Genomic DNA, 72,089 nt, shown 5'->3' on the forward strand with positions numbered 1-72,089 from the left:
TAGAATGGACTTCTGTTTCTACCCAAGGTGCCCCTTGGTATATAGAACCTGAATATGTGCTCACAGCAAATTTTGGACATCAAAATTGCACAAAATCACCATTTTTGACAAAGAAAATCCTCGAAAGAGTAAAATCCTCTCAATACTCAATCTATATGCCCAAATGAAATAAAATTTGGTGTATGTGCTCAACACAACATGCAGAAGATGGGTATAAAGTCAAAAGTTCACTTTTGATGTCTGTTGATGAGTTTTTGAATAAAATCTAACCACTAGCATCCCCAAGTCTCTAGCACTAGTTTTTAAGCACTTTTACCAATTTTCATGCAAAAATATGCTCAGAATCACAAGTTTCTCTTTTTTTCGTTTTCGACACTCCGTCTTTTGTCTTTTGGGTGTCAAGAGTTGGTCAAAACTCTAGTTTCAATGTGTACTTAGGGTAAAACCTCCCTTCTCAACACTCTGGTGAACCCAGATTTGTCGAATTTGGTCTCTAGATGCCTCTTGAGGACATCATACACGTATGATGTCCAAGTTTTTAGAATTTCAATTTTTCACACAAAACCCTTGCACATGCTCTCTTATATGCACAACACCAACCAATCATGCAAAAATGTCAACAGAAAGTTGTTTATTGCATTTTTTTCTCAAAAGCAATTTTGTTTTATAATTTTAAATACAAACAAGCACTTCAACAAATAAATCGGTGATGAATAGCTCTAGATTGGAAATAGACCATTTCCCTAAAGCTACTCCTACTCATCATATGGGGTTTTGCATTTATGAGTAGAAAAACTCTTCACTGCCACACACAAACTAGAAAACACTTTTATCGCCTCACAAATCACTTGACCACCAACAACTACTCTAATCTTGAACTAATACTACAAATCCTAACTAAATCTATCTAGTCGCAAATCCTCGGCAAGACACACGCTTCCTGGCTATCCACTTGATCTCTATGTACCTGCTTTCGGATCCACTTAAGAAAAATGCTTTCTTTAGCCGAAACTAAAGCAAGCAACCATCACACGAGTGTTAGTAGTATTACCTACTCAAGTCCTTGTGTCCCGGATAATGGTGCCAATGTTGTGGGAGCAAATCACACCGCATATAAAGTGCATGCAACACAACTTAATTCAACATAATGTCAATCGAGGACACAGATGACACGATAGGCGCACTGAGGCAATCTCTTTAGCTTGTCAGGCTGAGACCATCCACACATACAACACTCTAGAAGGCCAACTAAACCACAACTTGGAATCGCATTGCTCTCAACTATACCACCTAACCCACACACACACAAACGGAAGGAAACTCACTAAACTATATCAGAAACGTACGAAACTTAAGGAGCGCCATTCCCTCACTAGGATACACCTATCCCAAAGCCTCTACACTCAAAATCCTCACTCTAGACCCATCTCCAAAAAACGCATATAAAGACAGAGCCCAATTTTCAAAGTGCCCGAAATTGAAATCTATGAGTATCTATGCATACCTTATGTCACGAGGATTCTAATGACTACTCGCATGCAAAAAACAGACATTGTTTGATACACTTACAGCCACAAATAGCTCATAGATGCGCTAGCACGTGTGCTCCGTTTCGCGTGGAATGCTTGGCGTTGATGTGTAGCTCTCTCTGAGCCTATCGCGATGGTATTGTTGGTTCTCCAATGCAATGAGCGAGCGGGGAGTAGCGCCATCTCTTTCTCTCTCACACACAATCGACGGTAGCTTAAAACTTAGATTATAATAAAGTTCTCTTTACAAAATGACCTAGGTACCTTATATACTAAAGCTACCATAGGTTAAACCTAAAATAGAGTTCAAAGGGTAAAATGGATTTTTATGTACAATCTAGAAGTTCCATTGCACCTCGGATTTTGCAACTAGACTAACTACTCATTACAAATGATGATTTTAACCAGAATAACCATAATTTGCAGCATTTCATAACTCTAAAAAAATAAGGCTTTGTTGAGTTATGTCGTGTTGTTGACCCACAAGTCAATAGAGCCATCTCATATATTCGGGGCAGTTGGGAGGGCCCAATTCTACCCACTCATGAATAATAATTAGCTAAATTCAAAAAATATAAAAAAAACACGTGGTCTAAAAAATAAATAGGTAGTATAGAAGGGGGGTAGAGGCTAAAAGTTCAATAGTGAAAGAAAAGAAATGACTAAAGAAATAATTAAAAATATAATAAGTAAGGAAAGATAAAGAGAGAGAGAGAATGTACAAAAAGGATTGTTTGCTAGAGTGGAGATTGGAAAATCATCCACTGCAACTTCAGATTCTTTTTCCAACATTTACAAAAATCAAAACGTGGTAATACACGTGGTAATATCCATGGTAATATCCGTGATAATAAATGGTGCATGAAAAAAGAAGCAAAGCAAGGTATATCGCATTTTTGGGCATACCTTGCTCAAGTTTTCACCCCCCATCGCACCTTCAGTAGCGCCATCTCCTCCCCCCTTACTTCCCCCTCCCCCCTTCCCATCTCTCTCTCTCTCTCTCTCTCTCTCTCTCTCTCTCTTACACACACAAAAACACACATACACACACACAAATCCTATTTTGTAGGTTCATTTTTTTACGGCCATTCATTGTAATCGGGACGCAGCAAAGGGAGAACATGGTAGCAATATCGAAAGCTCAACCGCAAGGAGTGGAGTAGATTAAGGTTGATTGTTTTCACCCCCCCCTCCTCTCACACTAAGTTTGAAATGCGCACATGCACAAAGACACACACACACACACACACACACACACACACACACACACACATACACGCATTGTTTGAAATGCACACACACATAGATTGTTTGAAATGCTTACTGTTTGCATTATGTGCTCTTCTGTTTGCCCCCCGATCAATTTGATTGTATTGTACGCTCTTTTGTTGCTCTCGATCGATTTGTGCTTGGTGTTGGCTTTGAGTGAAAGAAAGAGGAAATGAGAGAAAGGTAATGTGATTAGTGTGTGTGTGTGTGTGTGTGTGTGAGAGAGAGAGAGAGAGAGAGAGAGAGAGAGAGAGAGACTAGTATGTGTAAGAGAGAGAGAGAGAGTGTGTGTGTGTGTGAGTGTGTGTGTGTGTGTGAGAGAGAGAGAGAGAGAGAGAGAGAGAGAGAGAGAGAGAGATTAGTATGTGTAAGAGGGAGGAAAGAATGTTTGACTAATTAATGTATATAAGAGGGAGATGAAAAGAGAGAGAGAAAAAATGCATGATTATAGTAGGTTTGAGTTTTAATTAAGTGAATGAGTGAAAATAAATAGGTTCAGCCTAAAAAACTATTAAAAAATGACCATAATGTGATGTTTAAATCAATGCTAAAAAAATATCAACAATTTAAAAAATAAATGAACAAATATAGTGAGAGAAAATGTAGAGAGAGAAAGAGTTAGAGAAGAGAGAGAAAAATAAGTGGAGAGAGAGAGAGAGAGAGAGAGAGAGAGAGGGAAGAAAGAGATAGAGATAGAGATAGAGATAGAGATAGAGAGAGAGAGAGAGAGAGAGAGAGAGAGAGAGAGAGAGAGAGAGAGGGGGGGGGGGGGGGGGGGGGGGGGAGAAGATATGGGGAAGAGACTCAACATAGATAGGGAAGTCATATATATATATATATAGAGAGAGAGAGAGAGAGAGAGAGAGAGAGAGAGAGAGAGAGAGAGAGAGAGAGAGAGAGAGAGAGAGAGAGGAATAGAGATATAGTGAGAGGGAGCGAAAGAGGGAGAGGTTAAGAGAAAGAGGGAAAGGGAGGGAGATAGATAGAGAGAAAGAGGGAGAGGGAGAGGAAGAGAGAAAGATAGGGAGAGAATGAGATACAGAGGGAGAAATAGAAAGCGGGAGAGAGAGAGAGAGAGAGAGAGAGAGAGAGAGAGAGAGAGAGAGAGAGAGAGAGAGAGAGAGAGAGAGGAATAGAAGGAGGGAGAGAGATAGAGAGAAAGAGGGAGAGGGAGAGATAGACAGACGGGGAGATGGAGAGAAGGAGAGAAAGAGATAAAGAGGGAGAGGGAGAGAGAAATAGACAGAAAGAGGGAAAGAGAGAGATATATATAGGGAAAGATAGAGAGGAAAGAGGGAGAGAGATAGGGAATGGAAAAGAGGGAGAGATAGAGTTATGTAGAGATAGGGAGAGTAAAAACTAGCTAGGTCCTAATACTTTTCGATGCATCTCTCGAAGATAGCGGGCGAGAGACCATCTGATGGGGAGAGCCATCGCATTCTTCCTCTGGTTGGTTCATGTCCCAAGTGAGCGCCCATCCAAGGTGGACATCACCTCTAGTGGAGCCGAGGCTTGAGGTGGTACATCCAAACAATGGATTTAGATTTATATGTAGCTAGTTTTTTTGTGAGCAAGGGTATAGATTTCTTTTCATTGTTTGCATGCATGGCCCTGCTACAGCTTTGGAGGTGCCAGTCCATCTACACAGGTTCCTCCACCAGTGGTAGATCCGGATTTGCAATGCGTATTGTCTTCAAAGAGGAGTACATACGCTCCACAACATCTCACGACATATGGTCTTTCACAGTAGACCACACCGTGGGGGAGCCAGGGAGGGATTTCATGCATCCATAGCCTTGCGGGGACAACACGGCTTCTAATTGTACCTTCATACCAACCCAGCCCCTTCCGTCGCAAGGACCCACCCCCCTTGCATCATAGGGCTCCACACCTTTCCATTCGACTCCTGCTTTTCTTGAGCCTCGCCTACAGTCCACAAGTGGTCAACAAGCATCTTCTAGCAGCACACGATGGCATTTTTCTAAAGGTGACACTCATAGGCGGAGCGGCAGAGGCTCCTATTGAGACACTTATTTTGGTGATGGAGGGGGGACGGATTCACCTGTTTTGGAGTGTGTCGTTCCAACCGCAGAGGACAAGGACACTGATGCGTCCGTGCTAGACACCCATGCTCGAAGGGGTCACTACAATAAAAAAATGCCTATCACGTGGGTTCAATAGTAGGGAATATTTTATTCTATATTTTCTCACATTTTCATTAGAAGGGTGCTAAAAGAAAAGTGCTTGAAAATAAAATTTACAGATTGAATAGGAAAAGGATCCCTTTTATTGGTGAAAATTTCAAAATTAAAAGATTTAATAAACAGTCCTTGAACGCATGTGATATATAGGTTTCACATATAGTGAACCCCCCCCCCCCCCCCCCCCCCCCCCCCCCCCCCCCCCCCCCCCCCCAAGCACGCATGGGTGATACTACAAGGTAAAGTATGGTGGCAAGGTCAACTTTGGGACTGTACAGGACGGCAGAGCTTTTTGACACCATCTGCAGATTCTTATATACTCGATGTATAAGAATTGTTTTATAAAATTCAAAGACCAGTGCCCAATCATGCTTGCTACGTCGAGGAAGCATTGCACATTGGATTTTCGAATGCCCCTGACCAATGTTTCTCAACATAGTGGTTGGAGGGGTATATTAAAACATTTTTAAAAAAATAAGCAATCAAGTGTACGGCACGTAGTGGCCGACCAAGTCACAAATCTAGATATGAGCTATCATGGTGGAAACATGGAAGATGTAGAGTGGGAGCGGGCAATTGAAGAAAAGACTGAGCAAGCTGCAATAAGCTCATCCCACAGTCAACAACGCAAAGCTCAAGCTAGGCGAACTCCCACACACTAAGGTTCAAGAGGCAAAGTGGTCGGGAAAGATAAATATGTAAGTTATTTTGAATTGTGTAATCTCGAATAAGAAGGTGTTTTAGCTTGTGAGAATTTTTTAATTATTGTTAACTTAGGAAAATATCACTTTGAGCCATTCTACTAGAGAGATGTTCAAGTATCAAGAGAGAGACACACAGTTTGGTACTTGGCAATGGTTGTTGGAAAACCATCATATCACTCGCGAGTAATTTGACTCAGCAGTCGAAACGCCACAAGCAGTAAGTGTAGACAAGGATACCATGATGGCGTGACTAGGATGCCATGATGGCATGAATCATCAATCCAAGGTGGCTACCACATAACTCATCGAGTTACATGGTTTGCTTACGTGTAGGGCAAAGTGATTTTTCCATGTAACTCCTTGAGGTACGTGTTGGGATTCACGCCAACTGGCCGGACATCCCAATTACTACTAACCCATCTACTAACTTAAATATATATATACACTTATTCTTTAAAACAAAAGTGAATAAGGAGCTGCAACAAGATAATGTTGTTGTGTGGTCCACCCAATAGTAGGTCTCTCTCTCTCTCTCAGCTCTCGCACTTCCACTCGCATACGCTTCCCGCGGCACCTTCAAATGGTATCAGAGCAAGGTTTGTGCTTGCCGTTTTCGTGTCCGCGTAATCGCGTACTTTCAAAAGTGCAAACAGGTTTCCAATTTTGGCATCGGCAAATTCAACGTTCCGAGAGCGTTTCCATGAGGTGTCCTCGGGTTTTACCCCCCTTTCAAAGTTGTTCGTGCAGTCGAAAGCTTCATCCAAGCTACGCTTCAGGAGTTGTATTTTTCAAGTCCACTTTTGCTACAGGTACAGGATATAGGTGCAGGTTGTTTAGAGACTATTTTGGGATTGTATATAGCCGTTTTATGGCTATTATGTGCTATTGAGATGATGTTTATGGGATGATTGGGAGCACTTTTTGGCATCGACATTGTCTCGGGTTTTTCAAGCATCCATGTCCTCATAGGTTCTTGCATACATACAGACATCCAGGTTTCTTACAGGTTGCAGTGTTTTGCATCAGCACAGATTCCAGTGAGAGTACTTGATGCGCATATGCATTTTTTTGGCACTTTTGATAGTGCTTGAGCTCTTTTGAGAGCGGTTTTATTCCCCGCAAGAATTTGTTTACTATTTGCACATTTTGTTTGGTGCCTGTTTGAGTGCGTATACTGCACCTTGCAGTATCGTTGACAGTGGATGTACGCTGAGTTACGGAAACTGCCATATGTACCTTTTGTGGAGCCGATTTGGCTTGTTTCTCGCAGTCCCAACCGTTTCTAAGATTCGATTCGAAGGCCCTTTCTGAGACTGGGCTGGTTTCTTGTCTACATAACCTTTTGTGAGGGTCAATAGTGTGAGGTTTTCTTGAGCTGGGGGATTCTCAAATGTTGAGATCCTTTCAGTGATACAGGTTGCTGGAGTACCCCTTTTCGTGGCCTTGCCATAGGACATGTATAGAGAGGGCTAGGTGCATTTGATGTCGTGTTGGCAGTCTTGGGTCAGCTTTTGACTTTTTATGCACAGTTAGTGGTTGATGCGCCTGTCTTATGTTGTGAGAGCATTACTTTTGATGCGTTACTGAGCTCTTGTGACAGTTTTGGATTGAGATTCTGTCAAATTTTATGGGGGAACTCTACCGAATGTTTCCCAGAATTACCAGTTTTTATCGCCATATTATCTTTAACTTTCAACCATGTCATCTAGTGGCGAAAAGAATATTTACAATATTTGGAAATTTGATAGAATGAATTTGGCTGTCTGGAAAGAGCAGATTCGATATGCTTTCATACAAAAAGGCCAGCTGGATCCTGTCATGGAGCGCCCAGAGGGCGTGCATACAGATGTTGAGTGGGAGAGACTTGATGCTAACGCCAAATCTACCCTCCGTTTGCATTTGGCCAAATCTGTGTACTTTACTATAGTTGCAGAAAGGACTGCTAGAGATGTATGAGATAAGTTGTGTTCCAGTTATGAGAATGAAAGTTCCACTAATAAGGTTTTCTTAATGAAGAAGCTATTTGACCTTTGTATGAATGAAGAGGGCACTATTTCTACTCACATTAATGAGTTCAATATCATTTTCACTCAGCTACCACTCAAGATTTGGTCTTCGATGAGGAAATCAAATGTATCTTCTTGCTATGCAGTTTACCTCATCTTGGGATACGTTCTATACTGCGATTAGCAACTCAGCACCTGGTACTGGTCTTGTGTACAATGACGTCCTTGGGAGTCTGTTTACAAAGGAGATTTTCACGAAATCTCTCAAAGGCAAGAAGGATGGTGATGCGTATGTTGCTAGTGATAGATAGAGGGGTTGCACTCAAAGTCGTGCCAAAAGAAAGGAACGTGGGGGCTCACACAGTAAGTCTCAGGGTTCTATGTGTAATGACGAGTGCTATCACTGCCATAAAAAAGGGCATATGAAGAAGGATTGCAGGAAATGGAAGCAAAGCAAGAAGGATAAACAATCCAGCAACGCTTCTAAGTCTGATGATTCAAACAAGGGCAAAGCAAAGTTAGAGGAGATCAATGTTCTAGAGTCTTCAAATGCTCCTATTGTAGAGACTCTTCCAATGGTTGTTATGACACTTACCTCTGACGTATTGGTCTTCATAGTAGATCTACCTGTCGAGAGGCTCTTGTTACAGAAGATGCTCAATATGCACAGAATTGGATAGTAGATTCTGGTGTGAGTTTCCATGTGCCACCACATAGAGAGTGGTTCTCTACTTATTCTCACTCTTGTGGCAAGTGAGACTTGGTGATACTTATGAACTAGACATTGAGGGTGTCAGAAACGTCAAATTGCATCTAATAAATGGAACGCACTTTACTTTATGTAATGTCAGACATGTGCCCAAGTTGACTAAGCGCTTGTTTTCTGTTGGTCAACTTGATGATTTGGGCTATAACACCACATTTGGCAATGGTTCACGGATAGTACGCAAAGGTAATCTTGTTGTACTCAGAGGTCAGAAGCATGGTACCTTGTATTCCATGCATGTGTCAGATGTTGTTCATGATTACATATCTATAGCCGAGCTGCCATCTACTGAGTTGTGGCATTGCCGGCTAGGTCATATTAGCCAAAAAGGAATGAAAACTCTGACTCATTTTGGCTACTTACCTATCTTGTCTTATGTTGACTTTCTTGTTTGTGAACACTATATCTATGTCAAACAGACTAGGTTCGTCCACTTACCATTGGGTCAAAAGCGAGTTGAACCTATAGATTTAGAACATAGTGATGTTTGTGGTCCTATGTCAACCAAATCTCTAGGGGCGGTGCCAGCTATTTTGTGACATTCATAGATGACTCTACTCAAAAGGTGTGGGCATATCCTTTGAAACATAAGGATCAAGTTCTTCGTGTGTTCCAAAAAAATTTGGCACTCGTTGAATCGGTCTGGCAAGAAACTCTAGAGGTTGCGGATTGACAACAGTGGAGAGTATGTCTCCTAGGAGTTTGAAAATTTTTGTGCTAAAAGGGGGGTTAAAAGGAAATTTATTGCACCATACACACCAGCTCAGAATGGAGTTGTTGAGTGCATTTCACACATAATGTGATTATCCGCGGTGGGCTACAAAGACACTCTTCTCAAGTTTTTGCTCTGCTAAGCAACATGTCCAATGGTATAACCACACGGTCATCCCAGGAAAAGGTGTATGACATGCATCATGTGCCAATGAGTGTAAAATCAAGGCAGGTTCTTGGGGCTATGATAGATGTAGACCTATTTGGTACTGAAGATCTAGAAGGTGATAGCTTGCGGTTGCAATACATGCGGTGCATAGGCATGTTCAAAGTGCCAAGCAAGGTTTACCACTTGCTCAAACACATCGACAATTGCAAGAACGAAGAAGAATCTGCTTCGAGCAAATCTACATCGACATCATTTCTGTTTTGTCTTATTTCTATGATAATTTTTCTACAGCTTGTTGTTGTGTTGTCACACTCAATAATGTCTTGTACGGGTTATAGACACTGCCACAAAAATAAAGTGGTAAGACCACCCTTTTTTTGTTTGGTCGAGTTCTGGTTTGTCTCACACTGATAGTTGTTTGAGGGAAGTGCACACACACCTAGGTGATTGGACTCTGCCATGGTCTGTCTCGAGTCCATTGTCAGTTGTTTGGGCTTGAGGGGGGGTTGTTCAGTATGCAAGCCCAATTGTGGTCTAGTTTTTCTGGTGTCTAGCTTGTGGGAATACTCTCATAAAGCATGCAAGGAAAGATCTGTTAAAGGTTAAGTTTTGCATGGCAAGGAAAATCCTTTTATATTGTAAGTAACAAACAATCAAGCATAGAGTATAGTTTCTCAAGCTGTGTCAAGACTCTCTCTCTCTCTCTCTCTCTCTCTCTCTCTCTCTCTCTCTCTCTCTCTCTCTCTCTCTCTCTCTCTCTCTCTCTCTCTCTCTCTCATTCTGCTCTTCTCCTAGCCATGGCACCCCAGAGGCTTAGCCACAGTTCCAACATCCACCATAGCCACAGTTCCAACAGCTGCTTTGAACGAATTGATTGCGAGATATTCCCAACAAGGGCAGGGCCAGGAAGCTCTGGGCTATTTCAATCGGATGCGAAGCGAGGGCATTTATCCTGATGTAATGACCTATACTTGCATCTTGAAGGCATGTGGCACTATGCAAGACTTCAATATGGGCAATGGTAATATTATTAGATAGGGGATGTGTGCTTGGTATTGCCTTGATTGACGACCACATAGGTCTCTTTATAGCACCAAACAACACATTGGAACCAACGGGGGCTCTAAAACTGAAAACAAGTATAATAAGAAACTCTTTAGCTTGTATATCACATTCCGCATACAACTAACATAAAGGGGATATGGCACGATACGCAACCCGATCATTACTTGTCCCTTGGTTCAAAGGTTTGCATAGAGCTGGAAGCCAATGTTGCCTAATGTGACAACGTGTTAACAAAGTTCATCTCATCAACCTCGCCCAGAAGAGTTGATGAAGGAAATGTTTGTCAAAATCCTTGAAAGAAATGACATTGAGCTTCATGACTACTTTGTCATGATGCACGATGTGGTATGGCCTTGACCATTCATCATGAGCCCTTAATCCCTATGAATGCCCGCTAACTCTCTTTCCCTACGAATGCATGTGGCCTTATGTAAGACCCTCACATTGACGATAGAATGTGTGATAAGGTGAGGTGATGCTAAAGAAAGATGCTATGATTGGCAATGATTTGGTCGTTATGCATGTCATATGTAGCTCCCTTACAAAAGCACATACAGTTCTTGACGGTCTTTCTGCTTGAAATTTTGCCTTTTTGAGCATGTCCATTGCAGGAGATGCCCAACATGGCTATGGAAAGGAAGCTTTGGATTTTTTTAACCGAATGCAAAGGGAAGGTCTTTCATCAAATGCTATTGCCCATGCTTCCCCCTTGAAGGCATGTGGCCTTATGCAAGGCCTTCACATGGGCAAGAGGATTTATGATGTCATTTCCGCTGTTGTGGTATCGATCCCTCTTGTTGAGAGTTGAGCTGGTCTTATTTTGTAGAGAACTGTCACGTAGCAGAATTTTGATCAGGTCGGCACACCCTTAGGTTGTTGTGTTGGTGCCTCTCATCAGGCTATTGTGGGTGAAGCTGCTTAGAGTTCGTAGAGCCAGAGCACGTTGTTGCTTTTAGAGGTTCTTGGAGGCCACTTGATGGTCTTTTGTGTGGGGCGTCGTCCCCTTTTATGTACATCATTTGCTGAGTACATTGATTGCAAATATGTCCAAGGACAGGGCCAGGAATCTTTAGGATGTTTTCAGTAGATGCCAAGAGATGGAATCTCCCTAAATGTAATCACCTACACTTGCATCTTAAAGGCATCTAGCGTTACGCTAGACATTGATATGGGCAAAATAATTCACGATGATATTTTTAGTCAAGGGGTGTTGAAAATAGACGTTGTGCTTGGATATGCCTTGGTTGACATCTATGCCGAATACTTTAAAAATCTCGCAAAGTGCTTGACGAGCTTCCTACCCGAATAGTCATTTCTTTGATCAAATTGATTTCAAGATATTGCCAACAAGAGCAAGGCCAGAAAGCTCTCGGTTGTTTCCATCGGATGCAAAGAGAGGGAATTTCTCTAGATGTAATGACACATGCTTGCATCTTGAAGCCATGTAGCACCATGCAGAACTCCAAAATGGGCAGCAATGATATTATTAGACAGGGGTTGTGTGCCTAGCATTGCCTTAATCGACATGTATTCTAGATGTGGGATGCTGGAGGAGCTTTGTATCCAGAATCTTGTCTCTTGGAATGCATTGATTATGGGATATGCTCAGCAGGGATAGGGCCAAAGAGCTCCGGTCTATTTTTAGATGATCATGTTCTAGCAAAGTATTAATAGATTTTATCTCATTGACCTCGCCGAGAAGAGTTAAACGAAGGAAATGTTTGTCAAAATCCTTGAAGAGAACGACACTAAGCTTCGTGACTACAAGACATGTGGCAGCCTCCAAGAGCAACTACTTGCCACACATACGTACATGAAAACAACAAAATACAAAAAATTTAATCCAATGGTGCAGATCGCCAGCCTTACAGCGGTGCCCCAAGTAAAAAAGAGCACCGCAATCAGCCCTGATGTCGTTGAAAAAAGGAAATACTCCGATCTTTCCCCTTTGGCAGGGTCTCATCTCGTCTTCATAGGAGTTGTCATGGCGACTTATAGACTTCCATGATGGAACGAAGGCTCAATTGAACCATATCTTTGCAAGGAGCTCTCGTGATTATGGGTTTCAAGGAGCATGGGCCAACATGAGTCTAGTGCATAGTTGTGGTGTGTTGTAGATTTTTTGTTTCTGAGTTGCAAGCTGGAGCAATCGGTGCTTGTCTCTCTATCAAGGGAGGAGGTTGTAGGCGATCTAGAAGAGATTTACCCATTAGGAAAAAAATGGACTCTCCATGGGCCTTGTAAGAATCCCTAATTTAAAGGAAGCCTTCCAAGATTAAGGGGGACAAAGGCTTTGAATGGGGCTATTTTTGGTAGGGTCTCCTCCACCTTTGACCCCTAAAAAGGTAGGGGGAAGGGGGGGGGGGGTGGTAACCATTTAAAAAGTAGGGAAGGGGGGGGGGGTAAACCATTTGAAAAGTAGGGGGGTAGGGGGTCTTCTATCTCTAATTTTTTGGCCAACTTGTAAGTGGCCTCTTAACACTAGGTTGGTAATGGGACACTTTTATGTCCTGTGAAGTGACCATTTTCCTTGAATTATGTCAAGAGTTTCAAAATGGATTTTGAGGTGCTATCTATCTAGAAAGTTGTCGCATGAGCTGAAAAAAACTCGACATTTTTTTGGAATATCAATTCCATCTTTAACATTGTCCTTGCACAACATTTCACAACCTAAACTTTGTGAAAAAACGGGTCCTGTTTTTGGCTTTTTTCAACTTTTTGCATTTATACCACTCTAGAATTCATGTTTGTGAGGTCTATAATGCTAGAGAACTATCTTTAGTAGTCCTCAACATGTCTTGATGCTTCTAGGGAGAAATAAATATTAAAGTTGTAAGTTATGACCAAATTACAAAAGTTGTCAAATCCTTTTTTTAGCCAATTTTAGCTCTTCTATGATTTTTTTGGTGGATTTCATGATATCCAAATTTATTTTTGATTTTCTAAGTCGCATATTGTAACATAAAGCTAACATTCCTTGAGTTTTGGGGCACCTAATACCCTATTTTGCATAGTACACAATGATGGTTGATTTTTTCAATTATGGAAGAAAACGAAACATTCTAGTATATCAAGTATAGCTTTTCAATATTGTTAGTTTCTTATGACAACTACATGCATTTTGTAGGTAGTAACCATATCTAGTCATAAGGATCAAATTTGGCTAGATATTGAATAGTTTCTATGGGATTCTACAACTCATAATGTTCAACCCAGTTTTTTCATGTTTGCTGTATTTAACACTTCATCTTTGTCCCCAAGATTCCCCTTGGTAAGAGATGTATTATTATTTTGACATGCTCCATGGCTCCTTATGAACATAAAGGACAATAGGGAACTAAGAAAACATTTGTATTGAGCGTGGCTATAGAAACTTTGATGATAGGTTTGCAGAATGGTAAAAATTCAACTTTTTTGTACCTATTTATTTTGGCAAAACAAAAAATAGTGAGTGAGAAGCAATCATATGTTCTGATCACCAACCCATTGAAGTTAACTAGGGAATTTATCTCAAGTCCTACAAAAATCCCTAATCTTATTTTTATGCAACAAAACGTAAGAAATGACTGTTTTGATGAAAATTCACTGGTCCATCAACTTTGGAGGCTTGGTGTGACCAAAAGATGAGAAATTTTACAAGTTTCTTATTTTTTCCATGTTAAGTAGGCCTTGAACTATAACCTCATTAAAGAAATTTACAAAATGAGTGGATCTACTATGGTTTTGGAGGTTTTTTTCAAAACCCTGAAAGGACACTTTTATGTCCTCTTAGATTACCAACCTAGTGTTAACTCTCCCATGCCACCTAAGCAAATCCGTGGGTCAAAGAGGTCAAAAAAATGATTTTTTTCAAAAACTTTCAAAAAAAACTCTATCCCCCCCTAAAAAGTACCCCCAACATATACACATAATAAAAAAAAGATTTTTAAGTTAAATTACTCAAAATTCAACATTTTTTGACTCCCTCCAAACTTTTAGGAAATTCCCCCCAAAATTGAAAACTTTCCCTCCTAATCTAAGCTCCTCTCCTACACCCATCCCCCTTGCACCTGCACCTGCTACTGCACCTACACACCCATCTCTCCATCCTTCAAGCTCCATCTCTCCATCCTACAATGCCTCTTGACGACGTGACCAATGTCCCAGCAAGCTCTTCACGCGGTAGGTCTCCAGGGCTTTTCCTACGCTTACCTCAAGAGTATGTTCCGACAAAGAAAACATGCTTGGGTACATTACCTTCAGCCAACGGACGCTGCGCTCAAGGGGAGAAGAATGTGGATCTCTGGACAGACGGATGCTTGTATCCAAAGGATCCTTCTCTCAATGTTCATCCGTCTTTTACAAACATTCCATCACTGTTGCAATACGTTGGAAATGGAGAGCAAGGTTTGTTGGGCTACTGCAAGAGACTCAACAAACACGACATTGCGCGGTCCGAGATCTACTTGCGTCATTGGCAGTTGCTCAATGGGAGTTTCCACAATCTTCAAGATCAGATGCAAACAGCTACTAGTGCGCTTGAGGAGGCAAAGAGCACCATCACAACCAAGGAAAATGTAATTAAAAAGCTTGAGGATACTCTTTCACACATGAAGAGTACTGCCATGGGAGGTAGGGTGAGGAAACAAGAGTTGTCCAAAATTCAGACTCTTACACCACGTGGAGGTGCAAGAAAACGAAGGGTGACAGCTATGAGGTAACATGTTCTGTCCCTCATGTTGTTTAAGCCTAATACGGCTCATCATTTTTGTTTTGGGCAATAGGAACTTCATCCAAGAAACGTGCGGCGGCGAGAATGCGTCAGCTAGGGCTACTTTACTTCGTTCTTGTTTAACAAAGAGGATTTTATTGGGATGCTTGATGCTCCAGAGGCAAAACACTTGAAAGACGCAATCACTAAGAGAGTTCTTAGTGTTTTTTCTAATATTGTCACTGATCTAGATGTTCAGGATATTTGTGATGCTGTTGGGATTAGTACCAAGGGGTATCAAGCAATACATCAAGTGTTAAAAGATGCATTAAGAAGTCGAGGAGTCACGGAAAACCTATTCCCACTTCCTCATAGAGTGCAGATTGCCAAGAAGGTGTCAAATGAAGATGTTGTTCACCGATTAGGGGACTACTTGTATATTGAAGACACGATGCCTCTTCAGCCGCTCCGTAGCAAATCACAAGGAAGGAAGGGCCGCGGGAAGGGAAGCGGTGTTGTTTCTAACAGTGTGTTGCAGGCCGAAGGGTTTGTTTACACCAAATTCAACAATATCTTTGTGGACTTGATACGATTGCAGCAGTCCATGGCTGTTTTCTACAATTTGAGTGAAGCAGGTTAGTTTAGAGTTGCCTACATGCTCTATGATGTGTCATAACATGCATTTTGAGGCTTTATGTTGTTGGCAGTTCTTGAAGGCAAGCTTGTGTTTGTGCTGAAGTTGGATGAGTGTGTAATTGTTAAAGGGAGGAAGTTGGAGAGAATGAGCATCACGCTTATGAATGAAGCCCTAGCTTATGCCAAGCAATCTTGCAGCTCGAGTGAAGCGACAAAGCCCTCTTTTAGTGTGCAATCAAAGAAGGAATATATATGATGGCTTGGTGCAATTGAAGTTCCGAAAGAGACACATGAAGTCCTTGCATGGATTTTCAGTAGAATCCCATGGGTCACAGAGGTCATTAAAGCTCAAATAAACGGTGAGAAGCTCATGGTTCCAGGACGTGGGGAGTTTGATGTTGAATGGCATTTAGGTGGTGATCTAAAGACCATAAAGTGCATGCTTGGATGCAAACAAGGTGCAAATTCTTTACTTCCCTGTCCATTCTGTACGAAAGGGCACAAGACAAGTCGAGCAACTCAAGTGGAAGGTCAGGACGAAGATAATGATGACCATATAAATAGGGAGTGGCAAACTTCGGTTCTTTCATGTGATATGCTGCAGGTGCCCAATAGGGATAGCAAAGATCCTGGGTGGAACCCCATAATTCCCTTCTCCCTCAACAATGTTCACTTTTGTACATTGCATGCGTTAATGCGAATATTTGATAGGATCCTAAAGCATCACATTGATTATGCTTTCACAATGAAGCCCCTTCAACGGTCAAAAGACTCCTTGCAGGGGGTGGAGACGCTCCTTAATGAGATTGGATGTCACCGATCAAGGGTGAACATTGTAGCAGAGACTTGTAGGGAGAAGACATATGAGGTGGCACAGAAGGTCTCCATGAATGGAGCCAAGGCACGTCGATTTTTCAAGAAGATGTCAAAGTCTCCAATGCAGGTATCCAAGGCAAGTGTCGATCTAGCAAGTGAGAAGCGGTGGGAGTTGTGGAAAGATTTGTGTTCATGCACGACGGACAAAGATCCCAATGTGGAGGTTGCTAACCAACGCAAGCTAGTATGTTCATCCTTTCAAAAGGTTGTGCAATTGATGAATCTTTCAAGCACCACCGTTGAGCAGCGAGAGGAGTTCAAGAAGGTTCTTTATGAATTCACAAAGGCCGCTAAGGACGGATGGTCTGAAAGCAAGATTACACACTACATGGTTTGTTTTAACGGACTTAATACATATGCAATGTTTGAAATGCAACTTTTCTATTCGCTTATCTCCTTTTTGGTTGTTTTAGCACATTCTCTATGCGCATGGTGCATACTTCATGGACCGCTATGGTTTGCTTGATATATATTGGAGTACACAAGGCATGGAGAAGTCCCACTATCGAGCAAAAGGAGTCTACTTCAAGAATACTCGGCATGGTGGTGGTAGTTCACACTCCAACTACCTCCAAGAGATGTTTAACTGGTTTTTTAGGCACACCTTTGGGAGAACTCGTACTATTGAGAAAGCAAGAGAATCGATGTTAGCAAAGCAGTTACGCAACGCTTCCCATACTGCAGCATCCGAGAAGTGGAAACGCTCGCGAGCGTCCCTGGGCCATGAAGCTTGGCGTGCAACTAAATATCGAAAAGGTAGCGTTTGGGCGTCGCGTCAGCCGTCCGCATGATCCAGGTTTAGTTGTTAAATTCAATTGCTTTATTTGAGTTTCACTCAATTGGCCGCATAGTGTGAAAGGGCCCAAATCTCAAAAAAACCTATTTAAAGGTTGAAGGGGCTCATTTTGTCATTTTCCCTACTAGGTGCTACCATGGCAAGAACAAAACAAACGGCTAGGATTGCATATCCAGAGGGGCCGGATGGCCAATGACTCAAAGGTACAGCAATAGAAGCTGGAACTTCACAAGCTCAAGGTGAAGTCCACACAGAAGAAGCTGGAGCTTCAAATCAGCATGGCCAGTCCTCTACAACAGCAAAAGAGAGACGGAAGCATCGCCTTGTTGTCTATTCATCGGACTCCAACGATTCTGATGGCAACAAGAAGGATGAGAGCGACCAGGGCAAAGAAACAAACAACCAGAAGCAACCGTCAGAAGCCTCCGAAGAGACGCAAACGGATGAAGATGCCCCATGGGTTGGCGTCCAAATACAAACTTATTAGGCTCACATATGTATTGGGGGTAAGACACTTCCTAAAGGGAGTGGACCTACACCATCACATCCGATCAATAGTGAAGAGCACGAATCAGATGGAGAGTGGGTGGAATCAGATTATGTAGTGCTGGAAGTGCCTGTGCAAAAAAAAAAAGAGAAAGAGCATTGTCCACAAGAAGAGGAAGCAAGCTGCCCCGACTCGTGCCAAAAATGCACCTCCACGTCGACCTCAGAAGGTACGAAAGGGCAGCCGTGCTTTTGCAGAGATTCGACACTATCAAAAGAGCACCGAGCTCTTGATTCGGAGGGCCCCTTTTGCAAGGCTATGCAGGGAGGTTTTGCAATTTTACAACACTCAGTTTCTAATGGGCGCCGTGGCCATAGAGGCAGTCCAAGAGGCAGCAGAGCAATATTTAACTGGCATATTCGAGGATTCTAACCTCTATGCCATCCATGCAAAGCGTGTAACCATTATGCCCAAGGATATGCAGCTTGCTCGTCGTTTGCGCCATGAGGAGTAGCTTGTAATTAGGCATCAACCTTTTTGTATTTACGGAACTCCAAGATTGGGAAGAATTTGAATACAAGCGTCTTTTGATTGTATATCCCACTCTGTGCATTGTATTGGGAAGAATTTGAATATAAGCGTCTTTTATTGTATACCCCACTGCGCATTGTATTGTTTTAATTTTGTACCATGCAATGTAGCACTGATTCAAGTTTTGTCTACCTTCTATTGTATGTATGTAGCCATTAGCTTGTTATTGTGAAAAATTGCCTACGTTTAGCACCTGGGCTAAGTGGGGCATGCACTTCCTGATGGATCCATGCTATGTGACTCACTATTGCATGGCAAAAAAATCTACAAAGTGTTGAAAATGGCTTGGAATGCCCCCAAATTGGCTGCCACAAGGGCGCGCATTTGGGGCTTCCAGAGGCCTATGGATGGACATAATGCGCGCCCTTGTGGCAGCCTTTCCTAGTGCTTTCCAGACACTTTCCAGTGGTTCCAGACAATTTTGACAAGCAATAAGTATGTTTTGTTTGCTTCAATGCTTCAATTAGCATAGATGCTGCTGGCAATCATCCCCCTTAGTCCATATCAGTCCCATGCTCCAAAAAGGGCTTAGATATTGCCACAAAGTTTACTCTTGTGGTTTGTTAATACAACTTTAGGTATTTGGGGCAAGATGGGCTTAAGGTTACCTGGGTATCCATGTCTTTCTGTTTTGCAACTGGGTATTAATGTCTTGTCACTCTGTTTTGTAACTGGGTATGCTCCTATACTCCAAAAAGGGCTTAGATATTGCCACATAGTTTACTCTTGCAGTTTGTTAATACAACTTTAGGTATCTGGGGCAAGATGGGCTTAAGGTTACCTGGGTATCCATGTCTTTCTCTTTTGCAACTGGGTATTAATGTCTTGTCACTCTGTTTTGTACCTGGGTATGCTCCTAGATGTGTCCAATTTCATCTGCCACAAGGGCGCGCATTTGCACACTTCATCAGCTGATGGAAAGCCCCAATGCGCGCCCTTGTGGCAGCATATTTTAGGGACTTCCAAGCCCTTTACTAGGCACATACATAACTTTGGAAGCCTAGATATAGCAAAGTATGCATTTTTAAATTTTAATGCCTGCCAAACCCTTTAGTAGTCATAGGAGAAATTATGGTGCTTCTCATACACAATGGAAGCCCAACATATAAGAAATTCAAAACCTTGCAAGAAAGAGAGTCATAGACAACAAAAAGTAGTTTCATTAAAGAAATCAATTCTTTACCTGATATCCGGCTTTTGCTTTAGGATCTTTCTAATTACAATTTTCTGGTGCTTGACCTTTTGGGGTGGCTCCCTGTTAAGTAAAGTGGTTGTGATTTCTTGGGTGTCATTAACCCCTACAGCTTGGTTCATGCCGACATGGGCAATAAAGCGCCCGTGAAAGTTTACACCGAAAGTGGATATTGCAAAATCTTTCTTTACAAGCACTACAAGGTTGGCCGTTTGGGCAAGTGTTGTTAAACACAACGCCTTGGAGAGTGAACGGAGAGCAAAAATGTTGTAGCGACCATTGGGAGAGTAGTCGGCATGGACAAACACCACGACACCAATGGGAAGTGTGCCGAGGTAGTGAGCAAGTGCCGCTTGAGGTCCGAACGGCGTCCTCCTCCCCCCTAACCGTTGCGCCCAGGCGTCAACCTCCAGAACATCCTGCAGAACATAGGTTTTCTGAGATATGGCACATAATTATCATATAAAATTAACAAAATCATTTGTAACAATCAAATGTAAGTGAGCATCTATACCTCTTGTCTACGATCCTCCTCATCGGCATCCGGGTGCAAGTAAAGATCCACGCTTGACTTCCCCTTTGGATTAAGCAAAACAGGTGTTGCGACAGGTGGTGGTGAATCCACTCTTGCACGTTTAGCCAAACACATGTCTTGCACGGCCACAAACTCCTCCTCAGAGACCTTGGACTGCTCGGCCGCTGCCACCTCGGCTTGTGCGATCGCCACTGTGTCCGCCAAAGTATTCCCCATGGGCAGTAGGAGATCATCGTCATGGGAGGTGGTGGTATCAAGCTCAAACTTGCCATGGGCATCGAGGATGGCGAAACACTCATCCATGTGAAGCTCAAAGGATTTCTCCAGATCGTGCATAAACACAAACTCCTCCCCACCCACCACAATGGAGGAGAAGCGGGTAATCTCTACCTCAGGGATGGCATCCCGAGTGGTGGTTCCTTCTGGCGGTCCGGAGGATGAACCGACTGATGGAGAGGCCTCCAAGAGGCCTTGAATCCCTACAGGGTAGGTCAAGGCAAGCGTCCTCTCCTCTGCGGATGAGTCAATGGCCGCGGGCTTGGGGTCCTTCACATCAGCCAATACCCTGCCGATCTGCAAGTGAGGTAGCACTACGTCAGGGCCTGCTGGGCACTCGTGAAGGAGGAAGATCATTATGGCCTGAACAGAGAAAAAAGTGTTTCTGATCCTTCCCTTACGCATTGCTCGCACATCATCAGCTTCAAGCCGCACATATTGTCCGGTGGGTTGTGCAATGGTGGCAAAGCGTGCAAGCTGCTGATGAAATGGCCTGTCTCCTTGGTAGATGTGGTGGAGAAGGCCTGCAGGGCCCCATTGCCCTGGCCGGTTTGGTAACTCAACAATGAATCTCCCAATGCACGTGGAAATGTATGAAGTAATGTGCTCAAGAGATTGAGAGTGGAGGGTCAAGGTGGTTTCCAAATCGGGTTGGGTTGTGAAAAATGCTTGAAGCTCAGGGCGATTTGCATGCCCAACCTCTGTAAGGAATGCATCTAAAGCACTAGTAGCAGCCATTTCTTCTCTTTGCGTGATTGGGTATGCTAGGTCTCTCTACAATGCTGGGATGAAAATGGTGAAATGAGGAGGTGGTCCTCCTTATATAGACATATTCCATCTCGAAAAAAATAAAAAATATGCATTTAAAAAATAAATTTACACCACCTTAAAACTTAAGTACAAAATCAAGTACAACACCTTAAAAATTTTCAAAATCTTTAATAAAATATCCAATATATAAACGATTAAAGCTACAAGCCAATTCACTTAGACAAGATGATTTCGTATGTAGCACAATCTTTGTAAACAAGCATAGTGGCCTCCATCCGCCTTCCAATCTATACAACCAAAAATGGCCAATCAAAATACAAAAACCCACAAAAAATAAGAAAAGGTAGCTAAGCAAGCACAAAGCAGACCTTGCGTTGTTCTAGTTTGAAACTTGCATTACCGACATCCTCGAATCCCATTATGACAAAGTGTTCCCAAAGATTGGCAAGAGTCCAATGCGGATTCACTGCAACCACCTCCACCTCGTTATTGGGCATGCAGACACGAATTTCAAAGGATTGAATCTCTTCGGCTGTCAGCTGCAAGGGTATCCATTTGCCACGTTTGTGCATCCACCTTTCATAGCTAAACCGTGCATACAAGGTGCACCTTGCTTTCAAATACCGAAGGCAAAGCTGTGTGGGGGCCACATTGCACTTATAACGGTCACCATCATGCAAACCGTCAACATAGCCCCAATTGACACCTAGAATGGTGTCCATTGTATCTATGTCAACTTCTTTGCAAACAAACATTGTTGGTGTTTCTACAATCGGCAGAGAGCGGAATGCATGCACAAACAAATGAATGAGACAATGCCAACTGAGACCCACCGATCTGGTTGCGTTACCAAACTTTAGGGACCCTTGGAAATCTTGCAGCACCTTGCGCTTGAAAGAAAGCAAAGCCCAATGGTCTGGAGTTGGCCATTTTGCACTCTGCAATGAGGGTGTCTCCACGTCTTCTAACCTACCATAGCTTTGGCTTGACTTCGGCACCACGTACTTGTGGGAGTACATGAATATTCGCTGCTCGGTAAGCTTTTTCGATGAAACACTAGGAAACATAAGCTCCCCAATGTGAGCATGCACAACCATGAACGTGTCTGAGAGGCACTCAAGCGGCTGCTCCTCAACTAAGCTGGATGGAAAAACATCTTTACAAATGCTCTTAGTTAAACATAATGATCACATAAACGTAAACATGACATATGCATGGGATAGCTAAACCATGAAAACTTACAATGAGGTGCAAATTGAGTTGAATCTCTCTTGAGGTGGAGCTCAGCTGCAATGTAGACGTGTTGCACGATGGCCACCATTTCGGACTTTGTTTCTTTGAATGCCAATAGCCGGCCCTTCCAATGACGTTCCAATACGCCTCGACACCGTACGCGATGAGGTCTAGCACGTGACGGTTGCATGTAGATCCATGCACCCTTCTTGAATACTTGTGGGATCCATACCCCCTCTGAGTCTTTTTTGTTGTGCAACACAATCTCCTCTATCTCTGGTTTGGGCCGTCTATGCGTGGACATGCATGGGAAGTTGGGCTTAGGAAGGGATTTGAAAGAGTTGAGTACTGAGGGGAGGGTGAGGTGAGCTGCCTATGGTGGCTATGGTGGCTTTGACAGTGGAGATAGAGAAAGAGGGGAGGAGTGAGAGGTAGAGAGGATAGTGGAGTTGTGGGCTATGGAGTGTGGGACTGTAGAGGATTGATGGAGGTGTGAGAGAAGGGGGAGCTATGGAGAGAGAGGAAGAGAGTGGTGGAAAGCTTTTGGCTATGGCTGCCTTGATTGTAGAGAGAGAATGGGAGGAGGGAGAAGAGGGAGAGTGTGGGAGAGAAAAGTAATGAGGGAGAGAGAGAAAAGTGGATTTTGGGGGGAAAAATTGATTTTTTTAAGTTAGTTTATGTTTTGGAGCAGTTTTGGAAGCAAATGGGTCAACTTTGGAACTTTTTAAAAAAATTCAATTTTTAGGGTTTTTAAGCATGCGCATTTTTTTTGGGGGGTCCCTCCCTCTTTTATGACACCTCTCTCCTCCCATTTAACCCCCCCCCCCCCCCCCCCAGCCTACCTCCCACCTCTCTCTAAAAACTAAGCATTGAAGAGGGAGACAATTAGGCTGCACCCCTACCATTCCTCCCCCTCTAGGTGATATCCCAAGAGCCTTCTCATTGGTTCTCTCTTAAGCCTTCACTAATCAAAAAGGCCCAAGGAGAGTCCATATTTTTCCTAATGCAAGATTGCCATCCAGATATGGGCTATTGTTTCACCCCTGGTACATCCATGCCATGGTCGTCTGATGGCTCTCCACACAATCTGGCTACCAGCAAGCGGCAATCGGTGCAACATATGAAGGCCCTGTGCTACATATCCTCACTCGGGATGTACAAGAAGAACACTCAATTCAGTTCTCCTATGTAAGACACTCGCTTCTGATGAATGATGCCACCGACGTCTATGGGATCCTCTTACTAGTTGCCTTGATTCTGTTGAATGATGCCACCAACATTTTTGGAATCCCCTTACCAGCTATTGCTGGGGTCTATAGGACCCACCCTGCCTCCATCACCTCCGGTATAGCCTATGACAATAGGTTGAAAGCTTTAAACCTCAATCCATAGCTGGTCAGAAGGAGACGATGAGCATGGTGGAGATGCTGCTAGAGTGCTCAAAACCACTACACTTACCTGCCTAATTTGGACAGGTCTGGTACCCGCCACCTCTTCGGCATCAGCTATGTTTTCAAAAGAAGAGAGTTGCTAATGATTGAGAGATGTAAACTCTGCAATTCGAAGAGGTGATGTCATTTTGAAGAGACATTTTGACTGCACAAGCACGACTCTAGCTCGACAACATTGCAAGGTCCATTATTTGTATCCAATTCCCTACGCCTATACGTTTTCTTGGCGCAACACATAAATGCTATGCGGGAGGGCACGACTTCCGTTTCTTATAATTTTTGGAGAGCTGCCAACTCTCCACCATACTTTTGTATATTGGCACTTATACATGACGTGCACTGTATATTTAGCATTTTCACTTTGTGCTAACTGCAAAACAAAATGTTTAACTATTCATATTGCTTTTATGTATCTTGATTCAAACATTGTCCTACAGCATGCACAATTGGACGACACCCATACACGATTACCAAGTCGGTAGTGCATTTCAATTTTTAGTTTGTTGATGCTTTCTGTATTTTTTGAATTTATCAATGCTTCCTTAAGTTGAGTTTAGCCACATGTTTCCTCACTAGTGCATGCTCAATCTTGATCATTGAATATACATATCAAATAGACATGCACTTCTTTTCTCACAGTTCGGCAATTCAAATTACGCATTACAGTATTCAATGCACTTTGCACATGTTTAGTTTATTTCTAGGTGATTGATGTGAATCTACGTACATCCTTGTTTGGCAATGCATCTTATATATTGTAGCCCATTAATGTTCTCCTTTGCATAACCGTTTTGTAGCACAAGAACAACCCTTTGTCCTAGCATTTTCCTCCTCAAATATGTTTTGCACTAGGTTGTGGGATCGACAGCCAAGACTCCTTGCTCCCTCTGACTGCAACAACACGTAACTATCTCTCTCTCTCTCTCTCTCTCTCTCTCTCTCTCTCTCTCTCTCTCTCTCTCTCTCTCTCGCTCGCTCGTTTGATGAGAAATAAGAGAAAATTGACTACACTTGATTTGGAGAATAAATACACTTGCATTTCATTTTTAAAAGTTCGTCAATGCTGTGAAATTGGACCATTTCAGAGACAACTATAGAGGTCATTAGTCAGCATATACGCAATTCTTCTTTTTTTTTTAACGCCAATGCGCTTTGTACATCGTTTACTTTAGTGCTAGATGCTTGATGTCAATCTACGTATGTCCTATTAGGTTCTATAGCAATGCTCACCTTTGTCACTATATGGCATGGCCATATGGCTCACAGGGGATCTAGGGCCCAAATTTGGATTATGCAGTGAACTAGGGGTGAACTGGGTATGAACTAGGGTGAATTGGGGGTGAACTAAGGTGAACTAGGGGCGGTTAGACTAGGGTGTGATCATGTGTCATGCCAACATGGATAGCAACATGCACTAGCCTGATGGTAGGGCATTCGTGTGGCAATTGAGAGGTCTTGGGTTCATACTCCGCGAGGCAAGCGAACTAGGGGTGAGCATCATTTTTGCCCCGAGTTCACCGCACAATCAGACGGCTAAGATCGAAGCCGCTCTGCGCACCCAAATTTGGACCCTAGATCCCTATTGGCTAGACCCGTGTGAGATAGTGATGAGGAATGCCCACCAAGCAAGACTAGTTAATGCTTTGGAAATATACTGTAATCTAAATAGTTCATTGTCAATCTGCAACATATACTAGCCTTACAATCCACATAAGCATTCGAGATCCTCAAGCTTAAATCTCATCCTAAGGGAAGGCATCCAATTCAGCTTGAATGCTTTCTAGTAGGACACCATCTTTCAACCATTCCTCTTCAAGGTACTCCCAATCTTTTTTCTTTTTTCTTTTTGCAAAACTCACAATTGTGAGTGAATTATATTAAGCAACCCATAGAATTACAATGACTTGTCATGCTCGCGTTGAGCCATGACATTATCCAGGGGCCATAATTACAACCATCCCAACTCGCCCCCTTATCCTTGATTCATAAGGTCCATTATCATGTTCTTGAACTTTTAATTACCGATAGCCAAGATTTTCCCCCATCCCAGGCATACCCTTTGCTGACAACAAGGCACAAGTAGTCCTAGACCAATCCGCCAAGTGTTGTTTACGCCCGAGCGTCCAAATTAGCACTTTGCTTTCTTGTATAATTTCTGCGAAGCTTGCCACCTCAAGACCTCCCTCAAACACACGGCGGTTCCTTGTCTGCCATACATTATGCAAGAAGAAGTACCTGACGATTTGAGTGCTCCCAATCTTCTAGGAAGTCCTCCTCAAGGTTGAATGAATTGGAATGCTGAGGTGGAATGAGAATTTGGATTGGGTCCAAGTGGATTTGGATTGCTTTTGTTCAATTATCTAGCCTCTTATGTAGGCTTTTTGATGTATATCTTGTTCCTTCTTAATACAATTCACACCCTTTTCTGGTTTTTTTAAATAAAATAGTTCATTGCAGTGTTCAGAAAAAATCAATTTTCCAAACATACGAAATTCCTTTCCTTGTTTATTTCAAGAGGAAATTTTAGAAAATTAGGCTATTTTTTAAGATTTTTACACTATTTTTGTCTATTCTAAGCGGCATTTCTCCTTTTTCCCACGCCCTCAGTCGGCATTTTTGAAATTGAAAACGGCACGATATTAAGCTGAGACACATTTTTCCCGAACACTGGTTCATTGTTACACTTTTTACCGTAAAAACATAATATTTACCATTGTCATTTTCTATTTCTCTCTCTTGCAAAGAAACATCTTATTATGAAATTCTTGTCAATGGCCTTATGTGGACCCACCTTGTTCTCGAAGGAGCCGGGTCGTGCACGGAACCGCGGGAAGCATTCACTTTATCAGTCTCAACGCATCCTCCGCTGCCAATTAGACTAGTTGAATTTTTCTATTGTTAACTGTCCAAAACCACTTCCCCTTGCAAGTTGCAACGAAGTAGACCTTTCAAGCTACGCAGACCAGCTAATAAAATATTCTTTAGTCGCATCTCCAGCTCACTAATAATAAGGCAGGCTCAGAAGATATATCAGCTCACATCGTGATCTGTCTTGCACTACTGTGTACTAGTGTGCAGATCATAAACTGCTCAGATGAATCCAGTACTTGGCGAGATCTTGATGACGACAGAGTTCTACGATAGCCAGCTTTTCGGCGTGGTGAGTAATCAGGAATGGAGCGATAAGTGCAGCTGCTAATTAATCACAGTCTGCTGTTTGTGTTTGTTTGCTGATGATCATGATTACTAGCTGCAGGGCTGGACGATCATGCCGGACATGCTTAGCACCCAGGTGATTGCGCAGAACATGGCCCTATGGGAAATGGAGGAAGTGGAAGAGGAGAGGGAGTGGCGGAGGCGCTTCGCGGAGGCATGGCGGGAAGGAGTGGCGGCGGAGGTGGGAAGCAGGCGAGAGTGGATGCGAGCGGAGGCGCATTATCTGCAGTGCTGGCAGCTGCTGCTGCTGCCGGGCGTGGAGCCCCCAAAGCGGCGATGCAACAAGTCGTGGGGCGCGGAGAGCGTGTATGACTGGATATGCATGTGCGTGGGTACCCGCCTCACTACCGTATACCAGCAGTACGCCCACGACTTCCCCAAAGCACTGGCCGTGGTCGCCTGGCTCCAACAACGGCAGCTCTACCCTGTTATCACGCCACCGGCCGAACGCCCAGCTCGGCCAGCTGCTGCCGGCCGAGCGCCGAGCGACCTGCCGCTCAACCGGTGGTGGCCGGAATTGCAGCGGCACAGGGCCTTGCTTCTGTTCCAGTGGAGTTGGACCGAGGAATTGGCAGGAAACCTTCGTCACGCCCTTCGCCTTCAAGCCTTGGCGTTGCAGCGCATGCAGGAGGCTGCAAACCAGCCCCTGCCTGCACGAGTCATCGCATCCAAAAGCTTGGCCCGCATCGCTGGCAATTCAGGCAACATTAATGAGGCCCGCTTTTGGTCCCAGACCGCGTCCTCGTATTGGGCGTGTGATCGTGCGCGCTTTTCCCGTGATTGGGAACGGGCTGTGGAGCGCGTCTCCGGCCCGATCAACGATCGATGGGCCTCCATAATTAGTTCTTTTCACGGGGGCCAAAAGTTGTTCTTAGTTTCTCCCACTGCCATCCTGCCCCGGTCGCCTCTTCGTTTCTGCAAAGACGTCCACCAATGCTACACTCAATTGACACTATTTCCGGTTAGTCTTTACACTCAAAATTTTATAACCAACATTTTTATTTTCATATTTTCATTTTCTCTACTCCATCCCCCCGCCCCCCGCCGGGGCGGCCCCCTCTTGCATGCAAACAAAAAATAGTGGCTTGATTGTTGTTTTCTAAAGCCAAAATAGACTCTTCTACGATTTTGTATAGCAATTGCTTGTGGTTAACACAAGTAGATTAGGTAAACACCCTAGTGCTATGCTAATTGCATTCGCATCCAACTAGAATGTCCTTGCTAAGTGTAAGTGTTACGTACATGGTTGTAGATTGAACTTTACAAACACAAATCAATGTCTTGTATAATGCCAAATACTTTCAAAACACAATAATAATAGATACACAATATTAGATACGTCAAGTCTTGCACAAAACTAGGTACCTTCAAAAGTGCTGCTATTTGTGACGGCATCCAAAGAGAAGGCCTTGCATCTCTTACGATGAAGCTTCTTGTACTAAATTTTTGTTTTCCACCTTGTGGCTGTGTCATATTCTTCGCCAACTGTTATATTATATTATATAAACATACAAGATTAATCTTTTTGTGGATTACTTTTGTAGTTTGATGCTTCTAACGGTTTCACATTTATTCAAAAAGAGAGAGAGAGAGAGAGAGAGGAATGAAGAGGGACAAAAAATTAACAGTTGCGCAGAGAGAGAGAGAGAGTTGCGCAGAGAGAGAGAGAGAGAGAGAGAGAGAGAGAGAGAGAGAGAGAGAGAGAGAGAGAGAGAAGCCTATAGGTTGCGGTTTCTAACCTTAGGAACTGAGAGGGCATGTGGAAGGTCCTGAGGTACTATAATAGAAAACTATGAGGCATAGAAAATGAAATGAAATGAAATGTTGTATTAAATGTTTTCAAAAGGCCAAAACAACCTATGAGATTAAATTGATACAATCTTGGTGGATCTAATCCAATGTCGGGGTAGAAAAATAAAAATAAAAATGAAGTAAAGTGAAAGACTAAAAATCATCATCATCATCATCATCAATGGCCGAGGATGCCTGACATCGGGCGTTGTTCGAGAAAGTATTGCATCAGACGTTGAAGAGCTTTGTCAATGTTTGCCTCTATAAATAGTCGTATTGGGCATCTCCCATGTTGTGAAAGTCCTGATCTGTTGATGGAGCCTCCGTTGATTGTCGTGGTCACCCTCGAAGACGTGGGCGTCTAGCTTGCACGAGCGCAATGGCTCTGTTAACTGATATACCTCTAGTATGGATGGGCTTTGAAGTTTGTTGTGAAGCATGCTCGTCTGGCTGTCGAGTCTCTGCTCTAAAGAAGTCAATGATCTCCCTCTGTGAATGTCTCCCACTGCCTGATCTCCTCAAGAGACTCTCCATGTGTCTACGCAGCTCTAGCAAAACAACCCGAGGCATCTTTGATCTTGACATCTCATGACTCTAGCCAATGGTCCAAAGCCCTCTCTGAATAGACAATGAAAGCGGCCTCGTAGCTCACAGTATACCGGACAATGACAAATGTGATGTAACTGTGTCTCTGGTTCTATATGACACAACTTGACATATCCTGGCCCCTGCTTGTAATCTCCTAAATTTGCCAGTCTCAATCCCTAGCTGATGCGATGATGTGCGCATCTAGCCAATAGCACATTGTATTGCAAAGGATAAATGAGTGTCTATATAGGCCTGTATGATCACATATCCATCCTCTGTTAGTTGGAGAAGATGCTCTCTATAGAAAGCCATCTTCATGCCCAACTCCTGTGTCAATTGTATCCATGTACTCCCGGTATCAAGCTGAAACAAATCCTGGCATATGAGCCTACTCTCTATCCTTGTGAGAGATAGGGAGGGTGCATCCGAGGAGTATTGTAACGAAGGCAACCTCTATCCATGTTGAAACCATGCAACTGAAACCATGATGTCATATGTCCAAACTAGCATGTTGTATCCCTTTGTAGCGCTAGCTGTTGGGATGACTCAAGGGCTAGTCAAGCATATTTTTCTTTGGGGAGTTCCCATAACTATGCATGAAGGAGATTGATCTAGTAAGTGCCTCAACCACGAGAGGGGGGGGCAAGTAGCTTGGCTCAAATAATCTCATGTGGCACCGAGGCCTTAGCGTGAATCATCCGAGAGATCATAGAGACTAAAGGCCTCTCCATACATCTTCATCCATCAGTGCTACTAGATCTGCCATGGTGGTCCACCGAGAATCCCCAATCCAAACTCCGTAAAGCATAGCTGAAGCCACTAGAGTGTCAAAAAGCCAGAGCTTTGTTCGAGGTTCCTAAAATTGAACCTGTGAATGCATCTTCTCCGATCCTCCCAAGGCTGCATAAGTTCTTGTCAATCTAGCCTCTGTTGTTCTCCTCAATGAAAACACCGGTCCATTGAAGACTACCCCAAGATAGGTGTATGCATATGTATACTCCACCGTCTTCTGGACATATGTAAATGTGCGTGCTGACCTCCTGACCCACTGTGGTGTGGTGTTAAACACCATTGGTTTTCCCCAAGTGAACAGACAATCCATTATTGTGGGCAAATGTGTACAAAGCATCTAAATGTCATTGCATCTCCTTTGGGGAGTCAGAAATCAACACAATATCATAAGTATAGAACAATAGTGGGATCCACGCCCCTACCAACTATGCTCCTCTATTACCATCCCTCTCAATGTAGTCAGCAACATTATCCACATATATGCCAAATAGTGTAGGCGATAGCGGGCAGCCCTGTTTCACCCTGATAGTGGATTGAACCAAATCAGAAATCCCCTCTAGAGTACATACATGCCCCACTTCTGACCATGATCCCCCAAATCAACTCTGTGGGTACCCCCATCTCATGCAATCTGCGCATCAATCTAGCTCTGAGCACTGTATCTATCCAGAAAGCAACAATAGAGCCATCTCCCACGTGATCTTTCTTCCTCAATAATTTCTTTGAGTGTCAGAATATGATCAAGAGTAGAGAAACCTCTCCTGAAACCCGCCTGTTCTGCTGGCCATACACCCTCTCTCTCTGCCCATCTACTCAACTGTAGCTTGAGGATGTATGCTTACAACCATGCCAATGTGTGTCCAATCATGATAGTGTGGTAGTTCCTAGGCTCCATAGGGACCTCTGACTTGAAGATAGGTTCGATAGACGTAGAAAAACTCCAAGTATCATGTAGGCCCTCGCACATGGCATGGTTGAACATCATTGCTAGAAGCTCTACAAGCATATCTCTCGCATGTATAAAATGCTATGCTACTAGGCCATCGTGATCATATCATCTCCTAGTCCTCATCCTATTAATGGCCTTTTTTACCATCTCGGCGATAAAGAAAGCACATGTGTGTGGCCATCGCTCTGGAGGATCCGGAAGAGGTTGCTGCCCCGAGACTGTGTAGAGAGATGATGTGTACGACCCCATACCTCTGTAGAAGTGATGAATGGTGGGGGAGAATGCCCATGGAAGAGTCCCCATGCCTTGCCTGAATTGTGGCTCAAAAATAGCTGGTATAAATCCTGCTCAAATCGAGCTAGGAACGCCCTCTTCTTTCATCACACAAAATGCCGAAAAGCAATCCGTGACTGCCTGTGAGCGATGACTCCTAGAAGGACCTCCCTATGAAGTTAGGCTCTGGTCTCTCTACACTCCTCATCATACCAGCTATCCTGGGTATGCTCCCATAAGAATGTTGCTGCCCAAGCTCAGTGTGTGGGTACGCCTCTGTTGCTACATCCTGTAGTGTCTCTGTCAATATATCGGTGAGCTCCTCTAGAGGTCTCCCCGGATCCTCTGTGCATAAACGTATGTAGATACCATCTATGTAGACAGAATTAGTCTTCGCCAAAGTAAAAGTGTATTGGGTATGCGTAGAAGGACCTCCTAGAAGGACCCCCCTATGAAGTTAGGCTCTGGTCTCTCTACACTCCTCATCATACCAGCTATCCTGGGGTATGCTCCTAGAAGAATGTTGCTGCCCAAGCTCAGTGTGTGGGTACGCCTGTGTTGCTGCATCCTGTAGTGTCTCTGTCAATATATCGGTGAGCTCCTCTAGAGGTCTCCCTGGATCCTCTGTGCATAAACGTATGTAGATACCATCTATGTAGACCGAATTAGTCTTCGCCAAAGTAAAAGTGTATTGGGTATGCGTAGATGTTTGTGCCAGTCGGGCTATGCCAATTTGGAATGAGACGGTAAACATGAGGAGGGCATGATCTACAGCTACCCCGATAGGCCTGGGCCCGACTCTAAAGTTTTGAATAGAGGGTATGAAACTAGGTTGAGCCAAAACATAATCCACTATGCTAGCCCCATGTCTATGAGGAAAACAAGTGAACCCACTCTACGTTGGAAATCTCTCGCGGCCATTCAAGATGGCCATTCCATGTGAAGTCCCCATATCTGTCAGATATCCCCCATATCCAGTGTGCTCCTCATCCTGCGGCGAACACCTGTGAAATCCCATATCATTGACATCCAATTCTCTCAACATTTCCTCTAAGGTGTTGTAGAAAGATGTCTGAGACTGGCCCGTCCTGGCATTATAGTCTCCCAGAAGAATGACATATTTAGAGAACTCCCAGTTGTCCTCATCCAATATCATGTAGGGTGAGTACCCCTTGGGTGATGCATAATGAGATGTGTTGGGGAAAAAATAGCATATCTCAATGTAGAGTGGCCTCCTTGTCTCTGCTCTCACTCTAACCCACATATATCTGGCCTACTCATCTCTCCGAACAATACGAATGAGGGGCTAAAACTCCTCCCTAGTTAGGACTGCCACACCTCCTGACCCACGTCCTCTATGCATTGATCTTACATCCTACCTACGAGTAGTCTCCCAATGGTATCCCGTCACTCTAGGTAATGTGCCGCTAGGAGGCTGATGTGTCTCCAAGTAAAAAATAATGTCTCTTCCCTTGAGGCTATCCTCAAATGCGCCTACATCTAGCTTCATTGATCCATTACAATTCCATTCCGCCATTTTAAGGTTGGTCCCATAGGTCTCGCACCATCATGCAATGCATTTTTCTAGCACCACTACTCTCCCTCCCCTGTAGAAAGCAATTTTACCTTTCTCCCTCGCTACCTTGATCTCTGGCATCAGCTCTTGCATGTGTGCTACTTGTGTTAGGGTGAGGTCATCACCCAAAAATATCCCAGTTTGCTTGAGTGTTGGTCTCTTCTTCAAGAATTCCTTCCTAGCTTTTGGCGTAGGGAAACAAATAATGAGTACTCTTTCCTTGAATACCCATGCGCTTCAAGAGCTCTTGCTCTTCTTCGTTTACTTTCTTTGAGACCTGTAACACACACATGAAGGGCTCTAGTCTTCCTCTTTTACTCCTTCTCATTTGTCATATTGATGATAGTGGATGTCGGCGTGGCTTCATGCACCTTATCTTTTCCTTTTTTTGCGTCCTCGATCCACTGTTGAAAGTGGGCTCGAACTGCTCGGATGGTCAAGGGGCTCATCGCGATGACCTTGGACATCTCGGAGGTCTCAAACTCTATCTAATAGTAGCCGCGTCCGAGGAACTGAACGTCCAAGATCTTGCCCACCTTTGCGAGAAGGCGGGCCTGGAGAAGATCACGCAGCTCTCCTCTGCTGGGTCTGGTGCCGAGAATCTTGTAGATGACGGAGGTCGCCTGCAGGCGTTTCACCTCTGCGGCTAGGCTCACTTGCTCTCTCGATGAAAGAGCAAGTCGAATGGTGGGCTCAGCGGGGTTGGGCGAGGGGACTTCATTGGAGTTCCTCTATGGCGGAGCTTGAGCCTCCATTTGTGTCTGCTGCTGTGGAGAAAAGGCGGAGAAGAGTCGACGAGGGGGGGAGCTCCCGCTGAACCAAGCACGTCGAGGGAGCTGGCAAGGCCCGAGAAGCAGGAGTGGCTAATTGTAAAGTGCAGGCGGGCGAGGCAGTGGGCTAATGGCAATGTGCAGGCAGGCGGGTGGGGCAGTGGGATGGCGGGCGGACATGGCAGCGGCGGGGGATGGTGGACGTGCAGCGGACATGAAGCGGGTGGGGCTGGCGATGGGCAGCGAGAGGGGCAGGCGACAGATAGGCGACGGGTAGCGGGCAGCAGGTGGGGCAGCGGGCAGGGCAGAGCGTGCAGCGGGCGGGCAGGTGGGCTGCGTGCAGGAGGAAGAGCGGAGGGATTACGCGAGGGCAGCGATGGCGAGGAGGGGTGGGGGGGAGGGGGTAGCGATGGCGAGGGGGAGGGGTGCGGGCAGCAGCAGCGAGCCATGAAAAAAAACCAAATCGTTACCGCATGGTTACAAGATTGCAGAGCAACTCAAAGACAAGCGCCCCTTTCGGTATTTCTTTTTGTATTAATCTGTGTTCAAAGTACAAGAGAGTGGGAAGTCGCTCACTCTCAGACTCTGCATCCAGATGCTCTAAGAAGTGAAGCCTTGCCTGCTTATTTATAAGTAGAAGGGATGCCCAAAAGCAGAGCCCCCAAAAGCATTAAACTCAAAAGCTTATAACGTCAAAAGCAACTGTCCCAAAAGCTGCTAAAATCAACCAGCGTGTTTTTAGGAAAATCCGTACGCAATGCCATGTCAGCAATTCAACGAAATTTGGCCGCAATTTCCGGAAGTTCCGTACAATTTCCACGTTAGCCTGTCGGCGCATAATGCGGGGGTCCGTACTGCTCCCACGTGGCATGCCTGCCGCGGCCACTGTGTGTGTCTGGAAGCCTGCCATGTCACCAATTTGTGACAACTGGAGCCATTGGAGGAGGACCAATATATGGTCGGAGGAGACTTACATGAAAAGCATTATGGATGCGCCAATGAGAAGGCAAATTCAATTGAACAGTCACTTCATTGAATTTATCTGTAATCTTGAAAGGACCGTAAAAGCTATGGGAAAGTTTAACAACCTTTTCTTTTCGGACTCGCTTTTTTAATCTAGCTGTCTCAAACTTAAGTAGGACATATTGTCCTTTTTCAAGATTGAGATTTCTTCTGTGCTTGTCTGCTTTTCTCTTCTGCTGTTCTTGAGTACAAATTCGTCTGCGGCAAAGATGTTTTCTTGATAACCATAATAGGGATTAAGAGTGGCTTCCCATAAATAGTTTCGAAGGGAGCTTTACTAGTTGAGGAATGTATATTATTTTTGTACGCAAACTCAACTAAGGGTAAGTACTGTTCCCATTCGGATTGTCTTTCCGAAATATAGCACTTGAGAAGGTTTAAAACAGTGGCATTAGCGATTTCGCTTTGACCATCTGCTTGAGGATGATAAGCTGATGAAAAATCAAGCTTAGTTCTCAAATTCTCGAACAGTGCTTGCCAAAATAGACTAGTCATGCGAGGATCTCTATTGCTGACAATAGTCTTTGGCAATCCATGATGTTTAAAAATCTGAGCTATAAATATTCTAGCCATGCGATCAACTTTGATCGTCTTCTTAACCGGAAGGAAATGTGCTTGCTTACTGAATCTGTCTACTATAGTCCAGATTGCATCATTTCCAGTCTTGGATCTAGGAGGATCCTCAACATAATCCATGGAAATACTTTCCCATGGCGTGCTAGACATAGGGAGGGGCTGAAGCTTGCCATAAACTTTATGTCTGTCATATTTCACTTTTTGGCATACTAAACACTCGCGTACATATTTTTCAATGTTCGCTCGAAGTGTTGGCCAAAAGAAATATCTTTCGAGGGCACTAGTGGTAGCAACAATTCCCCGATGCTCAGCATATGGAAAATTATGTGCTTCATCCATCACCTTCTGTCTTAAGGGTTCAGCTATGCATATTGCTTGTTGATGATATAATGTATTATCCCTAATGGAATAAGGTGGCCTTAAGTGACCAGCTTGAAGATCTGGCCAGAATGTAGCGAAGTCTGGATCTTGAGGATACATCTCAACTGAGAGATTCTAGTTCCTCATGATAAATAGTTGTCATTGCATTGATCTTTGGATACGTGGAGAGGGCATCTGCAACCACATTCTTTGTTCTAGAAGTGTGTAAAATCTGAAAATGGAACATTGAAAGAAAGTTGGCCCATCTCATTTGCTTTTCTGATAATTTTCTCTGTGTGAGAAAGTCGCGAAGACTCTGATGATCTGTCTTGATTATAAAATTAGCTCCTAACAGATGATGTTTCCAAATGGAAAGAGCATGAATTACTACCATTAGCTCTTTCTCATAAATGGAAGCATGCAACTCTGCATCTTTAAGGCGTCGACTTTCGTAGGCTATTGCATGACCCTCTTGGTTCAAAACTGCTCCTACACAATCTCTGTTGGAATTAGGGTTGCAGAGAAACACACACAGCTTGGAGAAGACGAAGGAAGCTCAAGGCACAGAATAGAGAGTGTGTTACTTAGTGTGCAATGGAAAGATAGATAGCCCTAGAGTGATGGGCGTATATACAATGCTTGGGGGAAAAAACCTCCTAAAGAGGGAAAAAATACCCCGACGGTCCTAGTGTGTTCACACACATCACTACCACATGTATATGGTAACAAATCCCCCCTCGAGTGATGCGGTGATCGAGAGCTGGCACATGAGTAAAGGGAAGTGCCATGTCTTGAGGACATGATCAGTCCACAAAGGGGAGTAAGCCCAAAGCTTTGCGGAAAGCTTCAAGATTCTCACGAGACAATGCCTTTGTAAAAAGATCTGCAAGGTTGTCGGCAACGGCTGATGTGTGGCGTGCACGAGCAGGGGCAGCGATGGCAGTGGTGGGGAGGAGAGCACGAGCAGAGAGAGAGAGAGCAGCAGCAAGCTTCATTTGATGTACTGGACTGTTTTGAATGCCCCTAGAGGGAAATTGGCATCTTAAAAGCCCACGGCACGACATGCACATGGCACATGGTAGTAGCTCTTTTGTCTGAATGTGGTCCCTTGGAATGAGCTTATAGTGGCAGATATGTACAAAAAGGCCAAGATGGACTATTTGAACGCATTTAGCACAGGGGTCCTTCAAGATTTCAATGACGATGGGGTATCCTACGTAAGGAGCTCCTTTCTTGGACTATTGTTTCTTGGAGTACACTGATTGTAGGCTATGCACACCATGACCAAGGCAAGAACTAGATTGTTGTGACCACATGGCACAACATCAGGGCGTCCTTCGAGAATGTACGTGGCTTGAAAGCCTGTGGCACTATATGCACTCATCTGCAACAATTGTGGACCTTTGGCAAGAAAAACTTGCATATTGTTTGGGAGATGGGAGGGGAGAAGGGAGATTTGAATCTTGTTGAAGAGCCCATCCTTGATCTGTCAAAGATGGTCATGCCACTCATCATTTTTTAATTAATTAGGGTTAATAACAAGGTTAGTTTGTAAATATTGAAATATTTCAGGACATGTAGGTTGTGATGGTTCTTTCAACCGTGGGTTTTCTCCTGGACAATGGCTGTCATGGTTCACATGTAATGGGTAACATTTGAGGGAAAACCGCGTATATGGAAGAGTTTTGAGAAATGTCTTTTAATTCCAGCGCAATAAACAGAAATATGGGCAGATTTCAAAGATAAGTACCATTTTGATGTTGAAGGTGCATGCTATACGTTCAAACTCAAGATATGAGATAAAGGTAGGGGTAAAGGATGGGTATACCACACTCAGATAAAGTCCCTGCCCAACAAGATCCAGGTTGGTCTTCATGTGATTTGGAGGGATCTTCAATGAGACATATAACTGTTAACTTGAGCAGTTAATTCTTTCAAGTGGTTCACTGTTTACTTCAGTGTTTGTCCCAAAGTGCACACTGCCCGATGCCAAAAGGGATGTTAACACTTTGTTGTGTTTGCTTGGGGGTGTGAGTGTGATCTACATAAGAAAAAAACAGGCATGGCTTGATAGTATCTCAATCTTATGTTCCAAAAAACCTGCATATTCCTGGGGGTGTCATTAGAAAATGCATAGATTCCCAAAATAAAACAAATATGTATGGGTTCACTATGAGTGTCATTATCCGATTCAATTGGGAAAAGTGTGTCATTATATTTCACCTAGATACTTCAGTACTAAAAAACACGCAAACATTTTCGAATAATACAAAATGTGTATTAGTTTCACTTTCTTTGCGAATCACCATTTGCTTAAACTTTGGCATTGATATGAAAAATCCTTGGAAGAACCGATGCCGTTTTTCCATCTTGATTTATTGCCTACTAAACTTCTGGTGTTTGTGTGCAGCGGATAAGTAATATACAAGGTACCTTTGCACTGGGGTATTTTCCACTGGTCGGTGACTTGGCCAACTGGGATGAGCAATTGATGGTTCATTTCGAAGCAGGGCGAACTGCTGATCGGGAGGAGCAATGGGAGACAGCAATATCGAGCTACCTGGCGTGCAAAACAATGATTGTTGAGCTAGCTGATCGGTGTCCTGAACTGTTGCGGATTTACAGGAACACTGCCATGGTCATAGGCACACAACTGGCACATTTGTACCAGTGGCATCTCCATGACTACCAGAAGTGTGGTGCTACTTTGGATTGGTTGTTGTCGATGGTGGAGCTACCGGAGGTCAGCCCTGAGCTGTTGCTACATCGCTGCCAGGTGTCATATCAGCACCTATTGGGGAATGGGATCAAGGATGGAAATGATGCTGTTCAGGAACTCAGTCAAGTCATGGCCCTAGCTCCAAATACATCACCCTGGCCGGACCTTGCTGCGATCTTGTGTTTGGGTTTGGCTGCAGCAAGTGCTCTGATTGACCCCCTTGAGGCATCCAAATGGTTAGACGAGGCCTTCCGTATGAGCGAAAGCTGGCATTTTGAGTGGCAGGTTATTTTGAGGAAGATTGCGGCAGACATATCTGCTGACATGAGAGATTTCATGGCGGTCCGGGATCATGCGCTCAAGCTAATAACCAAGCTGGAGGGCAAAGGCTCAAGGCACCTGGAAGCTAACATTCACTGGCATCTTTTATCCAAATACTACTGCATGGCTTTGGATGCCTGCTTTTTAATGGACGGCCATGGGAGCAGCACTGAAGTTGGCCTGCAGTGGGATGTTGAGGCGAAGCATCTTGAGACGGGACTCCGTGATAAAGTAATGGATCTGATGGAGGAGTTGGAGAAGCATCCTCTTGTCCGGCTAGATGATTATGATGAAAGTAAGCACCTTGCTGAGCTGGAGCTCACTCAAGCTGGAATGTGTATGATGGGATACGCTCTTTGCCGTAGCCTAGGAGAAGCTATCTCTAGAGCTAGTGGCTCCAAGGGTGGAAGGATGAAACCGAAAGACTATACAACAGTGCTATCATGGTAAGATATTGATTAACCTTGCTCGTTACAATTAGTTCATCTGGATCCAGGAACTCATTGCCTCATCGTGCTAAACTAATCATATGCTTCCAGTGTGCAACAAGAGATCTTCTTCGCCAAAACTATGTTATCAGAAACTGAACGTGAGGCTCGTCAAGTATCGTGCTCGGGATGGCACTGGCTCATAGGCCTTAGCTACACCAAGTTAGGGGAGCTACATGAAAGACAACAATGCAATGAGACGAATTTGGCTGGTCTCAAGCACGCTTATGAGGCTGCAAGAGATCATCTCCTGCAGGTGCAACCTGATTATACGTTGGGTGCCCAGTTAATGGAACTACTTGGGTTTAGCTACCATGCACGTTCTGGACCAATGAACTTGGATGACCACAAATTTTGTGCACTGAGTGGAGTAGCAACAGCCCTGGGACTAACTCTATTGCAGAGCGAACGTGCAGGTCAGGCCTGATCAACTCCTACAAGCAGAACTTAATTAAAGACTAGTACAACCTAATGGGTTTTTCCCTCATTTGTCTCACTGATATTGTTTGATTGATATCACTCAAGGTGGAGTTTCTATGGATGCATTTTTGGAAGCTGTTGCGCAAGCTGAGATATATTCTCGATTGCCAAGGCAGAACATTTCGGTCCAGTTTGCTGAGCATCGTGATATATTTTCTAGATTGCCTGCAGGGGTGCATACTGCACAAGTGACAACATTCTATGACGACCTGCTTGTCAAGATACTTGAGAAACGAGAACAGCGTGCAAACATACAATCCTCCTGGTCCAGGGTTCTTGCAATTAGGCGACTGGCTATGATTCGACTTTATCAGAGTACTGCTGATCCGGAGAGTTTGCCAAACGACAAGTATATGCATCTGCAAACGTTGCTTGGTGATAGTTTAGTATGGTTGGAGCAAGGCCTCAGCACACTCTATTCATTCCAATGGTTGCGTTTCTACTCAAAGAATAGACCTCCTTACTACTCGCAGGTCTTAGAGTGTTGGCCAGTGAATCCCCCAGAGTCCGAACAGGTATAAACAATGTGTCACTTTTTTCTCACGATATGAGGCGTCTTAGATAAACTTATGGCATTCTTATGAAATCAATATGTAAATTGTATCTTTGTCAGAACACGGGCATGTTTTGGAGAATTATTTGCGAAACACGGCATTTTTGCGCTGCGCAAACACCACCTATATACCAAGTGTATTATCAGTTCTCAAAAGGATATATCACTATCTTTTTGGTAGACCACGAGGTATTTATATTATAGGCATCAATTTGAAGCTGCTTATTGCTAATTAAGACATTAGAAGCAAAACTAGATTAACATATATGCAGGATTCTGTAGAGATCATAGAGCCACCTATGTCTTTGGAAGATGTGGAGGAGATTTTAAGGAAGTTCTATAGAGAGAAGCCAACAGGTCCCCATGATATTTTGATGCGTTTACACAAGATTCTTATTAAACCCATTTCAAATTCTTTACGGAATGCAAGCAGGGTTGTTTTCATTGCAGAACAGGTATGGATAGTCTTTTTTGTTTTTTTTACCCAAGTAGGAAAGACAGAATTCATTCTTTTGGCTGGGAATTGCAGATTCTTGCAAATGTTCCGTTTGCGATTCTGATGGATCCTGAGACAGGGAGGTATCTTTTCCAGCAGTGCACTGTCTCTGTAGCCCCATCGGCGCTGGCCCTTTGGCAATGCATCCGGCGCTACACATCGGCGTCAGGCCAAAGTGAGGATGCGTTTCCAATGAAGCCCGCATTAGTTGTTGCGGATCCTGCATATTTGGATCCTGATTTTCCAAGACTACCTTACTCCTTCGAGGAAATAAAAGCAGTGCAGATGATATTCAAGGAGAAAATGACTGGCTGTAGTCTGCAAGTTGAGGAGAAGGTGGGCATGGAGGCCACTGTGAAGGCTGTGTTGGAAGCAGCTGAGAGCCCTGGAAGGAACCGTCCATTCATACATTTTGCGGTGCACGCCGGAACTGAGCAGAAGAGAATACCACACACTGATTTTGGTAGACTACAATATGGTGGCATTAAGCAGGGAACCATCTATCTTGCAGATCCATTGGTGAAAGAATGGCCAGCACTTGGATACATTGAACATCTATCTCTGAGGTCCGAGGAGGAGGAGGAGGAGACGAGAGCATTGAGCAAGAAGAAGAAGTCCAAGGGAAAGTCTACCAAGAAAAAAAAGATGAGCCATCCATCAGAATGGCAATTGGGAGCAGACGATCACATTCTTGGGCGAGAGAAGGCTTGGAATGTCGATATGGTAGTTTTAAGTGCTTGTGAGAGCTCCAAGGGCCAGGTAGGCACATGCATATATGTCATAAAAAAATGTTGTACTGATTCTTTTGTGAAAACAAGTAGATTTCCTTTGTTGGAAAATCACCATTGGAGGCTTGGAGTATCATTGATATGAACGTGAGGATTGTCACATTCTCACTGAAGCGGAGACTAGGAGCAACATCATGAGCTTCTGCAAGTGAGGCACCGCATACCTAGCTAGGTGCAGTTAGTGAAGAGCTGGAGCCATGTGTGGGCGGCTCTTTGCTCTCAGCCGCACTGTGTACCCAGTGTCCATAAACGTAAGCTCGTGATGTCGGGCTGGACAAGGGAATATGCGAAAATATCTATGGATATGTGGCATCCCCATTTCATATATCTTAATATGTCATCCAACTACCCCAATAGTTGATCAATTGTGTGAACTAACTAAACTAGTGTTTGTTTGCATGCAGGTGCTTCAAAGTGGTAGTTACTTGAATCTGCCTCGAGCATTGACATTAGCTGGGGTTCCTTGTGTGGTGGCTGCACAATGGCCAGTGGAGGACGCATGCTCTACTCCTAGGTTGATGCAGTACTTCTACCAAGGTATGAAGGATGGGCTAGACGCATCAACGGCTCTTCAAGTTTCCATGCAAAAGATGCTAGCAGATGGACAATACAGTGTATACCAATGGGGTGCATTCATGGTGTGGGGACTACCCACAGTTCGATTACCTATAGAACACTAATGTTGGTTCTGCAATAAGAAAGCACACAAGAACTAGTGCAAAGCAAGCTCTAGGGTTAATTTGAACTTATAAACATGGAGTTTTAGACCATCAACTACTGCTAAAAAACAAACCATCTTTTGGGCCTTGATTTTTCATGGTAAACTAAGTAAACAACTAGAATTTATGGAAAAGTCTAAGCCATTCATCGAGATGTATATCTTAGTTGCCCAAATTTTGACCTTGAAAATTAAGGTATGATAAAATTACAACCAGGATGTTTCATCTTCAATGTACATTGCATCTTCAACGTACATTGCGAAGCGAGTTAAGTGAGCATTGCCATCAACCTCTAAGCTACTGGCAGCTTTCGATGATGCTTCGATCTGGTTCAGCTTATGATTTTGTTTGTTCTTGGTATAAATGTGGGGGCTCATATTGATTCATAATAGATAGGTGACTACAATTTTCAAACATAAAACCTTGCAAAATTTGAAAGGTGGAAAATGGACGTAAATCTCGTGGACAATGGAGGGTCACTAACCTAATGGTTTTGTTTTTGTATGTTTTGGTATGATTTTATTTTTCTATCGAGCCAAATAGGAGATAGCATAGCCAAAAACAAAAGAGTTTTGTGCTTTTGATCTAAAGATACAAATAGGATATCCATTTGACTTTCTCATATGTCAAAAAAGTTTTATGTTTTTTCTTAACAAGTGATCAGCATTGTAAGATTGCATCATGCCATCTCAAAACAACTTCTTCATTGGCCTTTCTTTTTAATAAAAGATTAGCAATTGAGATTTACAAAAGGCATTGTGGAATATCCAAAATATTCTTGAAAAATTTAATTTAAACGAAGTGAGAATTACATTTTTTTCATTTGAAATTGGTAATTTACACAGCAAGATCGGGATACATGAGTAATGCATCATGTTTTGAAGTGCCTTACATCTTCACTCATGTAAACATTTACATACTTCATAATTATTTGTTATCACAAAAATGAAATTGACATCTCCTAAGAATCTCCTTACATCCATGTTCTCTATCAGATTAGTTATGCATATTTCAACGTTTTATTGATACTCTCTTTGTCATATGTTAATAACTATTGATTTTGTCACAAAATTTAGTGTAGGATGCCACTATTTGATACATTTAAAGAGACATATTAACAATAGAAAGGAGATGAGATGTGTGTGTGTGTGTGTGTGTGTGTGTGAGAGAGAGAGAGAGAGAGAGAGAGAGAGAGAGAGAGAGAGAGAGAGATGAAATTACGATTGGAATGTTTCCCCCTCCATCCCTCCCTCCCTCCCTCCCTCCGTCCCAAATAGGGCTTTTGCATTAATGGTAGCTTACATGCAAGATAAATACATCATTATATTCATCTTGCCAACAAGACTACCTTAACAAGGTGGCCTTCTCTTCATGCTAGCACGTTGGTATTCTTTGATCAAGCCAAAAAAGGAAAAATCTTTTCAATCAGATATAAACTCATGGTGCAAGTTAAATACAATCACTATATTGATCATCTTGCCAACAACGTGGCCTTCTCTTCTTTCTAGCTCCGAGGTGTCCACTTGGAAAAAACACCATATATCATGAGTGAACACAAGTACACTTAAAAAATCCTACGCAAATGATTTTGGCATGTTAGACTTACACTTCTATAAATTTTAGGTTTAATTAAACAACCCCTCCAAGTCTATAAATGATTTTAAATCTTTGTTCAAAAGAGACCTTAATGTAGATAGTACGGTTTCAACTACAAACAAATAAACTATTCAAATATTTATATACGAATCATTGACCTCTTTCTCTATACCTAGTAAATATATGTTGTAAGATTGCTCCATCTAAACCCATCCTTAGGCTTCAAGAAACACCTTGCTACCACAAAGGTTTTGAAAGATGTAACTGATAACTTAAGTATCACTTGACTCATGAAATGCAAATGTATGACAAAATGGGCGCAAATTAAAGGCTTGCAACAATAATTAACTTCCTTTAATATCATATGTCATGCTACATTCAACTCATATTAAAAAAAATTGGACCTGCAATAGGAATTATGTGTGTGTGTGTGTGTGAGAGAGAGAGAGAGAGAGAGAGAGAGAGAGAGAGAGCATATTCAACAAGAATACATAATAATCATATTCAACTTTTGAAATAAAAGGACTCTTATTAATGAGATTCCAAAAGATATTAGATCCCTTATACAAATAAATTTCACAACTCAATTAAACATAAGATATCCCTTTTATGTGATACTTTACCTATTTCTTATTGGACATCCCAGAATTCTAGCACATTGGCCTTCTTTGATAGAAAAAGATGACCTTTCTAATCACATATAGAGACATGATGAGGCATATCACCGAATAAGAGTTATCTTCTTTCTTCTTTAAGGTATTTCTTCTTCCTATAAAAGCATCAAATAACATAAAAAATTGACACAAAATATTGCATGGTTCTCTTTAGAGGATGTATACATACGGAGCTCATGCATGACAAATAGATTCTCCATCGTCTTCTTGAGGTATTAGTGAGATGAATTGGCTAGAAAAGATTTTGATTAAAAAATTAGTAAACCTTATCAAAACATGAAAATGGTAACATAAATGTGCAGAGCTCAAAAAGAGCTTTTTGGTGAGTCCGCGGTCGTGTAGTTTTGATAACCCAAGGAAAAGTTGTGATTGTTTTTTGTGAAGAAATGTTCACTATGGCTAGTCATGTGATTTCAAGTACTCGAGTCCACATACCATATTTTGTCACCATGATTTGATACATTTACAGACATAGTGTTTATCATGTGTTGCATGACAAATAATCTCTTAGGCTGTTCTACAACCGTGCTTGTTCTAACATAGTTGTTCTGTTGCCTTTCTTTTTGTAGATAGCCATGCTCAAAGCAACCATGTCCACAATTTTAACAAACTCTATTATGTGCATTACTTCTATTGCAGGTTTCATAACCTTTTTGACTCCTAGTTCCTCAAAATTGTCCTCTTTCGCCTGTGACGTTTGTTGCTTTCCATGATTATAGTTTCCTTGACCACAATCACCTCCTTAACACTTGCAAAAAGTCCTCTACCTCTTTGTCTACCTATGTTGTTGTAGAAGATATGCTCATATGTGATTTCACCTTGTGAAGATGACTCTTCACCGATGTTCTTCTCTTTGACAATTGACATAGACACAAGAGCTATAAAACACAAGATATTATTTACGAGCTTAGATAGAAGTCTTAAACTGCTTGTATGTAGGTCCCAAGCCATGCAAGAAAACTTCCACCTTGAAATAATCTTCAATAGTAATACCAATAAAAGAAAATGATTTGACTACATCTTTGTCTCGAAGGTATACCCATTATTGGCTTACTCTCCTTCTTAACTGAGTTTAAGTATGATTTTAACTGCAACCCCATTATTAATGTTGGTCACATAGAGTGAGATCAAATTATTTCGAGCTTGCAATGGGAAATCGACATCTTGTATAAGCCCAATCATAGTATCTTACACACCAATTGGTTTGGAGTAGGATTAGTATTTGGTAACTGTAATGTCTCCACCTTTTTAGCTACAGAGGAATAATGAACTTAAAGCTTTAGGAGAAAGCATTGGACATACAAACAGGTAAAACACTAAAAAATGGTATTTTTAGTGTCAAAAGCAATAAAAAATGGTATTTTTAGAATCTTAAGCACAACAAACTTAGGGATAGAAATTTTCATCTACAGAGGAATAATGAACTTAAAGCTTTAGGAGAAAGCATTGGACATACAAACAGGTAAAACACTATCTCAAAAGCAATAAAAAATGGTATTTTTAGAATCTTAAGCACAACAAACTTAGGGCTAGAAATTTTCAGAATCAAGTTTGGACAAAATCTGACCCCGCTAGTCCTCCGGAAGATTCAATGTCAATTAATTTGCTAAGAAAAATCAGATGGTTGCAGTAATCATTCAAGCATAGAGTTTTACTAAGGCCTCCCATATATTTTTTCAAATATTTATGAAAATAGCAAAAAACAGCCTTAAAAATTAGCAGGGTTGATTTTTAAATCAGGCAGGTTGTGGGAGGAGATAGCAGGAGCTACCAGACACTGATTTAGCAACAGATGGTGTCTTTTTGAGGATGGGGGCTGCTTGAGATGCAAAGAACTTCTAGATGCAGCTAGAGAGAGCCTGTGTGTACCTGAAAACTATAAATAGGACCCTAGGCCTCTCGTTTTCACTTAGACTCGGACACCTGGCCATTCCTCTCACATAGAGAGAAAATCTACTCAAAAATCACTAGAGAGAAAAACTTCTAGCCGATTATCAACGGTAATTAGCTTAATCTCTTTTTAATTAGTAAAATTATGCTAAATTATCTCTATTTTCTTAATTAATCCAATTAATTAAAAAGATTAGCCTTTTTAACTTTATAAATTAGTCTCTTAACTCTTAATATTTTGATGATTACTTAGATTTAGATTAGAGATATTAATCTAATTAATTATTAAACCATAATAGGATTGAAATTAATTTTTTTAGTCTCAAATTAAAGATGACTATACTAATTAAGCTTAGATTAGTACAAGATAATTATCAGAGCTTGAGTAGATTGTTAAGAAGTTAGAAAAAATATATCATAATTTTTTGGTTAGTTTTTGTAATCAATTAGGCAGAAACTAGCTATTTTTAACCAATACACTAATGGAAAATCTACTTAATCAACTCAAATATTGCTAAGTTAATTATCACAATTAGAAAATATTGTAAATAACATGGGATAATTACCTCATTAACAAAAAATTAGTTTAAATATTTAATAAAGTAAAAATTATCTATTTTTAACCACAAAATAAAGAGAGAAATTAGTAAAATTCTTTAGATGATTATAAGATATTTATCAAAGTTTGTAAACAAGCCTTGATTATTAGCTTATGTTCAAAAACTCAATCTAGCTATTTAATTAAGCAAATATCAATTATTTTTAGCTGTAAACAAAAGGGAAAAATTAGTTAATCAAGTGAGATAATTATGTGCTATTTATTAAAGTTAGTATACATCATAAGTAATCTATGATAATTAGCTTATGATCATAAAAATAATGTAACTATTTAATTAAGCCAAAAAGACTATTTTTTGCTAAAAATAAAAGGGAAAAATTAGCTAATCAAGTTAGATAATTATGTGCTATCTATCAGAGTTAGTATACATCATAAGTAAAATGTGATAATTAGATTATGGTTAGAAAGATAATATACTATTTAATTGAGCCAAAATAAACTGTGTTTAGTTGAAAATAAAAGGGAAAAATTAGCTAATTAAATAAAAGAACTATGTGCTATTTATCATAGTTAGTATACAACATAAGTAGGCCATGATAATTAGCTTATGGTCATAAATATAATCTAGCTATTTAATTAAATCAAAACAAACTAATTTTAATTGAAAATAAAAGAGGGAAATAAGATAATCAAGTTAGATAATAATAAGATATTTATCAAAGTTATTATAAATTTTAAGTAAGCCGTGATAATTAGCTTATGGTCAAGAAGTTAATCTATCTATTGAACTATGCCAAAACAGACTGATTTTAGCTAAAAATAATGAGAAAAAGTAGATAGCTAACTTGGATAATAACAAGGTAATTACCAGAGTTGAAAAATATCATTATCTACTTATGAGAGTTATAACATAATTATCTAATTAGTTTAAGTAATTACATTATATCAAAAACCCTATTTTAAGCTAAAACTTAATTAGGATAAATAGAAATTACTGTTAAAAGTGTTTAGAGAACTTAGTGGAAGTATAAACCATTGATATGAAGTTGATGAAATTCAATATTTAGGAGTTAATGAATCTAATAAGTATTAAGAAATAAATAAGCAAATTTCAAGCTTAATTAAGAAGGAAAAATTAGAAAGAAGATGTAGAAATTTATAAGAAAATAAACGAAACATACAAAACCCTTAAGGAAGCTAGGATAAAATTATCTTATCTATATAAACAAATAAGATATTATTAGGTCAAGAAATTACCATCTAGGACTACAGATTTACCTTAGTTGGGGGTAAAAGAAGAATTAGATTGAATATAAAGGTTAAGTCAAGTTTTTGAACAATTTACCTATTAAATAGATGTCCTTTTTTATAAGGATAGAAGTCTTGGAACCAAAAAGGACTCAAGCCAATCTCAATCTGATGATGAGGGTAGTACTCCTAAAAGAGCTAGAGCGTCGCACGACGACGAGACTGGGCCTAGTAGTAGGCCTATTGATGAGAGCATTCAGGCCCCAACAGTGCAACAAATGCTCGACCAGTCCCAGATGGGTCTTTATTATAATTTAAGTTTTGAATAGTTCAAATTCTTCTTCAAGTACTAACATCACATACGCAAAAGAGGGTGTAAGCAATTAGGAAAAGTGAAAATTGACTGAAAACAAAAGGCATCTTCCAAGAAAATGTGCATTCGTTTGTAAATTAGGAAAGAATTGTTTGGGTTAAGGCTAGTTATTAGAAAAGATTGATCATCCTTAAGACAACTTGTCACAAGACACCTCCGACACCTTGGTATAAAGATGAATAATGATGGCTTTCCAACCATGGATAAGTCGGTTAGCCCCATGAACGATGAGTTTCTACTCCGTGTCATGTCTTGATGTTTCTACATAAGTTAGGATAACTAGGGGAACCGCCCGATTGTATGGGCAACTGGTTTGGTGTATGTGCACCCTGAACTTTGGGTGATTGGTTTCCACCCTGGATTATGAATAAGGAATGGGTGCCGTGTTTTTCACCTAAAGTATAAGGGATCATCAATAGGACATTTCAAAAGTACTCTAGCCCCCTTTTTTAAGAATCTCACACTCATCTGGCTTCAAGACAAATGTAGCACACCACCAGCCTCTTCAATTGTGACATTGTAGAACTCTACCATTCTAGTTTGCAATAAAGTAAGGTCCACGAAGATATTGTTGTACTCATCATAAGTTGTAGCTATTCCTTAGCCTTTGTAAGTACCTTGAATATGAAAGGAATATCCAAGGAAGTCATGTTGTGTGTGGTTGAGCTGAAGTCTCTCTTTCTAGACACTTGTTGATGTTGGTAGTAGCTTAGATTTTATTCCCTTCTTCACAAATATAGAGGAGATAGACTATTGAATAGCTGAATGCCCTCTCCTCCTCATGCCAAATGAGTCAAGTGTGACTTGTATCTCTGTGGCAGGCACTGCATTCTTTAAAATAAAATGTTCCATGACATCCCACTACAAAACCTTAAACATTATGTCATGCTTTGCCCGGTTAGGCTTGGTTGTGCTTGGATGTTTATGGTTGGTGGCATTTGGTTTGGATCCTCTAAGCTGTCTTAGGGTTTGACCTCTCTAAATGTACTTAGTATTTGCGACTTTAAATCGACTTAATAGATCAATAAATTAAACTAGCTTAGTTTGGTCGGTAGGACTTTTAGGTTAGACTATTAGAGTATTAGGGTTTGTTGTCGATCTACATCCATTGTCATGTAGTCATGGGTGTGTACTTATGTTGTACCCACAAATATAGGCATTGGCCAATAAAGACGAAAGTATAACATGTTGATCCTAATCTCTATGCACCTCTAGACCAAGGTGTGTGAGGATCGGGCATGGCTAGAAAATGTAAGGTAGTTTACACTATTATGCGCTTTTGGTTTTTCCAATTAGGATTGGGCATGTGAAGATGCTAATGGTTTGGCTGATTGGGGCTAGCGACTTTTGGTTTGGCGGATTAGGGTTGGCCGTGTGAAGACGGTTATGGTTTGGCCGATTAGGGCTAGCGGCTTTTGGTTTGGCCAATTACAATTGGCCGTGCAAATACGCTTATGGTTTGGTCAATTAGGGCTAGAGTATTTTGGTTTGTTCGAATAGGGTTGGCCCTGTGAATATGTTTATGGTTGACGGGTGGTCCACTTAGGGCTAGATAACCGTTTGCTAAAATTTATATATTAATTGTTATACACTCTAATAACAGTCTAGCAATGTGCACTCAATATTACTTGTTAATTTTTTTTGTAATATTTAGATTAATTAGGGAAGATAGGATGGCATGCCCTTGTATGCTATGTAAACATCAAATCTTTCAAAATCAAAAGAAATGCGATGAGCATATACACAACAACCGTTTATTTCCTATAGAGAAACTACAAGATCTGCGTTATCAATTTTATGGTAAAGAGAGAATAGTTTAACCCCCACTCTTAGATATTGCTCCAATTTCATCAGGAACTCGACAGAGGAGGCAAATATGAAATGAACTGCCACCGGTGGAGTCTACCCCACCAACACTCAGTGTCACATTTCAAGAAGTTGAGATGAAACAAATTTTGGATGTCTTCTTTAACATGGACCCCATCATTGAAAGCCAAGGTGAAGAAAGTTCTAGCAATCAAGGCAGCACTATCTCTTAACCTCAATCATCCCATGCACAACAATGGCATGAAAATGACAAAGAGGAAGGAGGGATGATGCAAACTCTTGCCCGCATGCCGATTTACAACGGTGCTAAAATTTATGTTCTTTGTATAGCTTTGACAATGCTTAACCTACAATCTATTTATGTATGGTCCGACATGATTTTCACATAGATTTTCAGGTAAATATATATAACACATAGTAATTTACCTGAAAAACCAAATGTTTAAACTATTTGAGAAATTTCTCAATGAGCAGATTTTGCCAGAAGGCAATCACATGGCCCCTACCCGATCTGCCACCAAACAACTGCTTAGGAACTTAGGGATGGATTATAATAAAATCCATGCATATCCTAATGATTTTGTATTCTTTTGAAATAAGTATGAGTATTTGGAACAATGTCCCAAATGCAGATCAAATAGGTATAGAGAAGACACACAAGGGAAATTTGTCCTTGCAAAGATTCTACGACACTTTGTAATCATTCCAAAAATTAAGAACATATTCAAGTGCAAGTCTATAGTAGCTTTGATGACATGGAATCAAAACACTAGATCCATAGATGATGTAATGTGGGTACCTTTTGATTCTCTTGCATGGAAGCACATAGAGAAATGATGACCTACATTTAAAGAAGAACCTTGTTGTGTCAATTTTGTTTAGCAATGAGTGGAGTAAACCCATTTGCAATTCAGAGTTTCTCATGGAGTACATGGACTATTTGCTTGGTGAACTATAACCTTCCACCATGGTTGGCTATCAAGAAGAGCCATCTGCTATTATCACTAATTTTTTGAGGGAAGTAAAAGGTAAAGAACATGGATGTTTATCTGGCACCACTTATAGAAGAGCTTCAAATCTTGTGGATAGGGATTGATGTTGTCGACATGTCCCAACCGATCAGTCAACAACATGCCCATGTGCAAGGCATTCTCATGTGGACCATGCACAATTGGCCAGGCTTTGGTGAGTGTTCATGTAAGTACTTTGAAACCCATACCTATATGCATTCTATAGGTGGTGCTTGGTCAATGCTCAATGATTTTTTGTTTCTTCTTTCTAATTTTAAGTTTTGAGCTACTTGGGAAATCATGCATGTCTACTATGTGGTCCTTGACTTGTCTTTTGTCGCTTTGGCTTTTGTCACTTTGATTATTAGGGCAATATAGTTTACAAGGAGAATGGGCTATTTTTGTGAGAAGGACATGAGCTTCTTGGACCAAATATATGCAAACACAACATGCACTAAAGGCGAGTGATTGGAAGAACATGTGGCAAGAATCAAGAGATTTTATGTTACCTAGGATGAAAAGACTCTCTATTTTTCATGACCTTCCATATTAGAGTGACTTACTTATCAATCATTTACTCGACCCATTGCGTAATTTTAAGAATGTGGGGAATCTTGATCCTATGGAAGACCATTACTAGAAAAAGGGATAGCAAGGATCAAAGAGAAGACCTGCAAGCTTTTGGGATGAATGCAAGAGATGTGGCCTTGATTTAACCCCAATGGAAATTATGCTATCCCAAAAGCTCCATGGGTTTTGAGAAAGGCAAAGGAGCAACAAGTGAAGGAAACCATATTTACATTCAAGACTTCTACTAGGTACATGTGATGCTTGAAAATAATTTCTACTAAAGATGACAAACTAAGTGGTCTTTAGTCTCATGATTGGCACAAATTTTTACAATTTATTTTACCAATTTCCATCAAAGACTGCTTGTCAGATGACATTAGAAACACACAATTTACAAGATTAGTGGGTTAGTGTGTTGGATCTCATCAAAAGAGACAGCTTAGATGCATCTCGCTTAAATGCTATAGAGGTAGTGTGTATGGTGGAGAAGTATTTTTCAACAAACATTCTGTTGGCTGGCTGCTAAGCCTCAACATATTGGTGCTAGCAAAGTGAGAACCATAGACATAAAATGTCAATCTGTGGGATGTAGCTGACTCGACTAGTGCATGGAGGCCACATGAGATAGCTTATCTCTCAAGAAACCCAAATCTAGTGTGCTCTCACCTAGACCAGCCTCAGCAAGTGTGCATCAAACACCAAAAGCTAACCTTCTTACCGCAAGCCTAATACGACAAATTCGTATAGCTATAGTGCTCCAAATGCGATGAAACTTGCTACCTAGAATGTGGAGTATCCTTACCATCCTCATGTGCTCAAAAGTCATTTCTAACACTTGGATAGAATCATGCCAAAGATAAATAGCATATTTTCAACAGGTCAATTTTAGCCTTTGAATCATTCTATAGCTTCCTTAGAACGTTCTCTATTTACTCCTATGGTCAAAAACCAGTGTTGATACGTATATGGTGTGTAAGGAATGGAAGCAGCTCATAGACAGACATGACTAAAAACACAACTTCATCGTGAGATACTTACACCAAAATGGAAGAGCTTTCACTTGCGAGTGCATTGGTATGCTCGGATTTGGAATACCACTTCACATGAGGGAGACACAAAAGATTAAAATAGTAGAGAACTCAGATAATAGTACTGCAGCAAACACCCACTTTCATTATCCAAAAACTTAGGTCATATGTTAAAAATTCAGCTTTTATACATTAGCCAAGGTTTAAGAAATGGAACCCTAGCTAAATGGATCAGTAATAAGGCTAGGAACTACAAATAGTTATAAATTTGGAAGATTCTAGCAAATAAATGTGATCCAACAAGTTTGGACTTTACGAGATTTCAAACCAATAAATGAGGCTTTAATAAAATAAGTGGAAATAAAAAATGATAACAATGTTCCTGTTAGTTGAGAAACTTACATTCCTCCCCTCCTTGCCTGTGTCGTCTGCGACATGGCTACTTAGGGTGCTAAGTAGTGGTGTCTCAATAGCACCCCTCCATCCTCCACTCTTCCCTTCACAATGCACCCTTGAAGATAAATGCATGTAATGACCAACAATCTCCAAAGATAGATCTTGCTGGAGCAAATATCCCATTTAATAAATAGCAATGAATAGGAGTTAGTGCTCAAATGCAATTTAGTGATTCAAAGGGTGCATAAAATAGAAGTTGTATAGATCATTCACCTTATTTCCTCTTTCCATATTGAAAGAGGATTTCATTCTAATTTTTGTAATGCCGGTTCATCTATCCTGTTCTTTTGGTCATTTCTCTCGCAAACTCCAAATTGATTCTTTAAGTGCTGCTCCAATCCTTGTTGGTACTTGAGCTGCAATTCTTTATCTCCAATTGACATAGATTGCATGGTAATCATGTTCTTGTGCTTGTGGTTGAGTACCCCACAAATAGATCTCTTAATCTGGCAATGATTGGGCCAAATATCTTGCTTCTGTAAGTGAAGAACCTGCATAGAATGCTTGGAGCCAAATGTATGCATGTAGTACGAGGGTAAGAACATTACCTTGGTGTAAAATCCTTAGAGCACCTCCTTTGATGGTTGCTCTGACAAGTCATAGCGTAGGCCCTAATCGGCCTCAAGGAATGACAGCCTTCTAGCCAACAATTGATACAAGGTGTATTGCTCTATCAATCATGGGGTGATGGAAAGTGGTAACTACAAATCTACTTTAGCTATGTTCATTAGAGATACAAGGTCCTCCAAATATCTAGGAACCATTTCCACAAAGAACAAATAAGCATCTTGAAAATCATCATCTACCCCTCTTGGTGCTTCCCCCAAAGTGATCCTTGACAGGTGATCTTCTCTTTGGTGTGTGGTGCCTAGGCTTGACTACCACTGTGAAGTCGAACTTGAGTAGGATGATAAACCATCTTACTATTCTTCGAGTATTGCATGACTTATTCACCAGATAGAGTAAGGCTTGATGGTCCACCAAAAATTAAAACTTGTTGGCTAACAAGTAGTGTTGAGATTTCTTAAATGCATACACTATTCCAAGGCCTTCCCTTCTAGTGGTGGTATAGTTCTTTTCCGGTAAGTTTAGCTATCTGCTGGCATCGGAGATAGGAAAATCCATTTTTTCCTCTCTTGGATGAGATAATATGCAACCAATAGAAAAATTTGAAGCATCAACATGCACATGTAAAACTTTGTTTCAATCTAGAGTCTTCAATATTGGTGAAGATGCAAGGATTATTTAAGCTTCTAGGATGACTCATCACATTTATTCGTCCATTCAAAATGATTAATAAGGTCATAAATGGATTTTGCAATGACTATATATATGTAGATGAATCTACGATAATAGCCACAATGCCCCATAAAGGTCAGTCTAGACATCTCCATAGTTAGTGCTACTTTCTCCATATCTGTGGCAATAACATTTTTTGATACAATATGTCCGAGAAATTTTCCCTATCTAACGATAAATATGCATTTATTCATATTTAAACATATCCTATATAGATGAAATTTTTCAAAGACACACCGCAAGTGTTCAAAATCTCTCTCTCTCTCTCTCTCTCTCTCTCTCTCTCTCTCTCTCTCTCTGTAGAATGCACACAAATATCATCCATGTAAAGTTCTAGGAAATTCCACAGATATTCCTTGAAAGCATGGCTCATCAATCGATGGAATGTTGTTGGTGCATTGGTCAGTCCAAAAGGCATGACCCTGTAAGCAAAAAATTCGTATTCCGTGGCAAAATCCATTTTGTGTTGATCTTTGGGATATATGGCTAACTGATTGTAACCCAAGAAGCTATAAGCTTCTTTCCCAACTACACATTCTAGAACATGATCTGTGATAGGAAGGGGATAGATATCTTGTATGGTAGCTGCATTCACCTTCTTGAGGTTCACATACACTGTGAGTTTGCCATTCTTTTTTGGCACTACCAGAATAGGTGATACCCAATACAAGGCGGGAGTTTCATAAAGGGTTTCTAATCCCTTTGTAACCTACTTCTATTTTGAAATGCAAAAGCCATTAAGTGGCTGCTTTTCCATGGATGTCACCCACATTGGGGGAACCACGTATATCGTGTATCCTCTCTCTCTCATCTCTCTTGTGTGTGAAAATTATCTCTCTCCATTAAGAAAAACACTCTAATCTCTATTTAACTATGTCTCTATTTCCTAACAATTGGTATCAGAGAGGGGTTTGCTCGTAGCTAGAATATATTAAGAAAAGGATTTTTGGAATTGAGTGGGAGTAATGGAGGTGTAAGGTAAGCTCAAGATCAAGAAGTTCAATGGAAAAAACTACCAACATTGGAAGATGCATATTGAAAACTACCTCTACCATAAGGATCTTTATTTACCACTAGGTGATTTTACAAAGAAGCTTGCAATCATGGAAAATGAAGCGTGGATCGTCCTTGACCAAAAGGCATTAGGAAAAATCCGTCTATGCTTGGCATCAAGGGTGGCCTTCCGTTTTGGAGATGAAGACTATAGAGGACTTGATGAAGTCACTTGGAAGACTCTGCAAGAAACCATCAGCATCCAATAAGGTATTGAAGCGGTGTTCAATCTAAAAATGGAAAAGAGTGGTTTAGTTGCAGAACACCTAAATGACTTCAATACCAACATAAGTCAACTTCAATTGGTGAAGGTCAATTCTGACTACAAAGTGCAATGTTCTCCTAAGCAAGGAAATGCAAAGGAGAAGAATAGGTGAATCATCAAGTGGTGCACTAACAACTGAAACAAGAGGAAGATCAAAGGAGAGGTTCAAAAATCAAAAGGGTCGTGAATGTCCAAGGTGGAGCAAGTCACATACAAAGTCAGTTCTCAAATGTTGGAACTACAGCAAGAACGGCCACAACAAGAAGGATTATTGGTCCAAGAAAAAGAAGGAGTCGGAGTCTCAAGATAACAAGCCAACTTAGGAGCCAATGTGGTAGGTAAAGTAGAGCAAGATGCTCTAATTATTGCACTAGACAATGTGTCTAATTCTTGGATAGTCAACTTCGGGGCTTCATTTCATGCAACACCTCACAAGCAACACTCCAAGATTACACCAAAGGTAGTTTTGGGTATGTATACTTGGGAGACACTGAATCTTGTGAAATTGTTGGGAAAGATACAGTTTGTGTCAAAATTGCAAATGGAAATGAATGAAAGCTTTAAAATATTAGGCATGTTTCTTCTCTTCGCAAAAAAGTGTTCTCTATAGGTCAATTGGATAATGAAGGTCACAACATTGAATTTGGAAACAAACATTGGAAGATCTCAAAAGTATCTTTGATGGTTACCAAAGGAGATAATTTTAGTACACTTTACGTGTGTTTTGCTAACATGCAATCTTCAACTTGTGCAACAACTAGAGAAGTTGACATGTAGTGAGGTACTATTGGCTTGGGTATATGCGTATCAAAGGAATGAAAATCCAATCAAAGAAACTTATACTAGGTTTAAAATAAATGGACTTGGAATTTTTTGAGGATTGTGTTAAAATTGCACAAGTAGGAAATGAAAGAAAAAATAAAAAAAACTTACATTGACTCATTTTGATGTTTAGGGTCCCATGAGTACACCATCCCTTGGTGGTTTGTTGTACTGTGTTACATACTCTTTTGAGGTGAGATATCACTTTATAAATACTCTTGTGAAGAGGTGAGATATCACTTTATATGGACTCTTTTAAAGAGGGACAACTAAAGCAAGGAACGGTGTACACAAGCAAGAATCGTGCAAACATGTTAACGAAGGTGGTCAACAAGGAGAAGTTGAGTTTTTTCTCATCTTTAATTGGCATTCAAGGATAAGAAGCCAGGATGGAAAGCAGTCACAAGTTTGGTGTGGAGATCAGTCTCCACGTGGGGGATTGTTAAGTATAGAGCTTGATTCACGGCGGCTACACATGGGCAAATGGCTGAGTTTCAAGCAGACTTATCTACCTAAGAATAGGCACACATGGGTGCATGATAGAGTTCAAGATGAACTTCTCTACACAATGGTAGATACACACATAGGTGTCTCTCATGAGAGAGGGCAACCCTTTTGGCCTATAAAAGGAGGCCTCTTCTACACACAAAATGGATCAATGAAGGTGCATTGAAGGGTGTGTGAGTTCATGACTTGGATGGATTCCATTGGGTTGTAGCTTTTCCTTCAATTGAAATCTTTATTGATGAGCTCCACTGGGATGTAATGTTTCTTTCAAATGAAATCTTTATTTCAACAGTGAGATGAAGTTGACCATTGGGTTGTATCTTTATTTCAACAGTCAGATGAATCCATCTTTCTTTTTTTATGTATCATTTCTTTAATTTTGTACAATATAAGAATTTGTTGTCTTACATCGCTCTTCTGTGTGATGGCATCTTCAATTATTCTTTCATTCCTCTCTCTCTCTCTCTGTCTTTCTCTCTCTATCTCTCTCTCTCTCTAATGCATCATTGGCACCACATTTACAGATGCAAAGAATCATTCTAGTGTTTATAGTTAGCATTTTGAAGACTATTTGTAAGTACAAATTCAAAAACAATCAATGGATTGTAATACAATTCTTGCACATACGGGATCAAAATGTCCTCTAGGTAGAAGTCCACAACATAAGGTCCCTTTATTCAAAACATGTTTACATCACTACTTTCTAGACCTTAAAAAAATACTTTTTTTAATGCAAGCACTAATGCCATGTTTATTTTAAACTAGAGCTCTAACCTAATGCAAATGTGCTTTGTTGAACTATTTGCCAAAAAAGACTTGCCATTGACGAAGGAAAAATAAAATCAGTGCACAAGTTTCTTTTATTTAGGAAAGTTTAACAAGAATATTGAGAGATTATAGAGTGCACATACTAAGTGAGTGTCATATGGAAATACTGGGGAGAGTGGGCACAATGACTCATGTTTTAAGAACAAAATCCGTGCCCTTCCTTGCAATCTAGCTCCTACTACATAGGCAACCGATCAATCTAGCTCCTACTACATAGGCATGCGGATCAACAATTAGGTGACAAACATGAAAGTGTTGATGATTTAATCATGAACACTTCATTCATAATTTTTATAATCTTCTATATATTTTAGGGTGCATGAAGATTGCTTGATGAACAATGTTTTAATTTTATAAGAACTACTACATTTTTTAATCCAACTTTCAACCAAAATTGGATACTGATTCCATGTGTGAAACTTATGTCTCTTCGCTCAACATTTATTGTGAGTGTTGAAAATTGAGAGTATATTTACATAATTTTAGCAAATAATTATAATTGAGTAGTATTTTTTAGTTGTTAATATACAAGTTATGTCCAAGAATTTCAACAGGACTTCGTATTTATTTTATGTTTTCATAATTTATCTTGCTTTGCATGTGATTTTATAAATACACATAATGTTCTATGCAAAAAATCAAGCATACTCTTAGTTGTGTAACATCAATATTCATTCTTTACATTCAAGTGTGCAATAAGTACAACTAACACATGCTTTGATAGCATGCTTTTAAACCAAGGGTAGGTCCCAACTTGTAAGAGGCATTGACACAATAGATTTCATTTCCTTTAACAAAGACATCAACTCAAACTGTTCAAGCATATCCTATACGATGGGATTGGGTGGTGCTAGCTAACTACTCAAGATTGTGTTTATGAGTCCAAGCTAATCTATCTTGGAACCTAATATTCTTGCATAACAATCTAGCCTACACACACTCACACATGTGCATAATGTTTGTCTATCACCCACCTTAGCTAGCATGATCCCAATCCCATCAAGTGGTATTAGAGCCATGTTGTGCTAGCTAGGTTTATTGCTATGCATTTGTGTGCTAGTGTGATTAGCATTTTTCAATTAGCATTCCTTAATTATCTTGATCAAGATCCATTAGATTTTCTCCCACCAGTCAAGCATCTGGTTAATCATGTGTGGGCACGCTCTTTGAAGACCCAACTGAGCCACTACCCTCCATGATGTCTAATTAGTACTTGATTAGGAGAGACTAGGTATGCTAATTAGTATTTAGCTTACAAATTTTCTTTTACCAATAAGATCCTTGGTGACTCTCTTAAACAAGTCTCAATTGATATCTTCTTGATGATCAATCAGCGACTTGATTAATTGATTGCATCATTGGGCAATTAATCCCTTCAATTGTGTGTGTTAGGTGTCATTATTCCCCTCATTTACACTTGCAATTAGTTTCTTTAGTTTCATCATCAAGCTTCCTTACCATCATCACCTTGAAGCACTCCTCACAAGCTCTCCATAGAGCCCTCAAGTGTCCTATTCTGACACTCCTACCCAATTCAATTCTACTTCTAAAATTAGGGGTGTGTGACAGCTTTGTGTATACACCTTTGCTGAATTTAACTAATTGAAGGTTCCAACAACCAAATTCACAGGGCTTGATGGTTAGCCCAATTTAGCTTGGCTATCTTTGGGCAAAGAATGTGGGCTTGATGCTCCCAATTCGGGTCTCATGGGCAAACCTCTAGTGCACTTAAATTTCACCTTTTTTAGTGCATCACGTTTGCAAGGACCTACTCCCATGCATCATAGCCCGGCTCTTTTTTGTGAGGGTGGACCTGAACTTCTATCAAGCCCATTTTTTTGGATTGATTCAGCTCCACATGAGGCCTCTCTTGCGTGATCCTTGCAGCTACCAAAGGGCAATTCCATGCACCACCGCCCCATTCCCAAGTGAGCATTTCCATTGTGCATCTCTCATACTCACAAGCTGTCAATGGTTCACAGCAAACAAGGCACGCTTCTCATTATAGGAAAAACATTCCCACCCTTTGCCCTAGGGGCTTGTCACACCTGTAGAGGCATTTAAGTCTTGAGCATCAAGGCACATTCAAGAGCTTCAAGGAGACTTCTTTTGCATCTCACTTTAGAAGCATCAAAACTATAAGTGGAGCTTCAAAGGCCTTCCAAGTCATCAAAAGCTATTGGCTTCAAAGCTTCAAGCATGTGCTTGACTAAAGGATCCACCATTTTGAATGGCAAGTACCTCACCATTAGGGATTATTATCGACTTCACATGAAACAAAAATTATGGGTGAGGAGCAGAATGAGACTTTGGGATCCTAAGCAGCCACATAAACCCCCATATAGTGGTATCCATGGCCATTATTGAAATAATATTGGCAATTGTCTCTTAAACTTGGGATAATTCAAGAAGAATTTTCATCCAATGCCTTTGCACCCAATTCACCTCCAGGTTGTGAACCTAAAGTGACAGAAGAAGTGATAGAGCACATCGAGCACATGAAGAAGAAGACAAAGGAAAAAAAAACCTTGTCTATTATGATATACTCAAAGATTTGTCACCTTTGTACTTCAAGGGGATGATGTTTTGTCATCCTGTGTGGTTATATCATCCTGTGTGGATATTTTCATCATGTGTGGATACCTTATGTTACCTTGTGTGGATACAAAATCTTCAGTGTATTTTCATAGTCCAAACCCCAAGGGGAGGGTTGCTGGGAATTATGGGCTTTTTCCTAGAGTCACTAGAGTGTGAGTAAATGAGAGAAAAGGTGTATTATTCCACACATAAATGTGTTAAGACGTAGAGCTACATAAAGCTCCCTTTATCAATAAATAATCCAAGTTTTGAATTACATGTCTCTTGTCTTTTGATGAGTTTGTGATGGGCTAGCCAACTACTCAAGATCGTGTTTATGAGTCCAAGCTAATCTATCCTGGAACCTAATTTTCTTGAATGAAAATTTTAATGCCAAGGGCAAACCCAAGGGAGGTCAAGGACGGGGCCAAGGGTCATCAGCTGCCAATGAGATGGGATCCCTAGGGGCAAGGCCTATAAAGGGAGGTTGGGCAGAGGATCAAGGATGGTAGTTCCACACTCTCATACTGGTATTAGAGCTAAGGGACTATTCTTGGGAAGGGAGCAAGGACGTGCTAGATTTAGTGATACGAGAAGAGTTGTTTCAATGACCACTACAAGAAATTTGATGAGGACACAATCCTCTTAAAGGAAGTTTGTCGAGTTCCTAACTACTATGACATACATTATCGTAACAATCAATCTATATGCATTCCCAACACGATAAAAAAAGGGTGCCTCTATTTGGCAAGTTTTTGTGGTTAGGAAAATACCCAAAGTTGGTCTATTGATCTATAATGACCAAGGTTATGGAGCAGGTCAACAAGGTCGTGGGCTACAAGCTGAGAATTGAGGATGAGGTTATTCTTTTTAGTTTCTTTTATTTTAAATCCTCAGTCATAGCTTTTGCATGTAGGCAAGGTTTCCTGGAAAGAAAGGCAAGCCAAGCAGGGCCTGTGACTTCTAAGATCAAGTTATGCGACAAGGCTGACCAATATTGCATTTCCAAGAAGTTAGTCAGCTTCTATTTTCATAGTTCAGAAATAGGCAAATTGTTTCAAACCCAATACACTCATGAACATTCTATTGTTTGCAAGACTATATGGAAATGGGTGCATACTGTAGGGATTTCTCTATGTCGCATTGTGGAATTTCACTTTTTCTAGGACGTGATTCTGTCAACCGAGACAAATCTATATGGTCAAGGAAAACCGTAATCAACCAAAGCACATATGAGGTACATACTTTGAAAATATTTTTTTGTTTTCAATTATCTGTGAATTCTCAACAAGGCCGACTTTCTTTTGCTATAACATTGTAAATTGGCAAGAGTATCTATTAGCTATGAGCATCAGAACTCTATGAGTACTTATGTGAATCAAGGATTTCTTTTCATCATTTGGCATAGAGGTTTCCAAAGTTTGGAATATGCTATTTGCAAAAGAACTTGGGGGAAACTTGCTACCATGTCTACAAGATTTTATGACATAAGAGAATGTATATGATACATACATTAACTCACTCGAGTAGTACATATGGCTATGAGCCAGATTCAAGCGCATTACCAAAAACCTGCCACAAGTGGGAAACAAGGTTTAAGTAAATTTCAAGTTATCCTTGTTTCTTTGGTAATTTGAACTTTTCTTTGGAAAATATTTCTCAATTGTGCAAAGCAAAGTGCTTTGTTAGACTTCATGTGAAGCAAGTTCTTGTATGTGCCAAGGTATTATTGATTGACTTTAGATCAACAATAATAGCACGCATCTTTAACACTACATGGGATATAAGCTCACAATTTATGCAATGACGCACTATGATGTATCCATGCAAGTGTAATCATGCAAGGCACATATACTAGGGGATCACATGATTGAGACTGTCATTGAAGCCAAAGGCTTATTATTCTACTTTTTGATATGTATGCATGGAATACTAGTGCACTGGACTTACGAGACCCCATCATTGTATACGCTTCTGCTATAGCACTAGATATTTTGTCAAGGATGAGGTCAGTTATTGATGTCTCAAAACATATTTTTTATTTATGTTTATTCACAGGAAAATTTCCATACTTATGTCAACATGATACAATTGCGATCACATACAAGGTAGGTGGGTCAAGATGGGACTTCTGGTACCTCTCTCTACGAGAGAGTGTACAAGCACATTGTTGTATGCTTATAGGAGAAGCTACCACACAACCATTGTCTGCACAGAGGCATACACATGGGGCATATAATACAATATAATAAGAAATTTTCCTCAACCTAGAATTCTCTCTCTCTCTCTCTCTCTCTCTCTTTCCTAATTCTCTAGGGGAAAGGTGAATCTAAGCATGATTTACTAAAATCATTCTTTGTCAATATAGTAACAGGAAAGGCTAAGAGCCATCTATTTTTCAAGGGCTAAGAGACACCTGTTTTAGAATGGCTAAGAGCCATTTGTTTGTAATCCATCAATGATTGCTTTCAAAATTGAACAATTCTATCCAGTTGAGTACTCATCAATTCTAATGGGCATGCAAGAGTCTTGCCATTCTTGATTTTTCGGGTGTTATTTTAGCACTATACACTTTAAATGTGAAGATCAAGTTGAGTTTTTGAACGTCTTAAACTTCAATGGATCTCCTATTTAATCTATAGCACTGAGAGTGTCTATACAAGTATAGTTTTTGGGTAAGACATAGATCGTGGTTACTAAATCACTTATTAGGTGTTGATGCTCAATCCTTGGATCCTTCACACTTGAACTTTCAAGAAAAGAAGTTCACAAGCTGCCAAGGGGTAGTGGACAATTTCAACTTCCAAAGTTGACTTCATTTACTATTAGCTGCTAGTTGAGTAGTTTCCTCTACAAAGTCTAACCACGGGGTTTGGCAATGTAGATTTGAACCAAAGGGTTTGGATTGGAAAGGTAACACCCAGGGTTTCATGTGCAACAGTACTTGAATTTCACTACTTTTCAACTAGTGCTCATAGGCCTTTGCAGGCAGGAAATTGGTAAGTAAACACTATGTTCACACCTCCAAGTATGCATATAATATGGTTTATTTCCATTTTTTTATATGCTTTGCTTGACTTTTTCTATCTGGATGAATGCTTTCATCCATTTTTTCTCTTTAGAGAGATCGCAAGGTCATGTAGGAGCAAAGTATTTTGGACCATAGTGTCCAATACACATTCCTCCATTATGCAACTTTGGCACATGTTGTCACATGGGGTACAACATGGTCTAGGAACTCAAGGAGTTTATTTTAGCTAGTGTGGATCAAGGCTAATGAGGGTCCCTTTCACTCCCAGCATAGAGTGTTTACAGTTACCTCCACACTCTCGTACATCATGTACTTGAAGGATGTTCTTTTTCTAGATATTCTTAGTTGAGGCATATTCCATACGTGGAGAATATGAGGCTCTGGGACGGGGATTTTATATTTGCGAGCTTTTTTTTTTGAGCTTTTGGAATTGAATCATTATTTTTGATCTTTTTAATGTTTGTATTACACTAAAGATATCTTCAAATATTAGTGTGGCATGAGAAAAATCTACATTAGATTTTGCATTCCTTCAATCATTGAACAATCAAATGTAACATGCATGCTTGCCATTTCTTGTGGGAATGTATGCACATGCACATCTCTTATTAGCCTAGAATGTAACTTTGAAAAAAGCACAATTTCTAATTAGCATTTATCGAACATCATATTCTCAAGGATAACAAACAACATACTTGCCATAGTCTTAAAGTTTCCTAACAAATCAACTCATGAAAGCTCAAAACCAAACTAGATTCCAAGTAGCAATATGATATGCATATCATACCACATAGCAAACCTCCAATCACATAATCAAGTCACACAACCACCGTAATGCCATATCCAAGTCATGTGGACACCATGTACATAAAACATGCAAATAAAAACATCAAAATAAAATGTCTAGAGAGAGCATATGTACCTATTCATTCTCTAAGGATACTATCAATGTCCATAATATTGATGACACTCACCTTAAAAATGTGTTTTGGCAGACCATTCTGGAAGACTAAGAGACCATGTAGAGGAAGGAAAGAAACCATGTAGAGGAAGGAAAGAAACTTGGCCAATGTGGTCCTCTTCAAAATCAGTGAGTTACAAAATGTAGGAACACACTCCCTCCTTTGCCTTCTAATCTTCAATGCCCCTTCCTTTAGTTTCTCTTGAGAATGCATGTATGTCTACACCATAGTTATTTCTTATATGAAATCCTCTCTAGTGATAACCTTCCACCGGGGTTCCACCATGGTGAAATCTAACCATAAGGAAGTGAATCCAAGACGAGACATTTTGAACCAAAATATCCTCAAGCATAGGTGATTGCATTCCAAGAGACAACCTTCCATGTACGAAGCACTTTTTGTGCTATTTGAAGTACATCACACTTAATATACACAAGTGGGACTCATGCCACCTTTGGTAGCAAGAACACTATACAAAGCCATGAACATATGCTAAAAGAAATTCTTGGAACCATAGCTTATCGTCTCTCTAGCTTTCTCTATGTTTCAAAGTCTTGACTTACATAGTATTCAATGCAGCCGTTCAGAACCTCATATATTTAATAAGGTTTAGATACATTTTGAATCATCATTTCTTTGTAAAAATTTTTGTGCAAAGGGTAAATTCTTACTATTGCCTAAAGTGGTTATGGAGGGCTAGGAGAGCTATACATATAGATAAGCTCCTAACCCTTCCCTACTTGGAAATTTCCTATATTAGATGACCTGATGATCTCTTGAATAGGAAGCCCACTAGAAAATTGTTACGTTCTCATGAAACACTCAACACCTAGTGGATATATTGACCAAAGAATTATCAAGGACAATGTTTTTACATAATACCAAATTCCTTGAAATACAATGTTTTGATGCAACATTACTATTTTCAAGGACAATGTTTTTACATAATAAAATGTTTTTATTTGGTAAGAAATTCCTGAATTATTATTTTTGATAGATTTTTTTGCCCATATTAGCTCCTTACATAATACCAAATTCCTTGTTGTAGATGCAAGCATAGGTGACTGCGCTTGAAAATAGTCAAAGATCTTTGCTGACTATCTCTTTGAGCATATCCTCCTATAAGTGCCCTTAATAGAGATAACATTTTGTAACAAAATTAGGATTCACATTCTCTCAAAATAGCCTCCCGTGTGTCTCTTTATTGTGTCCTTCAAATAATGGAGCTGTGGCAGAATATCTAATGATGGAGCTAATGGTCCACGCCTTTAATAGGCATTGTGCAATTTGTTTAGCAATTAGTGCACGCAAAGTGATCACAACAATTTGAGCTTAAGATTTTGATTGAGCATAAAAACATAATAGTAAGATTTTCAGTAACCAAGAATGCACAGTCTTTGAAGGCACTCCAGCTTGATATTTCCATAAAAAATCCTATCTTGCATCATCCCAAAGACTACTCAACATTTTACTTACTTCTTTGGTATCAACCAAGTAGTTCATGATTTGTAGGAAAAAAGTTCATACTATAAAAATTATAACTGTGGTGGATCCCACCTGCCATAGTGACTCACAGACCAGCAACACAAAACATGTTTCGGCCTGGCCATGCCACCTATGGGTTGGAAAAGTGAACCCTATCCAATGAGCAAGCACAAATATATAGCGAGAGAGAGAGAGAGAGAGAGAGAGAGAGAGAGAGAGAGAGAGAGAGAGAGAGAGAGAGAGAGAGAGAGAGAGAGAGAGAGAGAGAGAGATCTTGATTGGGCCTCTGCATTCATCATCATCATCATTGCCAGCATATCCATTGTATCTATCCATGCGGTCATCTTGCTCTATGTGAGTCTTGTCATCATATCCCTGTGGCTACGATCCCTTCTATCTCCATCTTTTCTATAATGGTCTCTTTGTTTTTCATACCTTCTCTCGTGTTGTCATTTCTACCATTGCATCCATTATTGTGATAATCATTTCTACTATGATCTCCATCATCATCTCTTTTGTGACTTTTTCCATCACGTTCACTTTTTCTATCATGTCCACCATGATCGCTGCCTCATCTAAAGCTTCTTTTGGAGATATCTAATGCACCCTCTGCCACCATCAATAGATGGCCCATATCATACCTATCCACTGCATGAATAGTTTTTGATGCACTCTGCATCCAACAAAGTAAAAATGGAGAGGTTCGTCGTCCTCACATGGCTCCTACCCCAAAAATATTTCTAAACCAAGTAAAAAATCGACAAGATACGTGTCCCCCATTGTTTGTGTGCATGCATGTGCTGAGGGTGCTCATGTCCTCATTTTATTGTGAAGATGTTGCTGCTATGAGTTTGTGCCCACACCAACCACAAAACTCAAGAACTTCTCCAGCTTTTGTCATGGTACCACATTGGGACTCTGCTTCTAAATACATATCTCTTTAAAGTAACCCACTATTGTGGAGCTTCATGTGTATTCTAGTGACTTGGGAAATTTCTTCTTCTAAGATTAGGGTTTTGGTATGGTCAAACTAGAAACCCTTGACTCCTCATCACACATTTCTTACTTGTATAGTGAGCAGGACCCTATAGAGCCTAATGCCACCCCTCTTGTGCACATAGTATAGGTCGCAGTGAATTCAAATCTATATAGGAACTCTTACATTATACATTGATTGAGAACAAAAATCTCGTAATAATTTTGTTTAATTACTTAACTTTAACAAATATTTCATGATAATTCAATCTAAGTATAATAAAAAACTATTTAATTGTAAGTATAATAAAATACTGTTTAACAATTAAATTTTGGAAAAAAATGGGATCGAGAGCTCGTTGCCATCATCTGCATTCACACGGATGATCATAGGGCTCATGTCCCCCCGTTTTCCTAAATTTTTAGATACATACCTTTCTCTCAATCAGAAGTTTTGAATTTTAAAGTGGCATGATTATTTTTCTGTGACACATTTTTCTCGAAGAGTGCTTCCATGAGATGATCTCTCTCTCTCTCTCTCTCTCTCTCTCTCTCTCTCTCTCTCTCTCTCTCTCTCTCTCTCTCTCTCTCTCTCTCTCTCTCTCTCTCTCTCTCTCTCTCTCCCCCCATAAAAAAAGGGGAGGGTCAAGAGCCCCCCCATCATCTGCATCCGTGGGGAGGATGGAGGGGCTCTTGGTCCTCCCGTATTTTGTTGCAATGAGAGAGATAACCAATGCACATGCACTTGCAGGGTCACTAGAAGAGAACTGGTAATATCATTGGTTGGAAATTGTTGGTAACATGCACATGCACTCCCACTATCTATCCTATCAATAGAGCATGTCAATCAATGTATAATGTAAGAGTTCCTATATAGATTTGATAGGATAGATAGTGGGAGTGCATGTGCATGTTACCAACTATCTATCCTATCAATAGAGCATGTTGCCCATAACAGGTATGGAGGGTGAGCAAGACATGCCTTCATGTGATCAGGCACTCACCTGTCTCTTGCCCATTGCTGGTGGTTGCCTTCAAATACATTATAAAAGAGCTCTCCACTATTTTGGTAGCCGTGACGTAAACACAAAATCTCGATATCATTGTGCACGTCCATGGACGCGGTGATGGATGGCTACACAGAAAAATAGGAGTGGGGACCGACCCATATTGTTGAGGCCCAATTGAGAACGACATTGATGCACAAAATCTCGCCAGATTGGGCAGCCACGAGCATGGAAATAGTAGAGCTTACTATAAGAAATTCCATCTTGTGTTGTTATAGAATAACACAATGCTACAGGATTTCCCGTGGATAGCATTGCATCTCCTTTGATGTTGTACTTCATAGCAACATCATGAAGCCCTAATTTATACCAGAACTGGCACGAGTTTCAATGCCCTAATTTGTGAAAAATGTCATAGAGATCTTTGATGTAGAAGTGCATCACTAACGACCTTTCTAAGAGAAAGGTCTCTGGAAGTTTCCTGCACGCAAAGTCTCGTAATAAGGACCACTGAGTATGATCGTGGCCGTTGAGATCCACGAACCACTTATGATCACTACCCTTGGCCCCCATTTCAAGAACACATATAGCATTCCATTTTTTGACACGTTGTTACTACTCATCTTCTTCATGGGTCACACGGCCAATAGGCTATAGCCCGAGGGTCTATGGTTGTAGGCCCTAGAACGCTAAGTAAATATGGCTTCTGTGGTTGTAGCCAGTTCTGCTACTGCTTGTGAGGAAGATTTGGATTTTGGGCACTAGAAAGTATCATAATGTTGCAAATTCTCCTTAATATGCATGCCATCATTGGTTCGTTTATGTATACATGAGCTTGAGAGGTAGTTGTGTGAAGACTGATGTGTTGAGGAGGCGTAAATGATGATATTTCCCGTAACTATATCCTTTAGCCTACATGAAGCTAGAAGCAAACATTGTCTGTTCAAACAAAGTCTTATCAAAGTTCATCGACATCAACCTTTCAAATCAGAAATTGTTTTCTAAAAGCCTTAAAGATATCAATGGGGTCTAGCTTCTTGTTCACTTCTTCATCAAAATTTTGCTCACTAGCATTTCATGATATTGTTCCTCCCCCTAGCAACAACACTCTATAAAGAGAACAATACCAAAAAAGGTATTAGAATAATCAAATAGACACAAAAGTAAGCATTGAGATATAACCTTTCTATCTTTATGTCCCGTGAGAATCAAAGATATGCAAAACGAACTTGAGCACAAGGTTAAGTTGAAAGAAGAGGCACTAAACAAAACATTGGTGATGGAAGACATGACAGCTGAGGTGCATGCAATAGAGTTCAATGAAGATGCATCAACCTTTTTAAGAGGTAATAAAACCTCAAAGAGTAGTAGTATTTTCTTTACACAAGAGGGCTACATAACAATTTGTTTACAAGCTTGCTAGATAGGTTGGTAATTATGCGATAAGGTTTGAAGATTGCATGGGGCCTTAGAGAATTTCTTGTGATAGCCAACTCTCAATGTATTTTTTAATCATGCTTGATGAATCACATGAAAAAATAGCACATTGTTGTCTTAGTTGAGCTATTGAAGGATCTATTATGGCGGCGAATAGATTTGCATCTTATAGCTAGTCACCTCACCTGCACTTGATGCCAATGCATTTTCTACATACTTTTTGATTATAACATTTTCAATGTTCTAGAAAGAATGTTTCTAGTTAAGAATTGGGACTCAAAGTAACCAGAGAGTGATTGTCTAGACATTGCACTTATTATTGTTATGTGGATATGACTAATTGACCCAGAAGGTTGCATCCTTCTCTTTGGTGAAATTGATACAATGTCCTAGATCTTGTATGACAAAATGAAGGGATTGGATCCCAATATTCTGGAGTTGATTATACTCCCAATTTACCCATCTCATTTTATCAAAATTGTAGTGGCATGAGCAATAAAAAGAAGATAATAAATAGTGGCACCAATAACAACTTATGAACGAGGATTTGAGGTATGTAGCCTCGTTCTTAAATACCATGACTATGGAATAGGAATCAAACTGTGGGGCATGGCACGTCTTCAGTTTCTTATAAATTTTAAAGAGATATTGTGCAAGCTCTCCACCATACTTTTGTATGGCACTCAGTCTACAAACTATCCACTTTTTATAGAACTTAAATACAATTTCTTCATAGTAAAAATGTTTTAACTTGTCTTCCTTTCTTAGTAGTTTCTTAAAGGCAAGATTTTGGATTGAAAATTTGTACAAATAAACATATTATCCATAAGGTTAATGCTTTGGGGTGAAAGCATGGTTTGGTGGTACAAAAAAAGGACCTATTTTGCTTCTACCTAGTTGGTACTTCTACATATGTCCACACTTTGGAGGGAACCTTTTTTTTCATCTATGTTAAAGAATGGTAGGAGGGAAATTTTTATGATTTAAACTTTCTGTGAAAGAAAACGTGGGTGGGGGAATAAGTAATGCGAGTGGTGTTTTGAAACCGTGCCAAAAGTCCCATCACAAACTGCATTTGGGAGTGGCGTAGTTGCTCAACACATTTTCCAGCTTCCGCCTTGCTCTCTTACTACATCGCTTGCTGCAAACCACTACAGTTGCAGGTAACAAGCTCCCCGGCTACTCACAATTAGGAAGATCAGGCCACCAGCGAGGAAATCAGCAGCCAAAGAGTCACCGGACAATGGGAAAAAGAAGAAGAGGACAATGGATGCAAAATCCCCTCGGAACATCGACACCCCAAATATGAGGGCTAGCAAGGGGTCCTCCTTTGTGGAGAGGGAGAAACCTGCTGTGTCCATGGAGAGTTCATTTAAGCCTGGGCCTCTTTTTGCCGATGATGAGACTCCACGGTCATCTACAACATCTAAAGGTAGGTGCTATGAGAGCTGTGCGTTTTCTTGTGATACACCATTTTCTTTTCCATGCATGCAAGATTCTGCATGTCTTTTATCTGATGAGGTCTGCATTTGCTTTTTTTGCATGCAGCAAGTACATGTGCATGTTTGGGATCTTCTTAGGAATTTAGGGGTTAGGAAAGTTACAAAGTTACATGTATAAGCTGCTCTTTAGATTGCTAACTTGAATGCATGCAAGTGCAAAAATCAGTATATGTTGTGCATGAGCATATCACAAAGTTGAAGCTCAGTAGGGATGTCAGCATAACCAAATTTGGTTAGTACCAAATTTGGTACTAACCAGTACCAAATTTGATACTAACCACTACCAAATTTGGCTTTGTACACAACTGAATTTTGCAATTCTCACCTGAATGAGATACATTCATTTCATTCCATGTGTTTTGTTTTGCACAATTGAAATGAGGCATATAATGAGGGCATGTCTTTACTTGTGTGTTGTTTCCACATCGCAAGAAAAAACAAGATGGAGGAGTACCCTATCTTGACAAAGTTCTGCTATACAGCACAAGAGCTTCATGATGAGTATGGATTGAGCATGGAGGGGGTGCTGCCAAAGGATCTTGCGGAAGATGACATCCCCGATAACCAGTGGCTCACTGTATTCAGGCATTCCAGCCAGAAGAAGACAAAGATTTACTTAAATCCTGTGCAGCCATAGCTTCATGATGAATGCGGGTTCCTGTTCCATAAGGTGTAC

The 72,089-nt window shown here is 40.9% G+C and overlaps 1 protein-coding gene across 2 annotated transcripts; it reads left to right on the forward strand.

Annotated features, from left to right (window-relative positions):
- Window positions 1-26,885: 26,885 nt before the first annotated feature.
- Window positions 26,886-42,584, forward strand: LOC147453696 (uncharacterized). 2 transcript variants are annotated; one of them, XM_086515804.1, is made up of 9 exons: window positions 26,886-27,114; window positions 27,205-28,131; window positions 38,279-39,354; window positions 39,448-39,812; window positions 39,922-40,391; window positions 40,490-40,618; window positions 40,702-40,884; window positions 40,959-41,684; window positions 42,118-42,584. In XM_086515804.1, the coding sequence occupies exons 1-9, from the start codon at window positions 27,049-27,051 to the stop codon at window positions 42,391-42,393; spliced, it is 4,218 nt and encodes a 1,405-aa protein (XP_086371930.1). In that variant the 5' UTR covers window positions 26,886-27,048; the 3' UTR covers window positions 42,394-42,584. The 2 variants fall into 2 exon arrangements, with proteins under 2 accessions (XP_086371930.1, XP_086371931.1); XM_086515805.1 differs by having other exon boundaries at window positions 27,211-28,131.
- The last annotated feature ends 29,505 nt before the right edge of the window (window positions 42,585-72,089 follow it).

Source organism: Adiantum capillus-veneris, chromosome 7 (assembly GCF_014529385.1).
Source record: "Adiantum capillus-veneris isolate H3 chromosome 7, ASM1452938v2, whole genome shotgun sequence".
NCBI classification, from domain to species: Eukaryota; Viridiplantae; Streptophyta; class Polypodiopsida; order Polypodiales; family Pteridaceae; genus Adiantum; species Adiantum capillus-veneris.

What these genes read in the sequence shown, in the direction of transcription:
- LOC147453696 (XM_086515804.1), top strand. Translation starts at nt 27,049, where the DNA reads ATGAATCCAGTACTTGGCGAGATCTTGATGACGACAGAGTTCTACGAT. An exon ending in ATTGCAGAGCGAACGTGCAG is followed by an intron (nt 39,813 to 39,921) that starts GTCAGGCCTGAT and finishes ATATCACTCAAG; the next exon opens with GTGGAGTTTCTATGGATGCA. An exon ending in ATCCCCCAGAGTCCGAACAG is followed by an intron (nt 40,392 to 40,489) that starts GTATAAACAATG and finishes TATCTTTGTCAG; the next exon opens with AACACGGGCATGTTTTGGAG.